The sequence below is a fragment of the Oncorhynchus kisutch genome, linkage group LG29 (genome assembly GCF_002021735.2).
Source record: "Oncorhynchus kisutch isolate 150728-3 linkage group LG29, Okis_V2, whole genome shotgun sequence".
NCBI classification, from domain to species: domain Eukaryota; kingdom Metazoa; phylum Chordata; class Actinopteri; order Salmoniformes; family Salmonidae; genus Oncorhynchus; species Oncorhynchus kisutch.
In genome coordinates this window covers 26,605,124-26,677,212 of record NC_034202.2, presented here as the reverse complement: position 1 = coordinate 26,677,212, position 72,089 = coordinate 26,605,124, and the positions used below count along the sequence as shown (strand labels likewise).

Below are 72,089 nucleotides of genomic sequence, written 5' to 3'. Positions count from 1 at the left end.
TGACAAATGGCTGGCCATATCTATGGTTGAGTTTGTGCCATGCGTTTGTAGGCTCAATCATAATTTCTGTAGAAAGTACCATCCAGGGTCTTACAAGCAGGTCCACCCACGTACTTCTTAAGATAATAAAGCTTGTCAGCTGACGAGATGCTTCTTCGATAGATAAGTGACGCAAATTAGGCTTTCCACTCAAGGAATTGAATTGGATCCCCATTGAAAACAAATGTTTTGGCATTGGAAGTCGATTAAGGGCTATGCTATCTTGGAAGGCTTGAGCCAGAGAAGTCACAGCCACATGAGATGATGATGCTGGGACATTGGAGGGTTGTTGGTTGGTAGTTGGAGTAATGTTGTCGGCAGTTTTGAAGCTAGTTTCCCATACTACCTCCTGGTTGTAGGCCTCCAACCTGACCCAATCTGCCCTTACATCTCTCTCTCTGCCTGTAGTCATTCCAATTCACATTTCTGAACTTCAAAATCTTCCTTTGCTGCTCATTGAAGTGTTGTATCCTTTCCATTTGGTTATTTTCCTCCAAGAACACTTCACACTCATCTTCCTTTGTTGCTGCGTCTCCAAGTTTGGCTGCCATACAGTTGGAAGTTTACATACACCTTAGCCAAATATATTTAAGTTTAAATATATTTGGCCATCACAAAGCCCTGACCTCAATCCTATAGAACATGTGTGGGCAAAACAGAAAAAGCATGTGTGAGCAAGGAGGCCTACAAACCTGACACAGTTACACCACCTCTGTCAGGAGGAATGGGCCAAAATTCACCTAACTTATTGTGGGAAGCTTGTGGAAGGCTACCCGAAACATTTAACCCAAGTTAAACAGTTTAAAGGCAATGCTACCAAATACTAATTAAGTGTATGTAAACTTCTGACCCACTGGGAATGTGACGAAGGAAATAAAATATAAAATAAATAATTCTCTCTACTATTATTCTGACATTTCACATTCTTAAAATAAAGTTGTTATCCTAACTGACCTAAGACAGGGAATTTTACAAGGATTTAATGTCAGGAATTGTGAAAAACTGAGTTGAAATGCATTTTGCTAAGGCGTGTGTATGTAAACTTCCAACTTCAACTGTAGGGTATGTTGTAAAAGCCTGAGGTCAAGTCCATCGTACTGAATTAGGTGTTGCCCCCTAAGGCTGCAAAACAGTCAGATTGGTGTGGAAGTGGGTGTGCATCTTTGAGTGTTCTTGCATTTAGCCATCTGAAATCTGTACATATACGAAGCCCACCATCTTTCTTCCACACCATTACTAGAGAAGCATATTCACTGACAGATTTCCTGATCATTTCCTGTTCCTCCATTTCCTTCAATACTTGTCGTAGTTTCTGGTAATGGGCAGGCGGAACACTACGATATGGTATGGCAAAATGTGACCCGAATACGATGCTCAAAGCCCTTGGCTTCGCCACAATCCAATGCGTTCTTAGAGAACACATCATTGTAACTGAACTAACTCCTCTCTTGATGATTGACTGATTGGGGTCATGATTGATTGATTTATAGTGGAATGTCTGACTAATCTCTTATCTCTTACACTCCCCTGCAGAGTTCTGTCTTCACAGTCACACATTTCTCAGACAGTTTTTTCACAGGAGGCAGAGAGCCTAGAAAAGTACTGGGAAACAATATTAAACCTCATAATGTATATATATTGTTAATCTGTAGTCTAGGACCCCATAAATGTAAGGAGGGATGGGTTTTATAACCCCTCCCCTTCTATTAATACAACATAAGCATAATAAATTATTATAATACATCAAACATTTGGTACAACCCCTATCATGACCCCAAGGTGAACCCCCTTCAGCACCCACGGGTGTGATGACTCAGCCCACCATGATGTTTCATGGAATGGTCTTGGATGAAGTGGGTTCGACCACAATAGTGCTCCCTGGAGACATTGGCACACATTTGGGAAGTCTCCCCCATATTAGATGCTCTTGTTTAGCAAGGAGTGTGACAGCCTGGTTGAGTTTGACTGTCCCTATTTTTTGGGGCGTTTCTTCACTCTGCCAACATGTCAGGTTAGTCATCATGTTCAATACGTATTCACCTGCAGGTGATAGCTGCGACGTACATTCTGATATGAGTCTCCAGTACTCGTCAGTACCCTTCATTTGATGCATAAGGTGCTTTATCAAGTTTGTACCGAGAATGAGATCATCATGCTGACCTGGGACAATGAGCATAGCAACTAAACAACTAATCCCATACACGTTAAGGTCAACTTCATATATGCATTGTGGTGGTGCCGTTTTCCCCCCTACACCAACGAGAATGACTGGCTCTGAAAGTGGCTTCTTCTCTAGACTAATATTTTCCGCAAGCATTCTTTGTTCTGCTGATTCGCTTACAGGCCATGGAGCCAGTGTCAATTGGAACTGGTTATTTACAGTGACTGGGGCAGAAAAAAGTTTTTCAAATGGCGTTACTCTTTGTATATTCTGTGCTATGACCCGAACCCCTTCTGGTGCTGCACTACATGCATTCACATATCGTCGTTCTAAATCTTCATCACACTCAAGTGTTTGTTTCTCTTGAACCGCATAATCCCCCTCCAAATGCAGGCCTGCTAGTTTAATGGCTCCACACCATGGGTTGCGTGTGTGGGCTCCTCACTGTATCTAGGCCCAGATTTCGGACAGTTTTTCTTCCAGTGACCTGATTCAAAGCATGACAAACACAGGCCCTCCCTTCTACAGTGTGCAAGCGTAGGGTGGTTTGTGCCGTTACACACCGTGCAATATTTCCTGTAAGAGTACCCTTGGCTAGGTGGGTGCTGCGGTCTTACTGTTGTCTGAGTGTTCTGTGTTAGCACATGATCAAGTAAGCTTATGAAAGTGTGCATGCAGTTTCCCTCAGTTTGATTAGAGGGTGTGACAAGTACCTCACTCTGGCTAGGAGACACTGGACAAGTTGTCACTTCATCTTCAAGTACAGACGTCTGGACATGTGTGGTCACCTGTCTCACAGCAGCAGGGCGCTTTGACCTGGTTAGCATTTGGGCATACATTTCAGACTGATACTCGTCTAGACGTTCTTGTATCTCAGCTGCCGTCCAACTATTAGCTGTTTTGAACTTTAAAACCGCAGAAAGAGAAGTATCTGGGCAGTGTTTCATAAACATCATCGTTACCTCTTGGCTGGAGTTCTCAATGCTCTGACCCTGCCCCCTCAAACACTTGTCGGCCACATCTACTGCCTTGTTCAGACGGATCCAGTACTCCATGACATTTTCTCCTAGTACTGGCAAAGTGTTACAAAAATCGACAAGAGGCATGAATGAATATGTCGACTCACTGAAACGTGATTTCAGTATATCTATTATCACTTTAGGGTTATTATGAGGTTTGTTAGGAATTTTATGAATAATGACTAAACAATATCTACATTTTAAATAGAACTATAACTAATTAAACTCTACTCTATTTTGTTATATCTGATTAATAATGTTAATTCATAAGGAAGGGATTGTGTAGCATGAAACAGGGGGTAATTAAACATAAATACCATTCCATTGGGGAGGAAATGGATTGTGGGTTTTAAGTAAGCAGAAAGGATCGTTAACCTATGGTTGAACCGACTCAACTTAGCTCTGTGATGTTTAGATAAGGCAGAGAGTGTTTTCCTGGGTTGTCCATTATCTGGAACTGTCTTCTAAATAGTGATGGATGAAGGTGAAGATTCCAGAAGTGAATCTTGATAAGTGTGTGTGTGGAGTGAGCGAGCAAGGGGGTTGGAATAAACTTTTGAAACTGTTTTGCCCTGGTCGATAGGAGGAAGGACATTTTATAATCTATGACGTCATATTTTGTAAATAAACTGTTGTTCGTGGTTTCATGGCAGCGAGCTCTGAGAATAAATACTATTTACTAATACTATCTAATTTTGATAAGACTGGTCTCTGTCTATTTTATGCATATAGGAATCTTACAAATTCTTATAAAATAGACTGAGTAATTTAATTAATGTACACATATAGGAATTATGAAATTCCAATGACAATTTGGTCCTTTGAGCGGATTTTCAAACCTGCCTCTGTCTCCGAAGGTAGTACTCCGAAAACCGTACACGGGCAGGTCTAGACCCGTTATTTAAAGACCTGGCCTCTGAATTGAGGTTAAAGAACAGGCCGGTATATGTTATCTAAGGTCGACAGAGACGGTGAAGTCTGCAAGACGACGGTAAATAGTCTTTGTTCTCGAATTTGGGAGGAATGATGTAAGTTATCTTTGATTTGATGTTCTAAAAATGTTTAGAATTGATCAATAATAGGAGCTTCGCTATTCCAAACAGATATGGTGGGTTTTGTATGACCTATATACACAGGATGTTGTATACACAGTAGAAATAGGTCCGCGAAGACCTGCGGTAAGGTGCGCTACCAGAAATAAACTAAACTTAATAACAGAGGTCTGTTTGCCCAAGTTATTAAGCCGGGATACTAAATGGGTGTTGTTAGGTAGGACGGATGGCTTGTACGAATAATAACTAACAGGATAGTTTAACCTACTCAACACTTGGATAGTGTCCAACAAGGAGGAGAGGGAAGCCCAAAATAGTGAAGTGAGATACGAGATATTAGAGTACTTTAAAAATCCTCCGAAACAACCTGAAATAATAGTTCACTAGGGATTTACGATTTACGACCCCTGGGTGATGGCTTATAGTTGTAAGGTAAGACCTAATATCCGATCGATAGTCAACGCTTCAGAGAAAGTTTCCAGGGAAGAGAAAACGTATAAATCCATACACATAGATTGTAACTAGGTAACGGTAAACAGCACATACATCGATCATAGAAAAATATACACATAGATTGTGAGAGTGGTGGAAAGTGGGAACACATACATAGAAGGTAAAAAGCACATAGAGGATTAGACAGAAAAAGGATTGAGCGGCTGTAAAAGTAAGAGGGAATCTAGACGTAATTTATAATTCTGTACAAAGACTAAGGTTTTCCCCCAAATGAATTATCAGTGCGTGATTAATGTGATGTAGTAAAGTATTAGAAATACGTTGCATGAGTAAACAATCTACTTTTATTAAAAGGCACAAGATCTGTTTCCTAGTTTATAAATGTCGATGTTATTGTTTGACTGCTAATCTATTCATTTGGCATGGGAGAATCATAGCTGGAATAAGGCCTGTACCTTTAAACTAGGGCTATTTTTCGGAGAATTGCCGATAGTTACGTGTCTTGTTTTTACGAATACAGACAATTGTAAAATAGGTTTATTTTGCGGAGAGTCCTGGTTATCCAAATAGCATTCATGATTGTAATTACAACTATTTATATGTTTTGCCTAGAAAGTTATAGTCGCTAGTGTTTGTATAAGATATAAACTGAATGTTTTAAATAGCTTGTTTGGTTAAAATTGAAAGAGTAATTCATTCAACTTAAAATAAGAACGAAGCGAATTTTGATGCAAGACGATGTCTGTTCACTAAATTACATGTTTGAATAATGTATTGGGAATGGAGTCGTAATTAAAATGCTGAAAGTAAGGAAGAGAGTTAGTTGGTTTCAGAGATGTATTGCTGTGGAACGTTATCTCTACGATGTCTCTAGCTCTCCCCATAAGCTTGAACATGATCTCCTGTGACTGTTCTGTGACCGGCATGCCCCTTTTTCTCAGGTAAGCATCCATGAACTCCTCCCATTCATGTACTGAGTACTTGTCAGACCAATCCCCTCTGAAACATGGGGGCTCATACCAGATGAATGAAGGGAGGGTGTGTCAGTGAATGTCTGGCCTGCACTGGTGATCTGAGCATGTGCCCCTCTATCCTCCTTCCTCTCACCTTCCTTCCTAATCTGAGCTGATATAGACTGTCCTATCTGATAAGCGAGTTGTGTGATAAGATTTCCCAAGTCAGGATTGGCCACCTCTTAACTATCTGAGGGGGTGTCACTAGGCATAATTATAGGAGCTATTAGGAACCCGAGTAGAGCAAAAATGTGGTAAATCTACAACATCTATAGTTCTAGCTGAGGTCTGACACAACTCCCTGAAAAACCTCCCTCTCCCAAGACCCAGTTCAAGCTCATCACTGAAAACATGGTCTCCTTTTCCAACAATATAAGTCATATTCACTATCAATATACACAAATAAATCAACAATCAACAATTTCAAATGAATCAGTTAATCTAAGAGATATACCCAACCATCCTTGCCTGTGTAAGAGATTTCTCTTCCAACCTATTTATGTCATAGCAACTCCCGGCGACCAAGCTGGTGTTGATCAACGTCAATTCACAATGATCCACGTTGATCCAGGTCACGGCCCCAATGTAACCAGCTCTGTACCGGTACCTTTCTACGTGGTGTTCTGGTAAGGTGTAGATGGAAGACAAGTCTGTGGACACAATTCTGCCGGTTGTCTCTCTTTTAATGACTGCATGGAATGGATACAAATACAAGGCAAAAGTTAATGCTACAGTCTGGACTCCCATACAAGTATAATTTGCCTCTCCTCAACACGCTCTGAGCAAACTCAGGAGTAAAAGCATCAACAAAAATATACATTGTACAAAATGTACATGTTCACATTATCAAAAGACTCACATTTTGTTTTATAAATGTTGTACACCAATACACTAATAAGTGCTCAATATTTCTTAGAGTGTACTATTGTACCATTATACCTGAGGCATACTAATGAAGCAACAACGGCCTTTAACGACAGCTAACTAGGCACATTAAACATGAAATACAAAATCGTCACATTTCACAACATACCTGCATGGAATGGCTACAAATAGAAGGCAAAAGTTACTGCTCCGCCTGGACTCCCATACAAGTATATTTACCTGATAAAAGACAAAATACCTGTAAGAAAATCATCAGAAAACTCATGCTGTCTGCAGCTGAAAGAGACCCTCTCCCGCAAAAAAAAGCTAATGGTATCTGGGCTAGCCTTGCAAAGTTGAACTCGAACATGATTCCCATTCTCCTTTTACTTGTTAAGCCTATGGGTTCCCCTACAGGAACTACACCCCCCCCCCCCTCCCGTTCAGCTGAAACGGTGGCGCAGGGAATGCAAAAATATTCTTAGAAATATTTAACCTCCACACATTAACAAGTCCAATACCTCAAATTAAAGATAAACACCTTGTTCATCTACCCAGCGTGTCAGATTTTTAAAATGTTTTACGGCGAAAACACAGCATATATTTATGTTAGACCACCACCAAAACAAAGAGAACATTTTGTACCACAAAATATAAAATGACAAAAGAAGGATTTTTTTTTTTTTATCATTCACTAACCTCTTGAAAATCTTCATCAGATGACAGTCATATGACATGTTACACAGTACATTTATGTTTTGTTCGATAATGCATTTTATATCCATAAATCTCGGTTTACATTGACGCCATGTTCAGAAAATTCTCCAAAATGTCCGGAGGAATTATTGAAAGCTACGCCAGATAACAGAAATACTCATCATAAACTTTGACTAAAGATACATGTTCTACATATGATTAAAAAGATACACTGGTTCTTAATGCAACCACATTTTTGTTTTACGTTACAGAAAAAGCCTAACAATGCAATAATCTGAGACAGCGCTCAGACGTAACAATATTTCTCCGCTATGTTGGAGTCAACAGAAATACAAAATGACAACATAAATATTCCCTTACCTTTGATGGTCTTCGATCAAAATGTACTGCAAGGAGTCCTAGTTCAACAATAAATCGTTTTGTTTCATAATGTTCAATTCTAGTGTCCTTGTAGCAGCATCTGCTACCACTTTCAGCTCAAATGCCCAAAAAATTACTTCTGGTCCAGGATAATTTTGCATCAAAACTTCCAAATTACATATTACAGGTCGACCTAACTGGTCAAACTAAGTGCAGAATCAATCTTCAGGATGTTATAATCATACACATCGAATGACATTCCAACCGGGACATCCTAGTTCATCTGGGGCTGATTGGAACAGACGAAGCACTCCAACGCATACGCGCCTTCAAGCACATGATTATTTTGCAACACTCTAGCAATTTCCTTCCCATTAGGTCAAAGTTCACAGCAAATGCTCCATTACACTTTCTACTGAATGAGGACATCTAGTGGAAGACATAGGAAGTGTTTCCAGATCCATAACTTGTTGGGAAGGGAGGGGGCGATGACGTCAAAGTTGCCCCAACTTTCAGGATTTCAAAACTAGTTTGCAAGATTGCCTGCCCTGTGAGTTCTGTTATACTCACAGACATAATTCAAACGGTTTTAGAAACTTCAGAGTGTTTTCTATCCAATATTAATTATACTATGCATATATTAGCAATTTAGGACAGATTTTGATGCAGTTCACTATGGGCACGCAATTCATCCAAAGGGGAAATACTGCCCCCTATCCTTAACAAGTTTAATATATATTCCTATAAACAGACATCACAGCATTAACACAATTTAGAAAATAAATACAATAAAATAATTCACTCTTAACTTTAAAATGATACATGAAAATAAATATGAGGGATTTTCAGTGAAATACATAAAGTATATTTTACACATGTTACAATTCAATGCATACGATTGTCTATAGTTATTCCCATCACACAAAATCCAGTTAACCGCTGCCTGTGGAGATGCCAGATTGACCGTTGAAGTTCTAGTGTTGTTGACCCAAGGGGAGACGCAGGACTGTCTGATAAAAGGTCCAAAGTCAGCAACACCAGACAAGGTATCAGTGTGGCACCATGAAGTCACGTCCTCATGGACACCATTCAGAGATGCAGCAGGACGGCAGGATTGATGAGGGTCAAGCTCTTACTGTAGCATCCCCAGCTTAATGAATGGTCAACTCTCAAACTGCAGGTCTGGGACAGGTAGCACATCCGGTGAACAGGTCAGGGTTCATAGCCGCAGGCAGAACAGTTGAAACTGGAGCAGCAGCACGGCCAGGTGGACTGGGGACAGCAAGGAGTCATCATGCCAGCTGGGGCATGGTCCTAGGGCTCAGGTCCTCCGAGAGAGAGAGAGAGAGAGAGAGAAAGAAAGAAAGAAAGAAAGAAAGAAAGAAAGAAAGAAAGAAAGAAAGAAAGAAAGAAAGAAAGAAAGAAAGAAAGAAAGAAAGAAAGAAAGAAAGAAAGAAAGAAAGAAAGAAAGAAAGAAAGAAAGAAAGAGAGAATTAGAGAGAGCATACTTAAATTCACACAGGACACCGGATAAGACAGGAGAAGTACTGCAGATATAACAAACTAACCCTAGCCCCTGACACATAAACTACTGCTGCATAAATACTGGAGGCTGAGACAGGAGGGGTCAGGAGACACTGTGGCCCCATCCGATGATGCCCCCGGACAGGGCCAAACAGGAAGCATTTAACCCCACCCACTTTGCCAAAGCACAGCCCCCACACCACTAGAGGGATATCTTCAACCACAACTTACCATCCTGAGACAAGGCCGAGTGTAGCCCACAATGTTCTCCGCCACGGCACAACCCAAGGGGATGGCTCCAACCCAGACAGGAAGACCACGTCAGTGACTCAACCCACTCAAGTAACGCACCCCTCCTAGGGATGGCATGGAAGAGCACCAGTAAGCCAGTGACTCAGCAGCTGTAATAGGGTTAGAGGCAGAGAATCCCAGTGGAGAGAGGGGAACCGGCCAGGCAAAGACAGCAAGGGCGGTTCGTTGCTCCAGAGCCTTTCCGTTCACCTTCACACTCCTGGGCCAGACTTCACTCAATCATATGTCTTCAGTAAAGACTTAAAGGTTGAGACCGAGTCTGCGTCTCTCGCATGGGTAGGCAGACCATTCCATATAAATTGAGCTCTATAGGAGAAAGCCCTGCCTTCAGCTGTTTGCTCAGAAATTATAGGGACAATGAGGAGGCCTGCTTCTTGTGACCTTAGCATACGTGTAGGTATGTACGGCAGGACCAAATCAGAAAGATGTAATGTAATGCTTTTGTAGGTTAGCAGTAAAACCTTGAAATCAGCCCTTGTCTTAACAGGAAGCCATTGTAGGGAGGCTAGCACTGGAGTAATATGATCCAATTTTTTGGTTCTAGTCAGGATTCTAGCAGCCGTATTTAGCACTAACTGAAGTTTATTTAGTGCTTTATCCCGGTAGCCGGAGAGTAGAGCATTGCAGTAGTCTAACCTAGAAGTAACAAAAGCATGGATTAATCTTTCTGCATCATTTTGGGACAGAAAGTTTCTGATTTTTGCAATGTTATGTAGACGGGAAAAAGCTGTTCTTGAAACAGTCTTGATATGTTCATCAAAAGAGAGATCAGGGTCCAGAGTAATGCCGAGGTCCTTCACAGTTTTATTTGAGACGACTGTACAACCATCAAGATTAATTGTCAGATTCAAATCTCTTTGTTTCTTGGGACCTAGACAAGCATCTCTGTTTTGTCCGAGTTTAGTGTCTCTACACAAGACACTAAATAATACATTATTTTCACTTCCGTTGTACACAGTGAAAAACATTGCTGCTTCTTTATGGGACCAAGTCTTTCAAAACTTTTTTAATTTAAACGTTTTCAAAGTTTCAACATAGAGATTGGCCTGTAAATGGAGGCAGCTGAAGTCTGAATCCCATGAGGATTACAGACAGTCATTTGACAGACTTAGGGAATGTTTGGCAAGTAATCTGGCTAGCCAAGCTATACATATATCTGGCTATCTACCTTGAACAGCAATAACAGAAATACTTAACTGCTAAAACATATGGACTCCGGCAGAAATCTACGCAGTGGTGAGAAAAGCATTGCGACGAATTTATCAAAGTGCCAGTAGCATGGCTAATCTCATGACGACGATAAAGAGCTTCAAAAAAGCTGAGTATTGAAAAAGGAATGAATGGTAAAGTTGACAGCTTACGTGCATCTTTGGAGAAAGCCATTCAGGACCATCATACAGCTTTGGAGAAAGCCATTCAGGATAATCATGCAGCTTTGCTGACTCAAACTATGCCGTTTTTTGTTTTTTTACGTGTTATTTCTTACATTAGTACCCCAGGTCATCCTAGGTTTCATTACATACAGTCGAGAAGAACTACTGAATATAAGATCAGCGTCAACTCACCATCAGTACGACCAAGAATATGTTTTTCGCGACGCGGATCCTGTGTTCTGCCTCTCAAACAGGACAACGGAATGCATCCCATGCAGCGACCCAAAAAAACGACTCAGGTTGATGAAATCCGAGCAAGGGTAGCATTCCAGAGGGACATCAGAGACTGTAACGTTCTTTGCTTCACGGAAACATGGCTCACTGGAGAGACGCTATCGGAGGCGGTGCAGCCAGTGGGTTTCTCCACGCATCGCGCCGACAGAAACAAACATCTTTCTGGTAAGAAGAGGGGCGGGGGCGTATGCCTTATGGCTAACGAGACATGGTGTGATGAAAGAAACATACAGGAACTCAAATCCTTCTGTTCCCCTGATTTAGAATTCCTCACAATCAAATGTAGACCGCATTATCTACCAAGAGAATTCTCTTCGATTATAATCACAGCCGTATATATCCCCCCCATGCAGACACATCGATGGCTCTGAACTAACTTTATTTGACTAATTGCAAACTGGAATCCATTTATCCTGAGGCTGCATTCATTGTAGCTGGGGATTTTAACAAGGCTAATCTGAAAACAAGACTCCCTAAATTTTATCAGCATATCGATTGCGCAACCAGGGGTGGGAAAACCTTGGATCATTGTTACTCTAACTTCCGCGACGCATATAAGGCCCTGTCCCGCCCTCCTTTCGGAAAAGCTGACCACGACTCCATTTTGTTGATCCCTGCCTACAGACAGAAACTAAAACAAGAGGCTCCCACACTGAGGTCTGTCCAACGCTGGTCCGACCAAGCTGACTCCACACTCCAAGACTGCTTCCATCACATGGACTGGGATATGTTTCGTATTGCGTCAGATAACAATATTGACGAATACGCTGATTCGGTGTGCGAGTTCATTAGAACGTGCGTTGAAGATGTTGTTCCCATAGCAACGATTAAAACATTCCCTAACCAGAAACCGTGGATTGATGGCAGCATTCGCGTGAAACTGAAAGCGCAAACTACTGCTTTTAATCAGGGTAAGGTGACTGGTAACATGACCGAATACAAACAGTGCAGCTATTCCCTCCGCAAGGCTATCAAACAAGCTAAGCGTCAGTACAGAGACAAAGTAGAATCTCAATTCAATGGCTCAGACACAAGAGGCATGTGGCAGGGTCTACAGTCAATCACGGACTACAAGAAGAAATCCAGCCCAGTCACGGACCAGGATGTCTTGCTCCCAGGCAGACTAAATAACTTTTTTGCCCGCTTTGAGGACAATACAGTGCCACTGACACGGCCTGCAACGAAAACATGCGGACTCTCCTTCACTGCAGCCGAGGTGAGTAAGACATTTAAACGTGTTAACCCTCGCAAGGCTGCAGGCCCAGACGGCATCCCCAGCCGCACCCTCAGAGCATGCGCAGACCAGCTGGCCGGTGTGTTTACGGACATATTCAATCAATCCCTATACCAGTCTGCTGTTCCCACATGCTTCAAGAGGGCCACCATTGTTCCTGTTCCCAAGAAAGCTAAGGTAACTGAGCTAAACGACTACCGCCCCGTAGCACTCACTTCTGTCATCATGAAGTGCTTTGAGAGACTAGTCAAGGACCATATCACCTCCACCCTACCTGACACCCTAGACCCACTCCAATTTGCTTACCGCCCAAATAGGTCCACAGACGATGCAATCTCAACCACACTGCACACTGCCCTAACCCATCTGGACAAGAGGAATACCTATGTGAGAATGCTGTTCATCGACTACAGCTCGGCATTCAACACCATAGTACCCTCCAAGCTCGTCATCAAGCTCGAGACCCTGGGTCTCGACCCCGCCCTGTGCAACTGGGTACTGGTCTTCCTGACTTGCCGCCCCCAGGTGGTGAGGGTAGGCAACAACATCTCCACCCCGCTGATCCTCAACACTGGGGCCCCACAAGGGTGCGTTCTGAGCCCTCTCCTGTACTCCCTGTTCACCCACGACTGCGTGGCCACGCACGCCTCCAACTCAATCATCAAGTTTGCGGACGACACAACAGTGGTAGGCTTGATTACCAACAACGATGAGACGGCCTACAGGGAGGAGGTGAGGGCCCTCGGAGTGTGGTGTCAGGAAAATAACCTCACACTCAACTCACACTCACACTCAACAAAACTAAGGAGATGATTGTGGACTTCAGGAAACAGCAGAGGGAACACCCCCCTATCCACATCGATGGAACAGTAGTGGAGAGGGTAGCAAGTTTTAAGTTCCTCGGCATACACATCACAGACAAACTGAATTGGTCCACTCACACAGACAGCATCGTGAAGAAGGCGCAGCAGCGCCTCTTCAACCTCAGGAGGCTGAAGAAATTCGGCTTGTCACCAAAAGCACTCACAAACTTCTACAGATGCACAATCGAGAGCATCCTGGCGGGCTGTATCACCGCCTGGTACGGCAACTGCTCCGCCCACAACCGTAAGGCTCTCCAGAGGGTAGTGAGGTCTGCACAACGCATCACCGGGGGCAAACTACCTGCCCTCCAGGACACCTACACCACCCGATGTTACAGGAAGGCCATAAAGATCATCAAGGACATCAACCACCCGAGCCACTGCCTGTTCACCCCGCTATCATCCAGAAGGCGAGGTCAGTACAGGTGCATCAAAGCTGGGACCGAGAGACTGAAAAACAGCTTCTATCTCAAGGCCATCAGACTGTTAAACAGCCACCACTAACATTGAGTGGCTGCTGCCAACACACTGACACTGACACTGACTCAACTCCAGCCACTTTAATAATGGTAATTGATGGGAAATGATGTAAATATATCACTAGCCACTTTAAACAATGCTACCTTATATAATGTTACTTACCCTACATTATTCATCTCATATGCATACGTATATACTGTACTCTATATCATCGACTGCATCCTTATGTAATACATGTATCACTAGCCACTTTAACTATGCCACTTTGTTTACATACTCATCTCATATGTATATACTGTACTCGATACCATCTACTGTATCTTGCCTATGCTGCTCTGTACCATCACTCATTCATATATCCTTATGTACATATTCTTTATCCCCTTACACTGTGTATAAGACAGTAGTTTTGGAATTGGTAGTTAGATTACTTGTTGGTTATTACTGCATTGTCGGAACTAGAAGCACAAGCATTTCGCTACACTCGCATTAACATCTGCTAACCATGTGTATGTGACAAATAAAATTTAATTTTATTTTATTTGAACTGGAGAATAATAACAAGCAGATATAAGACCACATAGCTCTCGAAGTTGGATGTCTGGAGTCCCATGTAGAATTCCTAGAATCTGGGAGAATAGGCACTGCCAAAACAACAAAGTTCGACCCAGATGTGTCTATCATAGTGGCTGGACTGCCGGCTGATGAAAACGAGGACTTAACCTCACTAGGGGATGTGGGACGGTAGCGTCCCACCTGGCCAAAATCCAGTGAAATTGCAGAGCGACAAATTCAAAACCAGAAATACTCATTATAAAAATTCATGAAACATACAAGTGTTATACATGGGTTTAAAAATTATCTTGTTGTTAATCCAACCACGGTGTCAGATTTCAAAAAGGCTTTACGGCAAAAGCATACCATGCGATTATCTGAGAACAGTGATAAAATGTATCACTTACCTTTTATGATCTTCATATGGTTGCACTCACGAGACTCCCATTTACTCAATAAATGTTTGTTTTGTTCGATAAAGTCCCTGTTTATATCCAAAAACCTTGTTTGCGTGTTTTGTTTTGGAATCCACAGGGTCAAACGCAGTCACAACACGCAGACAAAAAATCCAAATAGTATCCGTAAAGTTCGTAGAAACATGTCAAATAATGTTTATAATCAGTCCTCATGTTGTTTTTAGCCTAAATAATCAATCATATTTCAACTGGACAATAACGTCGTCAATATAAAAGGTAAACAAAAAAGGCGCGCTCTCAGTCTCGCGCATGAAAAGCTCTGGGACACTGTAGGGCCCACTCATTCAGAGAGGTCTTACTCCCTCATTTTTCAGAATACAAGCCTGAAACCATTTCTAAAGACTGTTGACAACTAGTGGAAGCCAGGGGAAGTGCAATTAGAGTCCTAAGTCAAAGGATACTGTAATGGCATTCAATAGAAAACTACAACAACAACAGAAATCCCACTTCCTGGATGGATTTTTCTCAGGTTTTTGTCTGCCATATCAGTTCTATAATACTCACAGACATTATTTTAACAGTTTTGGAAACTGTAGAGTGTTTTCTATCCAAATCTAATCATACGCATATCCTAGCTTCTGGGCTTGAGTAGCAGTTAGTTTACTTTGGGCACGCTTTTCATCCGGAAGTGAAAATAGTGCCCCCTACCCTAGTGAAGTTATTCTCCAAAGTGAACCAATTGATATCGGTACATAAACAGAGGTGATTGCAGTTGAGAGGATGAGGGAGAGTGGTAAAGGTCACAGGGTTGTGAAGGAGATCAGGAAATGAAACAAGATCAACCAGAGGGACAGTGTGGCTTCATTAAATAGTGGCTTCATTTTGAGCCTGTAATCGAACCCAAAAATGCTGATGCTCCAGATACTCATCTAGTCTAATGAAGGCCAGTTTTATTGCTTCTTTAATCAGAACAGTTTTCAGCTGTGCTAACATAATTGCAAAAGGGTTTTCTAATGATCAATTAGCCTTTTAAAATGACAAACTTGGATTAGCTAACACAACGTGCCATTGGAACACAGGAGCGATGGTTGCTGATAATGGGCCTCAGTACGCCTATGTAGATATTCCATTAGAAATCAGCCCTTTCCAGCTACAATAGTCATTTACAACATTAACACTGTATTTCTGATCAATTTATGTTTTTTTAATGGACAAAAAAAGAAGCTTTTCTTTCAAAAACAAGGACATATCTAAGTGACCCCAAACCTTTGAACGGTAGTGTATGTGGGGATCTGAGCAGTTGAAATGGGAGGTTAGATCACTATACAAATGATATTGATGATATTCCATCGCGTGTTGCTTTGGATGACTGATAATCATCATGGGGAAACCCTGTTAGGATTCCTTCAGGACTTAAATTAAAATGTGTATCATTAATGGAAGGAAATGCCCCTTAAGCGATAACTTTACATCCATATCTGGCAAATGAAAAGCTGTGGTGGACTATATAGTTACCCTCTACGACGGTCTAGAAACTTGTTTGGAATGTAAGGTGTTACCCCCTCCTACACAGATGATTGAAGAATGCGGAGGTTTTGACTTAATTCGACTTCCTGATCATTCGCTTTTATTTTATGATCTTTTCTGTTGGCCACAAACTTTCTCAACCAGGTATTACTGTGCATCACTCAGGCAAAATATACATACCCCGTATAGGCCTAAATTGAAGAAAATAAATATTCTAAATTACTTTCTGTGTTCTGAAATGGCATGTTGAGCTCTGGTGGAACTCATCGAAACTCAGCAAAGATGCCAAGAAAGAACATTTGATTTAGATGTGTGGTATGAATTATATTGTGATATTTTATATTCTGAAATGGGAAAAAATTATGTGAATAAAGAATACACCCCTAGTCCAAGAAAGTTTACAAGCCGAACAGCCTTATTGAAATGATGAGTTAAGAGACCTATGGTCAGTACTGCGCAAGGCTGAGTACTTATTTTTACAGCGTAAAGATAGGAATACAAGAGAACATTTTAGGAAGGAATTTAAGAAATAATGGCATGTGTTGATAAAAGACTGCGACTATACAAACTGAGATATCAGAGAGGGCAATTATCAAATAAAATAAAATAAAAGTTTATTTGTCACGTGCGCCGAATACAACAGGTGTAGACCTTACAGTGAAATGCTTACTTACATGCTCTAAACAATAGTGCAAAAAAGGTATCAGGTGAACAATAGGTAAGTAAAGAAATAAAAACACCAGTAAAAAGACAGTGAAAAATAACAGTAGCGAGGCTATATACAGTAGCGAGGCTATAAAAGTAACGTGGCTACATACAGGCACCTGTTAGTCAGGCTGATTGAGGTAGTATGTACATGTAGATATGGTTAGTTATTACAACTTGAGGAGATACAGACAAGAAATCATCAACCGTTTTGGAGCCAAATAAACAAGTCTGGACCAAAACGACAAGGACATTCCAATGGAAGTCAGGAAAGAGCGGGGTGGACTAAACTCTGATATTACACAGGTACTTAAGGAGTGTGAGAAGGGGTTTGCTAGTTTGTTATCAGGTAAAGGAAATGTGGCATATTTTTAGGAATAATGTCAATAACAGCTGGTGCGTGATGTCTAATATTAAAGAAGTCTTGAGGTATTGCTCGCCTGAGGTAGAGTGCCTTATGATAAGCTGTAGACCACACTATCTACCAAGAGAGTCTATATTATTCATAGCTGTCTATTTACCACCATAGACCGATGATGGCACTAAGACCGCACTCAACCAACTATATAAGGCCATAAGCAAACAAGAAAATGCTCATCCAGAAGCGATGCTCCTAGTGGCCAGGGACTTAAATGCAAGCAAACTTAAATCAGTTTTACCAATTTTTTGTCAGCATGCCACATGTGCAATCAAAGGGGAAAAAAACTCTAGACCTCCTTTACTCCACACACAGAGATGCATACAAAGTTCTCCCACACCATCCATTTTGCAAATCTGACCATAATTCTGTTCTCCTGATTCCTGCTTACAAGTAAAAACTAAAGCAGGAGGGACCAGTCACTCGCTCAATACGGAAATGGTCAGATGATGTGGATGCTACGCTACAGGATTGTTTTGCTAGCACAGCAGGATACAGGATCTTAAATAACAAATAGCTAGAAGCATGACTGACTGAACGGAGATTACAATCTGGCAGAGGGGAAGTGGAAGGACTGAGTATTTGTAGAGGTCTTGATTATGGAACGGGTTGCAGCTGGTGGGGATCTGCTCTGACTCCAGCACACCTGTCCCCATCCAAATGGTTGCAGGTCAAGGAGACACCGGATGTCCACTAAGGGGTGTGGCAGGAGCAGTTGTGACACTATGGGCTACATGTGAACCACCAACAGCTAATAGCTTACTACACAACATACACTTAGTATTACTTTCTTAGCTACATTATACATTTCTCCCTGGCATATTACATAATTTATGCAGCAGCATACAATATAATTTTGGACTCACCTTGTTGTGCTGTGCTCCCTTGAACATTAAACTTTAAACTTTGTCATCAAAGTCTAGCATTCTCTGGATTTTGGTGCTTTAAAGATAACAAAAAACAGGGAACCCTGGGGAAAAAACAAGGTCGAATCATGACATCAGTGATCTTCAGGTCGGAGCTCTAGAAAGAGGCCAGAGTTTCTAACTTTGAATTCCGAGTTGGATAACCGTTCAAAACCTATTTTCCCAGTCGAAGCTCGTTTGTGAGATTTGTTTTGAACACTGCAGAAGTCATGCTGGATTGACAGCATGCCAATGTTGAATGTTTATCAATTTAAGCTTGGAAAAGAGATCCTTAAACCCAGACTTGGACCAAACTAATTCCACTGAATAGCAGACTAGTGATTGGTTTGAAAAGCTTGCAGTTTAGCCACTGATTCCTTCCAAACCACTCATTGTAGGTGTGCAGCAACGCTCCCTATCCAACCTGACAGAGCTTGAGAGGATCTGCAGAGAAGAATGGGAGAAACTCTCCAAATACAGGTGTGCCAAGCTTGTAGCATCATACCCAAGAAGACTCAAGGCTGTAATCTCAGCCAAAGGTGCTTCAACAAAGTACTGAGTAAAGGGTCTGAATACTTATGTAAATGTGATATTTCAGTATTTTTATACATTTGCAAACATAAAGAAAACAGTTTTTTCTTTGTTGTTATGGGGTATTGTGTTTAGATTGATGAGGGGGGAAAACGATTTAATACATTTTAGAATAAGGCTGTAATGTAACAAAATGCGGAAAAGGTCAAGGAGTCTGAATACTTTCGAATGCACTGTACATTCCACCTCAAGACAATAAAAATATGAAGCTTGCACTTAACCAACTGTACAAGGCTATAAACAAGCAGGAAAATCTACACTCAGAGGCTGCCTTTCCGGTTGCAAACCATTTTAGTTCAGCATCATTAAGACACGTGATGACCAACTTCCATCAACACATCTCTTACGCCATTAGGGGCGATAAAGTTCTAGACCACTGCTATTCTACCCACAAGCACGCATACAATGCCCTCCATCAGCGTTGAGATTGCCTGCAATGACAAGCTCAGTCCGATGATGCTGTGACACACCGACCCAGACCATGACGGACCCTCCACCTCCAAATCGATCCTACTCCAGAGTACAGTCCTCGGTGTAATTCCTTCGACGATAAACCTGAATCTGATCATCACCCCAGGTGAGACAAAACCGCGACTCCTCAGTGAAGATCACTTTTTGCCAGTCCTGTCTGGTCCAGGGACGGTGGATTTGTGCCCATAAGCGATGTTGTTGCCGGTGATGTCTGGTGAGGACCTGCCTTACAACAGGCCTACAAGCCCTCAGTCCAGCCTCTCTCAGCCTATTGCGGACAGCCTGAGCACAGATGGAGGGATTGTGCGTTCCTGGTGTAACTCGGGCAGTTGTTATTACCATCCTATACCTGTCCCGCGGGTGTGATGTTTGAATGTACCGATCCTGTGCAGGTGTTGCTACACGTGGTCTGCCACTACAAGGACAATCAGCTGTCCGTCCTGTCTCCCTGTAGCGCTGTCTTGGGCGTCTCACAGTACGGATATTGCAATGTATTGCCCTGGCCACATCTGCAGTCCTCATACCTCCTTGCAGCATGCCTAAGGCACGTTCACGCAGATGAGCGGTGACCCTGGGCATTTTTCTTTCAGTGTTTTTCAGAGTCAATAGAAAGGCCTCTTTAGTGTCCTAAGTTTTCATAACTGTGACCTTAATTGCCTACCGTCTGTAAGCTGTTAGTGTCTTAACATACACTTAGGTTGGCGTTATTAAAACTTGTTTTTCAACCACTCCACAAATTTCTTGTTAACAAACTATAGTTTTGGCAAGTCGGTTAGGACATCTACTTTGTGCATGCCACAAGTAATTTTTCCAACAATTGTTTACAGACAGATTATTTTACTTATCATTCACTCTATCACAATTCCAGTGGGTCAGAAATTTGCATACACTCAGTTTGGAAACAGCTTGGAAAATTCCAGAAAATGATGTCATGGCTTTAGAAGCTTCTGATAGGCTAATTGACATAATTTGAGTCAATTGGAGGTGTACATGTGGATGTATTTCAAGGCCTATCTTCAAACTCAGTGCCTTTCTGCTTGAAAAAATCAGTCAAGAACTCCACAAATCTGGTTCATCCTTGGGAGCAATTTCCAAATACCTGAAGGTACCACGTTCATCTATACAAACAATAGTACGCAAGTATAAACACCATGGGATCACGTAGCCGTCATACCGCTCAGGAAGGAGATGCGTTCTGTCTCCTAGAGATAAACATACTTTTGTGCGAAAAGTGCAAATCAATCCCAGAACAACAGCAAATGCCCTTGTGAAAATGCTGGAGGAAACAGGTACAACAATATCTATATCCACAGTAAAAACAAGTCCTATATCAACATAACCTGAAAGGCCGCTCAGCAAGGAAGATGCTACTGCTCCAAAACCACCATACAAAAGCCAGACTACGGTTTGCAACTGCACATGGGGACAAAGATTGTACTTCTTGGAGAACTATCCTCTTGTCTGACGAAACAAAAATAGAATTGTTTGGCCATAATGACCATCATCATGATTGGAGGAAAAGGGGAGGCTTGCAAGCTGAAGAACACCTTCCCAACCATGAAGCATGGGGGTGGCAGCATCATGTTGTGGAGGTGCTTTGCTGCAGGAGCGATTGGTGCACTTTCCAAAATAGATGGAATCATGAGGAAGGGAAATTATGTGGATATATTGAAGCAACATGTCAAGGCATCAGACAGGAAATGGGTCTTCCAACTGGACAACGACCCCAAGCATACTTCCAAAGTTGTGGCAAAATGGCTTAAGGACAACCAAGTCAAGGTATTAGAGTGGCCATCACAAATCCCTGTCCTAAATCCTATAGAAAAATTGTTGTTATAACAAAAAAATGTCTGTGAGCAACGAGGTCTACAAACCCGATTCAGTTACACCAGCTCTGTCAGGAAGGATGGGCCAAAATTCACCCAACTTATTGTGGGAAGCTTGTGGAAGGCTACCTGAAATGTTTGACCCAAGTTTAAATTGTTTAAGGCAATGATACCAAATACTAATTGAGTGTATGTACATTTCTGACACACTGGGAATGTGATGAAAGAAATAAAAGCAGGGAAAAAAATATATTACTACTATTATTCGAACTTTTCACATTCTTAAAATAAATTGGTGATCCTAACTGTCAGGAATTGTGAAAACCTGAGGTGAAATGTATTTGGCTAATCTGTATGTAAACTTCCGACTTCACCTGTATATAAACTCAGCAAAAAAATAAACGTCCCTTTTTTCGGACCGCCTTTCAAAGATAATTCGTTAAAATCTAAATAACTTCACAGATCTTTATTGTAAAGGGTTTAAACACTGTTTCCCATGATTTGTCAATGAACCATAAACAATTAATAAACATTTACCTGTGGAATGGTCTTTAAGACACTAACAGCTTACAGATGGTAGGCAATTAAGGTCACAGTTATGAAAAACACTTTTCATCCGGACGTGAAAATACTGCCCCCTAGCCCGAAGAGGTTAACATACTTTACTAACCATTTGTTTTGGGAGCTTTGATGCAGCCATCCTCTTCTCATGGTGCAACCAGGAAGTAAACAGCTCTGGTCATGTGACAATTTACACTAAACATGTGACACTGCACATCTTTCATTGAGACCCTTCATTATTTCAATATTTGCTGGAAATACATTGATAGATCATTCCGTAACATTTGTAGAGCCTTATAACTGAAAAAGGTTTTTACGGTCACGTTTGTGACCGATGGGATTAAATAGGTTAATAAACAAATTAGGCAGATTTGGGAAGCCTTGATGCAACATTTTGAACAGAAATGCAATGGTTAATTGGATCAGTCTAAAACTTTGCACATACACTGCTGGAATCTAGTGGCCAAACTCTAAATTGCTGCCCGGCTGGAATAATACATTATGGCCTTTCTCTTGCACTTCAAAGATGATGGTACAAAAAAAATACAAAAGAACGGTTGTTTTTTTATTTTAGCAGATCTATTGTGTCATATTCTCTTACATTCCTTTCACATTTCCACAAACTTCAAAGTGTTTCCTTTCAAATGGTACCAAGAATATCCATATCCTTGCTTCAGGGCCTGAGTTACAGGCAGTTAGATTTGGGAATGTCATTTTATGAGAAAATCGGGAAAGGGGCGGATCCTTAATCATACTTTTTTTTATTACTTTGACATTACAGAGTGTTTTGAGTTCATTGATGACAACAAATGACATTTAAATAAATGTTAAACCCACTTTGTAACACAATAAAATGTGAAGAAATACAAGGGGTATGAATGCTTGCATTGTGTACTTGGTCACTCACAAGCAGAGTTTCATTATGTAAGGGTGTTTAACTGGCGGCAGAGAAGTCAGACGCAGGAGAGAAATAACTGTGTTTCCAATGGAGCAGTTTTTTTTACAAAAACCCCCACCGGAAAACATAATAATAAAAGTCAATGCGTAACATAACCCGACATACACCAGTACAGACGTACACATACAAAGATAAGGACATGAGGGGAAACAGAGGGTTAAATACACAACATGTAATTGATGGGATTGGAACCAGGTGTGATTGGAGACAAGACAAAACCAATGGAAAATGAAAAATGGATCAGCGATGGCTAGAAGGTGGGTGACGTCAACTACCGAACACTGCCCGAATAAGGAGAGGGAACAACTTTGGCGGAAGTCGTGACACATTAAGAAAAATCAATACTTCAGAAGTGTATTTTGAATGATTTATAAATTATAATTAAATAGTTTTAAATTGAAATACAGTTTTAATTTGTGTGTTTAAGTTTAATGATAGAGAATATACAGTTTGCTTAAAGACTGATAAACAACAAATATAAAGTACACTTTTAATAAGTATGTTGAAGTGTAATGATAGTATATTTATAGTATACATTAAGATATACTAGAAAATTGCATCTTGTATTTGAAGTATATTGTTTGAAACGTTTGTACATTTAAGTATACGTTAGTATATTTGTACTATATTAAAGTATACATTTTTTCCACTTGGGATCACTCTGGCCTGTGAGAATTTTAATGTAACATCAATCAAATATTTTACATCCATTTTCAAGTTCCCTATTTTATGGCAGGGTAAAAACATAATCAGTTAATGACTGTTAAATATTCTATGAAACATTGATGTATTCAACATAATACTGTATCAGAGAAATATGACTGATTGCGAGGGATATTTGTGTTGTCCTTAAATCACCAGCAGAGGGGGACAGAGAAGTGTGTAACACATCAGATGAGAGCCCTAGACTGAGCTTTTATCTTTGTGAGTCAAACATTCAGAATAGATGGCTAGCCTGGATGAATTGTTCATATAGCGCAGAAGAAAAAGTATGATGGAGAAAAACACAGACGAATAAAGAAATTGAAGGATATATAGTGAACAAAAGTAAAGTTGAAAGTGTTGGTCCCATGTTTCATGAGATTTTCCATTGGCTGGGCCTGGCTCCCCAGTGGGTGGGCCTAAACCCTCCCACGCACACCCATGGCTGCACCCTAGCCCAGTCATGTGAAATCCATACATGTTGGCCTAATGAATTTATTTAAAATGACTGATTTCCTTATATGAACTGTAACTCAGTAAATTTGTTGAAATTGTTGCATGTTGCGTTTCTATTTTTGTTTAGTATAGAATGAAGAGAAAGCTGGAAATGGACAGTAAACAGGACTGTAGTCACTAATGTATGTTTCTAATGATGTTTCTAATGTCATTATCAGCTTCTCTCTTACCCCCCTCCTCCACTCCTCTACCCTCCTCCCCTCCTCCTACCCTCCTCCACCCCCCATCACCACTCCGCCAACCCTCCCCTCCTCCTACCCTCCTCCACCCCCCATCACCACTCCGCCAACCCTCCCCTCCTCATACCCTCCTCCACCTTCCATCACCACTCCGCCAACCCTCCCCTCCTCCTACCCTCCTCCAACCCCATCACCACTCTGCCAACCCTCCCCTCCTCCTACCCTCCTCCACCCCCCATCACCACTCCGCCAACCCTCCCATCCTCCGTTTGGCTGGCGATGATGGGAATAGCAATTAAGACACTGCTCTCACAAATGGCTGCTTTCATTAGCTTTGTCTTAAGTGAGGGAGAGAGAGTAGGAAGGGACGAGTCAGCAGCTAGGCATACACACAAACACTACATGCATGATGAACGAATGAGAGAGAGAGAGAGAGAGAGAGAGAGAGAGAGAGAGAGAGAGACTGATGATCTTAATAACCGTTTAAGCGAGCAAGGTCATTAGCTTGTACTCAAGCAATGAGGGATTCCTGCAGGTCACAGAAACGTATTACAGCAGCCTACTTACTGCTAATAGAACTGCCCTATTTGTATAAAAATAAAAAATAAATTAGAGTAAGATGCCACAATCAAACCCTTACCTCCACGTCTGACCACTCATATCCCCACAGTTTTTTGTTTTGGTCCGTCTCAAACCGTTTCAGACAGACAGACACACACACACATACATACACACACGCACACACACACACCTCTGTTTTCAACTTCTTCTCTCAGCATTACATATCGCCCAATTGTTTCCATAACAGTTGACTTGTTTCTCACATTAAATCCTCGTGTCTAAATACCTTCAGTGTCGATCTCTGTCCCAAACAATTCATAATCCTTACTCTTTTCTCCTTTCTCCTCTCCTCTTCAATAGCATCCTCTCCCCACATTTACATTCCCCTCTTCTTAAAGTCCTTGGCTTGAATCAAATTGACCTCTTCACTTCACTAATGTGGATGGATGGTGTCTGGGGATAAGGAGTCTTGTAAGAGAGTGGTAAAAAAAAGTCTACATTAAGTATGTTCTCTACCATTCTTAGGCTTTGCCTACATACTATTGTTCTGATTTAATTTCCTATTATGAGGAAGAGAGATTCATATATTGTTTAATGTTCTAATAATGTGCTTGCTCTTATTACCCAAGATATTCACAAACATTAATCTCCACACACTGTTAAATGTCATACTCTATGTCCATTCTTTTGTCCTGGTTCAGTATTTTATCACACATCCTATAAACCACAACACACTAACACCATTCTCTGTGCTTTTCCAACATGTATTTTTATCAAGATATGTTAGGTTGAGTTGAAGCTTGAAATAGCTCATACATGAGCATACCTCTCTCTCTCTCTCTCACACACACACACACTGGCACAAATCATCGGTGTCTCTTGATCTTCCTGAACAACTCAGATACTATTACTGATTATTTACCAACATTAACCAGATGAATGGTCTGCGCCCAAATTGGCATCCATTGGAGTACAATAAGACCCTTCCCTCTGCCTTTTTTCTCCCTCTAGTCTTTTCTCTTCTCTTTCTAAAACACTATGGCTCACGGTCTGTTCTCTCCGTTATCCACCCTTCTTTTCTCTGGGTTCTCCTTTCCTCTTGCAATGTGTCTTTTCTGCCCCCTCTTTGTCATCGTGTGTCCCGGGGTTATGATTGTTATGATTTATAAGGCCCTCTTGCTCTCTTTCTCCCTCCCTCCTCTCTCTCATTCTCTGTCTTTTTCTAATCGTTCATACTTGCATCCCCTCAGGCCCATCTCAGTAGTAATAATGAAAATGATTTAACCCCTATGTGGCCAACGCCTCTCAGAGTCACACACACACACACACACACACACACACACACACACACACACACACACACACACACACACACACACACACACCACACACCACACACACACACACACTATTAGTTTGATTACCAATAATAATAACCCCTATGTGGCCAACGCCTCTCAGAGTCACACACACACACACACACACACACACACACACACACACACACACACACACACACACACACACACACACCACACACCACACACACACACACACTATTAGTTTGATTACCAATAATAATACAGTACAATATACTACTACTACTACTACTGCAGCTGCTGATACTACTACTACTAATACTACTGTTACTACTATTACTACAACTACGACGACTGCTACTACTACTACTACTATAACTACTACTGCTGCTGCTGCTGCTACTACTACTACTGCTACTAAAATCAAATCAAATCAAATGTTATTGGTCACCTACACATGGTTAGCAGATGTTAATGCGAGTGTAGCAAAATTCTTGTGCTCCTAGTTCCAACAGTGCAGTAATTTCTAACAAGTAATCTAACAAATTCACAATGACTACCTTATACACACAAATGTAAAGGGATGAATAAGAATATGTACATATAAATATATGGATGAGCGATGGCTGTGCGGCATAGGCAAGATGAAGTAGATGGTATAGAATACAGTATATACATATGAGATGACTGTTGCTGCTACTACTGCTGCTACTAATACTACTACTACTACTACTACTACTACTACTACTACTACTACTACTGCTACTACTGCAACTACTACTATGACTACTGCTACTAGTATTACTACCACTGCTACTACTATGACTATGTACTACTACTACTACTACTACTACTACTATTACTACTATTACTACTACAACTACTGCTGCTGCTGCTACAATTACTACTACTACTACTGCTACTACAACTGCTACTGCTGCTATTACTACTATGACTACTAGTGCTACTACTACTACTACTACTACTACTACTACTACTACTACTACTACTACTACTACTGCTGCTGCTACTATTACTACTACTATGACTACTACTACTGCTGCTGCCACTACTACTACCACTACTACTACTGCTACTGCTGCCACTACTATTACTACTACTACTACTACTACTACTACTAATGCTGCTACTACTACTACTACGACTACTACTGCTACTACTACTACTACTACTACTAATGCTGCTACTGATACTAATACTACTACTACTACTACTGCTACTACTACTACTACTACTACTACTACTACTACTACTACTACTACTACTGCTACTCCAACTACTACTGCTGCTACTACTAATACTCCTACTACTACTACTACTACTGCTGCTACTACTACTACTCCTACTACTACTACTACTACTGCTACTACTACTACTACTACTACTACTCCTACTACTACTACTACTCCTACTACTACTACTACTACTGCTGCTACTACTACTACTCCTACTACTACTACTACTACTGCTACTAATGTCATAGAAAACATTAGATTTTTTCCCTATTTCTTTGTAACTATTTTTCTGTCTCTCTGTCTGTCGGTCTCCAGCTGAGAAGTTCATACATATCAGATCTTCTCAGAAATGAAGGGTCTCCTAATTAGGAACTGTTAATTACACTTATGGACTTAATTACCAGAACAACATTTGCTTTCAGTTTCACAGCATTCCTCACTGATTTAGACAGTGATCTGTTTAGTGAACTATACAACTTAATTGCATACATTTGCATAAACAAATTAGCTAATGAATTACAATTAAGCACATTCTGATGAGTCTGTACAATTAGAGTATTACTATCCCTGAAGTGAGACTCCACACAGAACTTTACGCACACATGTGTGTGTGTGCTTGTGTGTCTGTGTGTGTGTGTGTCTCTGTGTGTGTGTCTGTGTGTGTGCTTTTGAGCACAAGATGGGGAGATGGTTTAGAGATAGAAGGACCTCTCCCCTACTCTTCTGTGTCGGAATGTAATATGCAACTTATATTGGAAAACAATTGCGCGTGTCTGCGTGAATCTTGACCGCAATATATCTGTTAGCGCCCCTAATCCGATCAGTACAGGGAGGGCTATTTATCACCGCAGATCCAGGACACTTCAGCCTTCTTTTTCTTATTTTAATATATTTCTGAGCTGTTAAATCACCAAATGATGAATTAGAGCTGTCCACCACCCTTTCACCAGCTTGACAGAAAATGATGCACTACCCAATTTGAGTGGTCAGTTGAACCTTTAAGACAAAAAAAGAGCAAAGAAAAAGTAGGATATTTTTTGTGGTTCCTTTTTATTTCCCAGCCCTTATGTGCCTTTCACCTGAGTGTTTCTTAACAATGCTGCTTAAGTGGTCTTTATTGTCATGTAAGTGAGGACGGCACCAAAACAATCTTCACTATTCAGCCAATTACCAAACACACACACAATCTCACGAAAAATAGCACACACTCTTAGCTTTATTTCTATTTTGCTCTGTTTCCTTTCACATGTGTTCCTACATGCACTGATTCACTTGGTGACACTGTCACATCAACAGATCTGTTGATGCTTTGATTTCAACCAGTAAAACAACTTTTCATGTTATTGCCTTCTGATTTAAACACCTTGTTTAAGATGTTTGGTATTGGGGTACTTCTGGGTTTGGGGCAGTTCTTGAGTTGGGGCAGTTCTTGAGTTGGGGCAGTTCTTGGGTTAGGGCAGGTCTGGGGATGAGGCAGGGCTGGGGTTTGGACAATTCTTGAGCTGGGTCAGGTCTGGGGTTGGGGCAGATCTGTGGTTGGAACAGGTCTGGAGTTGGGGCAGGTCTGGGGTTGGAACAGTTTTTGAGTCGCAGCATGTCTGAGGTTGGGGCAGTTCTTGAGTTGCGGCAGATCTGGGGTTGGGACAGTTCTTGAGTTGGAGCATGTCTGGGGTTAAGGCAGTTCTTGAGTTGTGTCAGGTCTGCGGTTAGGGCAGGACTGGTGCAGTTCTGCTCCAGCCCAATAGGGTAAGCTAGTGTGGCCATGTCACAGTGAGGGAGTCTCTGGACACTGTCTCACTTCAGCACCCCCAAAGCCTCCTCACTTCACTTTCCCCTCAGATTCATCCTCCTCTGCTTTTCTCACTCTCTCTGTCTCCTCTTCTCCCCACTGTATTAGTATTGTTCTCACCCCCCCACTGATTCAGTATTGTTCTCTCACCCCCACTGTATCAGCATTGTTCTCCCCCCCCACACTGTATCAGTATTGTTCTCAGGACACTGATAAGACAGAAATACTCCAGATATAACAGAATGACCCTAGCTCCCTGACACATAAACTACTGCAGCATAAAAACTGGAGGCTGAGACAGGAGGGGTCAGGAGACACTGTGGCCCCATCCGATGATACTCCCAGACAGGCCCAAACAAGCAGGATATAACCGCACCCACTTTGCCAAAGCACAGCCCCCACACCACTAGAGGGATACCTTCAACCACCAACTTACCATCCAGACAAGGCCGAGTATAGCCCACAAAGATCTCCGCCACTGCACAAACCAAGGTCACCCCCCCCCCCACTGTTTAAGTATTAGTCTCACCCCCCCCCCCCCCCACTGTATCAGTATTGTTCTCACCCCCCACTGTATCAGTATTGTTCTCACCCCCCCCCCACTGTATCAGTATTAGTCTCACCCCTCACTGTATCAGTATTGTTCTCATCCCCCCACTGTATCAGTATTGTTCTCACACCCCCACTGTATCAGTATTGTTCTCATCTCCCCCACTGTATCAGTATTGTTCTCATTCTGACTGTATCAGTATTGTTCTCACCCCCCACTGTATCAGTATTGTTCTCATCCCCCTACTGTATCAGTATTGTTCTCATCCCCCCACTGTATCAGTATTGTTCTCATCCCCCCTCCCCTACTGTATCAGTATTGTTCTCATCCCCACACTGTATCAGTATTGTTCTCACCCCCCACTGTATCAGTACTGTTCTCACCCCCCAACTGTACCAGTACTGTTATCACCCACCACTGTATCAGTATTGTTCTCATCCCCCCACTGTATCAGTATTGTTCTCATCCCCCCCACTGTATCAGTATTGTTCTCATCCCCCACTGTATCAGTATTGTTCTCATACCCCCACTGTATCAGTATTGTTCTCATCCCCCCACTGTATCAGTATTGTTCTCATCTCCCCCCACTGTATCAGTATTGTTCTCATCCCCACGCTGTATCAGTATTGTTCTCATCCCCCCACTGTATCAGTATTGTTCTCATCCCCCACTGTATCAGTATTGTTCTCATCCCCCACTGTATCAGTATTGTTCTCATCCCCCCACTGTATCAGTATTGTTCTCATCCCCCCACTGTATCAGTATTGTTCTCATCCCCCCACTGTATCAGTATTGTTCTCATCCCCCACTGTATCAGTATTGTTCTCATCCCCCACTGTATCAGTATTGTTCTCATCCCCCACTGTATCAGTATTGTTCTCATCCCCCCACTGTATCAGTATTGTTCTCATCCCCCCCACTGTATCAGTATTGTTCTCACCCCCCACTGTATCAGTATTGTTCTCATCCCCACGCTGTATCAGTATTGTTCTCATCCCCCCACTGTATCAGTATTGTTCTCATCCCCCACTGTATCAGTATTGTTCTCATCCCCCACTGTATCAGTATTGTTCTCATCCCCCCACTGTATCAGTATTGTTCTCATCCCCCCACTGTATCAGTATTGTTCTCATCCCCCCACTGTATCAGTATTGTTCTCATCCCCCACTGTATCAGTATTGTTCTCATCCCCCACTGTATCAGTATTGTTCTCATCCCCCACTGTATCAGTATTGTTCTCATCCCCCCACTGTATCAGTATTGTTCTCATCCCCCCCACTGTATCAGTATTGTTCTCACCCCCCACTGTATCAGTATTGTTCTCATCCCCCCACTGTATCAGTATTGTTCTCATCCCCCACTGTATCAGTATTGTTCTCATCCCCCCCACTGTATCAGTATTGTTCTCATCCCCCCACTGTATCAGTATTGTTCTCATCCCCCCACTGTATCAGTATTGTTCTCATCCCCCCACTGTATCAGTATTGTTCTCATCCCCCCACTGTATCAGTATTGTTCTCATCCCCCACTGTATCAGTATTGTTCTCATCCCCCACTGTATCAGTATTGTTCTCATCCCCCACTGTATCAGTATTGTTCTCATCCCCCACTGTATCAGTATTGTTCTCATCCCCCCACTGTATCAGTATTGTTCTCATCCCCCCCACTGTATCAGTATTGTTCTCACCCCCCACTGTATCAGTATTGTTCTCATCCCCCCACTGTAGCAGTATTGTTCTCATCCCCCACTGTATCAGTATTGTTCTCATCCCCCCCACTGTATCAGTATTGTTCTCATCCCCCCACTGTATCAGTATTGTTCTCATCCCCCTACTGTATCATTATTGTTCTCATCCCCCTACTGTATCATTATTGTTCTCATCCCCCTACTGTATCATTATTGTTCTCACCCCCCCACTGTATCAGTATTGTTCTCATCCCCCCCACTGTATCAGTATTGTTCTCACCCCCCACTGTATCAGTATTGTTCTCATCCCCCCACTGTAGCAGTATTGTTCTCATCCCCCACTGTATCAGTATTGTTCTCATCCCCCTACTGTATCAGTATTGTTCTCATCCCCCTACTGTATCATTATTGTTCTCATCCCCCTACTGTATCATTATTGTTCTCACCCCCCCACTGTATCAGTATTGTTCTCATCCCCCTACTGTATCATTATTGTTCTCATCCCCCTACTGTATCATTATTGTTCTCATCCCCCTACTGTATCATTATTGTTCTCACCCCCCACTGTATCAGTATTGTTCTCATCCCCCTACTGTATCATTATTGTTCTCATCCCCCTACTGTATCAGTATTGTTCTCACCCCCCTACTGTATCATTATTGTTCTCATCCCCCTACTGTATCATTATTGTTCTCACCCCCCACTGTATCAGTATTGTTCTCATCCCCCTACTGTATCATTATTGTTCTCATCCCCCTACTGTATCATTATTGTTCTCACCCCCCTACTGTATCAGTATTGTTCTCACCCCCCCCTCCCCTGCTGTATCAGCATTGCATCTTTTCCTCACTCTCTTTATATTTACTTTTTCTCATCTGTCTTTTCAATTGTTTACAATGTCTCTATGTCATCCTTCTGTCCATCTGTGCCTTTATTAATAATGGTATGAAAGAGCTAAATATTATGACAGAGGAGGGAAATGATATTGAAGTTTAGAGTCAGAGTGTGGCCCTCATGAAATACCTGAGATGAGAGGAAGACTTGAAGACAGAGGGGTGAACGTGAGAGAGAAAGCTAAAGAGGCTTAAGGAACGCTTGGTTTTTACTGCTGCTGAAACTACAATTGAAACCAGTTACAGATGTGTGATAATAAATGTTAAAGAGGACAGCTAGAGAGCCTGGAGTCACCTCTTTTATTACTTGGCCCCACCCACCCACCCTCCTCTTCTTCCCATCTCTCTTTCCATTTCTCACTCTCTCATTCCACCATCTATCTTTCCTCTTCTCTCTCTCGCTCTCTCTGCATAAACTGAGGAATTAATAATTTAACTTGCAACGGGAATGCAAATGGACTACCAGAATTCCCCCTAGCCTTGATTTACTTCAGCTTCTCATTCCATTCCCTTCCTCTCATCGCTACCCATCCCACGTCTACAGTTCTCATTCATACAGTATGTTCCTATGTGATGCATCTCACAGTAACTATAACACAGCTTGCATCATACATTTGTAAAGTGCATTCAGCTGCATGAACAGGTGGTACAGTATAATCTGTGGTCAGAGTTCGGACTTTGGCCCTCTGACCCCCTCTCTCGCTCTATCTTTCTCCCCTCTCTCTCTTTCCCTCTCCCTCTCTCTCATTGGCTTAAGATGGTATTGATCACTCAGGCCATTACTGGGTGATATTCACTTAAATTCTCAGAGATTTACTGACCCATTGACAAACACACTAATTGACAAGCTAGGATGCAGTAGCTGACAGAGAACACAGAGAGAGCTCCACATAACACTCAATTCATATTGACATGCCTTGGAAAGGAAACCTTAGCACTTACTGTAATACTGCATTAGACCAGTGGGTGTCAGTCCATCTGGGGCAGTGCTCTGCTTCCTGCGCAACATATCCACAGGATGAGGGGCTGACACTGGTGGGACAGGTTGGAAAAGACTCTGCATCAAAAGATACACCCTGACAATATTCACACAAGGTATTTCCAACCAATGTGGAATTTCTACATTTTTTGAGATATCCCCTCTCACACTCTTCACAAACTAATTTTCCCAAAGCAGAATTGAGTTCCAGAGAAAGAGAAAAAGGCCAGAGGCTTTTCATAATTGTATTGACAGGAAAATGAATATGATGAATGGCGTTCATTCAGCACCTCCTTGATTTATTGTATTTTCCTCCAGGCGATAATCGCTATGAGAGGGAGAGAGGGAGGGAGAAATAAAGGAAGAGAGGAAAGAGAAGGAGAGAGAGAGAGGAAGGAGAGTGTGAGTAGGAGAGACTACCTCTCCAACCACACACACATACACATACACATACACATACACACACACGCATGTTCATTGAATCAGCAGCGGACTACAAGACCCAGGTCTCTCGGGTCCTTTGTAACCAACAGTAACTGAGGTTTTATTGCCTGTTCGAGCCTCTTTGACCCTGTGTGGCGGAGATTAAACTTTGTTCTGGTAAAGTTCAGTGGCTCAGATAATGAGGAGTCAAGCAGGACATGTTACACACAGCCTCTGACACACCAGGGAAATGGATAGTCTCAGTACATTAAGTGCGTCTTTAGGATTGCATTTTGATTTATGCAGCCAGGTCGCTCATCATCCATTGCGAAATTTGACATCCATCCAGGTAAGAAGGACATTGGGAGAATACTTCAAAAACCAGCCACTATGGGTTTGCTAGGGTGTTGTGGAGCGGCTCTGAGGGTCACTTGTTCAATCCCAGTTTTTTTTCTTCCCTATCCCGAACCTTAACCTTTACCTTAACCATTCAGAATTAATGCCTAAACTTAAACTTTGTGACGTTTATGACAAATGTCGGATGCTGCAGTTAGACTGTGAGAGCTTGTTGATGTATGAGGCCAAAATTCATATGTTTTTATTTCTGCATTTTCGTGAACTTTAGTTTACCCAATTGTGATTCTGTATTAAATCCACTAATCTTTCAGGCCATTCCCTAAATCCTTACTCCTTCCTTACTCCTTCATTCACTGCTACATCCCTCTCCCTCCCTCTATCAGAGTGCTCTGACTCCAGATGAATCCAGAGCTCATAAAGTGTGTGTTTGAGACCCATCCATCATGGTTGTGTGAGAGAGGAGAGGAGAGGAGAGGAGAGGAGAGGAGAGGAGAGGAGAGGAGAGGAGAGGAGAGGAGAGGAGAGGAGAGGAGAGGAGAGGAGAGGAGAGGAGAGGAGAGGAGAGGAGAGGAGAGGAGAGGAGAGGAGAGGAGAGGAGAGGAGAGTGAGACAGGACTGAAACAGGTGTGTGTGCATTGTGTGTGAGTGCGCGCGTGTGTGTGAGTGCGTGTGTGAGTGTGTGTGTTTGCGTGTGTGCGTTCGCGCGCGTGTGTGTGAGTGCGTGTGTCTGTGTTTGTGTGTGTGTGTGTGTGTGTGTGTGTGTGTGTGTGTGTGTGTGTGTGTGTGTGTGTGTGTGTGTGTGTGTGTGTGTGTGTGTGTGTGTGTGTGTGTGTGTGTGTGTGTGTGTGTGTTTGCGTGCGTGCGTGCATGTGTTTGTGTGTGTATGCGTATCTGCTTGCGTGTGTGATGAGGGGTGGGGGTCCTCTCCATTCCTGATATGCAAGTGTGTGTGTTCTAGAAATAGCAGTGTGTAAGTATGACAGCATGGTTGTGTGTGCCTTCAGGTGATATCAGGTGATATCCTGCATTTACAAAAAAATATCAATGGAGTTCATGGCTGATCACACACATACATATAAACACACACACACACACAAAATGCATAGTGTTTGGATGGACTGACAGTACCTTGCTTCTATCAGATATATTATCCATCCCTCTGTGGGGTATTTCAAGCTAAGATGAAAATTGGAGAGTTATGAGAGAGGAAAATGAAGAGAAAGAGATAGATGAGTGATATAGACAAACAAAGTGCTAAAAAAGGGTGGAATAAAGAGAGCATTTATGAGTTGGAATGAGTAGATGGAGGACGAGAGAGAAAGACATGAGAGAGATGGATGGATGAGGGAGTTGGTGGGATGCTGGTCACCCCAGGCGTGGCACTCAGATAGGGGATGGAGGCAGGAGAGACAGAGGGCAGGGCTATCGGCTCAGTGGGCTGCTGCCCCCAGGCAGGGCAGGTGGGACAGCAGGGGGAGACTGGTGGCTCAACAGCTTGCTCCACCCTGAGGGCCCAGCAGGCCAGGAGTAAGCAGGGGGCTGGAGTAACGCTGCTGCCAAGGAGAGGGAGGCCGCTGCTGGTGGCAGCTGGTCCTGGCTCCCCCCCTCCCACCAGCAGGCAGCAGGCAGGGTGAGAAGGTCAAAAGCCAGTCGTTAGGAGGACAAAGGGAGGCACAGCGACAAGAGAGGATAATCGTCTTTTATTGAGTGCCGTTGACAAGGCACACAGCGCTGGCAACACTGATACCACACACACAAACATACCATGCCCGGTGGGCGGGTGTGAGCAAAACACACACACACACACACGAACGCACACATACACACACACACATACACACACACACACTAATGCACACGCACGCAAGCACACACAAAGTAACACACATTATTGGTCCATATCTGTCAGTATGACCCTTCCCCCCCTTTTGCTTTTCAACACCGCACCCCACCCCGACCCACGACCTCTCATCCCTTCTTCCTTTTTTTTCATTAGCATGGTAAGCAGCCACGCGTTCAGCCATCAAGTGAGCGGTTCTGCACTCCACAGCTCTTAACATCAGAGATCTGCACCTTGTCCTTCACTAACCTGTCACCTAAATCTAACTCCCTACTTTTTATTCAATCCAGATCTAGATATAAGAAAACAAATCATGAAAATGAAATCTGCATTTTCATGGAAAGCCTTTCCTTAAAAACATATGAGTTAAGGATTTATTTTCATGTCAACACTGTACATCTCACATGGTGCCTCTCATTATTCTCACTGTTGTGCTATACCATGCCTTACTACAGCCCTAAAACACCCCTCCCGTCTCTCCTCCATGTTCTACTGTGTTCTAGAGCTCAGAGACACTCAAACATGAAACAAATACATCCAATCTCCACTATCATACTCTACCCAATAACACACACTACCCTTGGGCACAAATCCCCAACGACAAGAAGCAGAAAACTACTAAAGACAACTATCCAAATCCCGATCTGAGACACAACCAACCCTGCATTGGTGTCATCAGTCTGCAGAGTGACGTGCTAAGCTCTCTCAGGCGACCGGGCCATTCAGTGAAACCAAAGCCATGTACCACTGTGTTAAGTAAGCTTACAGACACACGAGCAGCCATGAGGGAGACACAGAGATCGCTTCCGATTGCAGCTCGTCTCCACAGAGCGTGGCGTGCTAAACTGGGCTCAATGGAGCATGGCTCTGCTGACGGGGACAAAGGGGGCTCAGCTTGGCAATGTGATGCACACACACAAACTCAGCCCTGTAAACATGACTCACCTGTTAGTCTGTCTGCCTGTCAATCTCCACTCCACCAACCCTCGTACCCTGCCGCAACAGAGAGAGAGAGAGAGAGAGAGAGAGAGAGAGAGAGAGAGAGAGAGAGAGAGAGAAGCAGGGGATCTCTTCAGGGGGTAGTGGGACAGAGAGGGTGTCCATTCCCTCCCTCAGGCAGATCCTCTTTCTGCTCTTTGTTCCTTAAATACTCCCAACGAGCAGGTTACTCTGAACCATGGCCCATTGTCTTAAACAGCTGTCAGTCACACTACCGTTATCTGTCTCCCTTCCACTGTGTAGCGATTACTTTTTTTCTTTCAGCCTCCATCATCAAGTGCAGCAGGCATTTCTGCAACACTAACAGTCAGACTGAACAAATGCTGAGGTCTGCATCCTCTTATTCCCTCTTCCTCCTCTCCTTTTGCTGTGGGGTGGTTAGAAGACTGTTAGAGGAAGACTGCATTATTACGATGTACATTAACCAGTTTTTGTCCATTGAACCATCACAGTCATTGTAATTGAATTACTCTGTAAACTTCCAGGGTAATGGTCAGCATTGTTCCTTTTCTTAACCCCGGTGACAACAGACTTGTTGCTAATCAAAATCACATTTCTGCTTTCTTGAGAAAGTTTAATTTTAGGTTAATCATTTCAGGATAAACTTCAATTTGATAACATTGGGAAACGCACTGCAGTTTACATGACCTTTATATTCCAATTTCCCTGAGTAATTGTGGTCAAAAACATTATTTTTCATTTTATTTTAATTTAACTTTTATTACAATCAAATAACTATACACAAACAATAACATGGCACTATGTCCCTATTTTACCAAATTAGTTTGAGTACTGTCCAATGTCTACTATCAACAGGTAATCAGACTGACAAGACAGCTGTAAAACAAAACAACTGGTGTTTATATTTAAAGCCTTCCCTTTGCTTTACAGCCATTCTATTTATATTATATTTGATTAATCATACAATTACTTAATGAATGTTTCAAAACACAAATGTAAGTATTGTTGCTGGCTACAGTGCATTCGTAAAGTATTCAGACCCTTTGACTTTTTCCACATATTGTTACATTACAGCTTTATTCAAAAATATATATATATATTTTTATATCCCTCATCAATCTACACACAATACTGCATAATGACAAGCAAAAACAGGTTTTTAGAAATTTGTGCAGATTTATTAAAAATAAACAACTGAAATATTATATTTACATAGGTATTCAGACCCTTTACTCAGTACTTTGTTGAAGCACCTTTGGCAGCGATTACAGCATTGAGTCTTCTTGGGTATGATGCTACAAGCTTGGCACACCTGTATTTGGGGAGTTTCTCCCATTCTTCTCTGCAGATCCTCTCAAGCTCTGTCAGGTTGGATGAGGAGCGTCGCTGCACAGCTATTTTCAGGTCTCTCCAGATATGTTCGATCGGGTTCATGTCCGGGCTCTGGCTAAGCCACTCAAGGGCATTCAGAGACTTGTCCCGAAGCCACTCCTGCGCTGTCTTGGCAGTGTGCTTAGGGTCATTGTCCTGTTGGAAGGTGAACCTTTGCCCCAGTCTGAGGTCCTGAGCACTCTGGAGCAGGTTTTCATCAAGGATCCCTTTGTACTTTTCTCCATTAATCTTTGCCTCGATAGAGTGGCTTCCGTCTGGCCACTCTACCATAAAGGCTTGATTGGTGGAGTGCTGCAGAGATGGTTGTCCTTCTGGAAGGTTCTCCCATCTCTACAGAGGAACTCTAGAGTTCTGTCAGAGTGACCATCGGGTTCTTGGTCACCTCCCTGACCAAGGCCCTTCTCCCCCGATTGCTCAGTTTGGCCAGGCGGCCAGCTCTGGGAAGAGTCTTGGTGGTTTCAAACTTCTTCCATTTATGAATGATGGAGGCCACTGTGCTTTTGGGGACCTTCAATGCTGCAGAAATGTTTTGGTATCCTTCACCAGATCTGTGCCTCGACACAATCCTGTCTCAGAGCTCTACGGACAATTCCTTTGACCTCATGGCTTGGTTTTTGCTCTGACATGCACTGTCAACTGTGAGACCAGGTGTGTGCAAAATCATGTCCAATCAATTGAATTTACCACAGGTGGACTCCAATCAAGTTGTAAAACATCTCAAGGATGATCAATGGAAACAGGATGCACCTGAGCTCAATTTTGAGTCTTATAGCAAAGGATCTGAATACTTATGTAAATAAGGTATTTCCGTTTTTTAAAACAATGTAATACTTTTTAGAATAAGGCTGTAATGTAACAAATGAAAGAAACAGTTAAAAGGTCTGAATACTTTCCGAAGGCACTGTATAACTAGGACTGCATTTGCATTGGAGAAATTATTGGTGTGAACATTTCTGAGTTCCTCCATAAACTCACCTCTTAGATTGGTTTTACTCTCAGAATCTCAGGCAGATGAACAAAACATGTGTAAATGTTTGTTTTGGTTAGTTTGCATGTTGTTTGTAGTCCATTAATAAGGAATGCATGCATCATTTTTAGAGCAGATGCTGTTTGAACAACTGTGTGTGTGTGTGTGTGTGTGTGTGTGTGTGTGTGTGTGTGTGTGTGTGTGTGTGTGTGTGTGTGTGTGTGTGTGTGTGTGTGTGTGTGTGTGTGTGTGTGTGTGTGTGTGTGTGTGTCTGTGTGTGTCTGTGTGTCTGTGTGTGTGTGTGAGGAGTAAGTGAGCATGTGTTCGTGTGTGTCCATGACAGGAGTTAATTGACCACAACTTTCATTCATTACATTTACATTTGACATTTTAGAGCGACTTAGAGTCAGCAAAAGCAGCAACTGTCAACCTAATCAGTTCTCTATGTCCTTTCTCATCTGCTGACTATAGCTCTGTTCAATCCATTTCTACATTTAATTATATTGTGGTATTGACACTTGCCACCAATGGAAGAAGCTAACACAAGCTGTGGTAAAAAAAAAGGGGGGACAATATTCACACACACAGACACAGAAAGAAACAGAGAGATTTTACGGTTTAATAATGTTAACATTACTGAACTGCATGTCAATGTGTTGGGTGGTAATGTAATGAGTTCAAGCCAAACACACATTAATGTACATTATTATAACACATGTTGATGTCACCTCATACTGTACCTCCAGCATGCCAAACTGTGTAACCATGGGTGCACGTGTGAGACACTTATGTTCCCTTCATAGTCTCAACATCTTTTGAAACCCACTGACTAATCGGGATCAAACCGATGGATTGACCTAAATCAATTAAAAAGCATGAAATCCATCCATCTTTCAAAAAACAAATAAAAGAATAGGTGCATTCAAGATGTTAGAATAGCCTAATTACTGCGATCTGCATATGAGGGTGCGCGTGCAAGACCGCCCCTGGCGCTGTTTTTATTGCGTGTGTCTGCCTTTATCAATTTTCTCCAAGCATGGGTAATGGGAAGTCTGGCAGGCGTGCAGCTAAAGCGCAGCAGACAAGTATGCAGAAAGACTACGCTACTTTTGAATAATAAATGATGCGCTTTTATAGCGCCTCTAAAACGCCCGTGATGGTACAATATGAAAAGACTATGATAAGTAATAGTGCATTTAGAAAGGATCTAGTATGTTTTTATTACAACGTTTTAAAAAGCACAGAACGAGGGAGACGGAGCGCGGGAAATGGGTTGAATGAGGTGGGGTTGGAGTGAGAGAGATATCAGTATGAATGCAATAAAAGGAATGGACGAGAAAAGAGCCGAAATTCCCTCCCAGCGAAATAACCTGCTTAATGAAAGTTTACCGTCTCTCGCTATTTTTCTGCGGCACTCTTGTCTCCTCTTATGAAATATTAACTACGTTTGTATATAAAACTCTAAAGTTGAATGCCATTTCTTAGGTTTCGGTTGACTTGGGTTTTCTTGTTCTCTACCATATTATTTTCTGGCCTTTAATGGAGCAGCTTTTCATTTAGTTTACATTGTGCGTCCTGTGTGTCTTCTGCTGTGTGCAGTCAGATTGTCAAATAGTACATTTTAATGAGGGATTTGAGGTTAACGGCCGAGTATACAGAATGTGGCATGCTTTCCCCTCGTATATAGAATGTGGCATGCTTTCCCCTCGTATACAGAATGTGGCATGCTTTCCCCTCATATACAGAATGTGGCATGCTTTCCCCTCATATACAGAATGTGGCATGCTTTCCCCTCGTATACAGAATGTGGCATGCTTTCCCCTCGTATATAGAATGTGGCATGCTTTCCCCTCGTATACAGAATGTGGCATGCTTTCCCCTCGTATACAGAATGTGGCATGCTTTCCCCTGGTATACAGAATGTGGCATGCTTTCCCCTCGTATACAGAATGTGGCATGCTTTCCCCTCGTATATAGAATGTGGCATGCTTTCCCCTCGTATACAGAATGTGGCATGCTTTCCCCTCGTATACAGAATGTGGCATGCTTTCCCCTCGTATATAGAATGTGGCATGCTTTCCCCTCGTATACAGAATGTGGCATGCTTTCCCCTCGTATACAGAATGTGGCATGCTTTCCCCTCGTATACAGAATGTGGCATGCTTTCCCCTCGTATACAGAATGTGACATGCTTTCCCCTCGTATATAGAATGTGGCATGCTTTCCCCTCGTATATAGAATGTGGCATGCTTTCCCCTCGTATATAGAATGTGGCATGCTTTCCCCTCGTATATAGAATGTGGCATGCTTTCCCCTCGTATACAGAATGTGACATGCTTTCCCCTCGTATACAGAATGTGGCATGCTTTCCCCTCGTATATAGAATGTGGCATGCTTTCCCCTCGTATATAGAATGTGGCATGCTTTCCCCTCGTATATAGAATGTGGCATGCTTTCCCCTCGTATACAGAATGTGGCATGCTTTCCCCTCGTATACAGAATGTGGCATGCTTTCCCCTTGTATATAGAATGTGGCATGCTTTTCCCTCGTATATAGAATGTGGCATGCTTTCCCCTCGTAAATAGAATGTGGCATGCTTTCCCCTCGTACATAGAACGTGGCATGCTTTTCCCTCTTCCTTCAGTTGTTCCCCCTATTTATTGCAAGGCATTTTCAATGCCCTACATAGAAGGAACTGACTAGGTGAAATATCTGTCGATGTGCCCTTGAGCCAGACCCTTAAATCCTAAATGCTCCTGTAAATCGCTATACATAATACATTAAACTAAAATTGGAGGTTTATGCAATATGCATTGGAAACAATAAATGGAAATTCTTAAAATAGCACATAAAGCAAGGGTCAGGGAGGGCTCTGGACTGGCCATGAAGGGTTATCCATGTCAACCACTTAACGCCACAGGTTGACATCAGCACTTACTAATAATCTTTAAAATATCAACTACTTCAAAGTGAACTGATTTTTCCTCGGCCGCGGAGCATAATCACCGCAGCCAGGCCCAAGGAGCATAATCGCCGCGTAATCGCCGCGGCCAGGCCCAAGGAGCATAAACACCGCGGCCAGGTCCAAGGCGCATAATCGCCGCGGCCAGGCCCAAGGAGCATAAACGCCACGGCCAGGCCCAAGGAGCATAATCGCCGCGGCCAGGCCCAAGGAGCATAAACGCCACGGCCAGGCCCAAGGAGCATAATCGCTGCGGCCAGGCCCAAGGAGCATAAACGCCACGGCCAGGCCCAAGGAGCACAATCGCCCCGGCCAGGTCCAAGGAGCATAAACGCCGCGGCCAGGCCCAAGGAGCATAATCGCCACGGCCAGGTCCAAGGAGCCACTTAGAGCCTATGTCAGCAGATCGGGTGTCCTGTGCTCCCCATTCAGTTGGCGCATGGAGTGGAAATAAAGTGTCCCACTACCACTCTTGACCAGACGCACAAAATAAAGCCACGAAATCTTAAAAAACTAAACAAACATGAGCTTCATTTAAAATGAATTCGCATAACGAACGAATCATTAGGATACATTGGAATATTTTTCTATGAATCAAATAGACCAAACACCAGGCCTAATTCTAGCATATAGCCTAACCTAAAACATTGGCATAATAAACGGTTGCGATGCATGTGATTTTTAATAGTCTAGTTATTTTCAAACTAAAAGAAGCCATGGCTTTTACGCACAAAGCCATAGTCTACGTGCCTATCATTTTGTACATATCAGGGTTAATACAAGTTATAGGCTATCATATGCCTTCTTCATGCGTAGCCCAATATTTAGCATTGAAACGACAAGCCGCTTCGTTGGAGTGGAATTTAAACTTCATCAGCAGCCTATCAACGACTATAACCGATGCGTACATTGCCCAAATTCGACTTGCGAGCTCAAAGCTCAAATTCGCTGTTGATATATGAATCTGATCGAATCCCCGAGCTGACAAGGTAAAAATATTTCGTTCTGCCCCTGAACAAGACAGTTAACGCACTGTTCCTCGATAGGCCGTCATTGTAAATTATGGTTTGTTCTTAAAATTAACTGACTTGCCTAGTTAAATAAATACACAATAATCAAGATAATCGCTGCCCCAATGAAAAGCCAACGCGCAAGGTCTGTAAATAAATTAATTTAGCCTATGTTGTGTCCAATCCACGACTAGTGGCGAGTGATAATACATTCTGCAGCTCTCAGTTGCCTCTGTATCGATGTTTCTCAATTAAGCATAAGCCCGCATTCTTATTTTGCTTGCATTGACCATTCGGAATTGACCATTCGGAATTGACCATCGTCACCATGCCACCACCACCAGTGGTGTGTGGGACGATGCCAATATGATGCTTCCTTTATAGGTTTGCTGGCATGAACGCGTTTTGTTATTGTTATTTTGTGTAGGCTTCCACTTAATTGTAATTAATAGTCCTACATTATTTTCGATCCAAAGCAAATGCATAACGTTTGTAAAGTAAACCCATAACCTATCAAAATACAAAATAGGCTATGAACTTTTAAAGTAGAAACTCAAATGATACAAATCAGAATTTGGATAAACCACTCATGTAGAACTAGTCTAATTAGGAATGCATGCATAATCATTATGCACATCATTATGATACACTATAACAACGCATCATTGAGAGTCGACTATACAGACAATAAAGATATTAATGAATCCGCTACAATGTGCCCCTTTTAAGAAAGCATGTCACTTGGGAATGTTCCCTTAGATCGCATTAAATTGAGAAAATTAAAGTTAATAGTTCAACCAATGATGTGGCGGAAAAGCTCCTCCAGCCAATAGGAAGGGGGAAAGATGAAACATTCTTGCGGCGGGGGTGTGGGCAGAGGACAATTGTCCCAAGCAGCGATTGCCCTGCACAGCAAAATCGACGTTTAAAACTTCTTCAAATTTCAGATGGACGGATCCTTCAGAGCCGCGAAGGATGGTGGAAAACTCGCTGCCATAGAAGGCCATAGAAAGCATACTCCAAAACGAGCTTTAAAAGGGAAAGATCTAGATGCTTAACCCAACATAAGCTATTTTTACTTGTACACGTCGTTCCCTTTGCATCATCGGCTCTGACCGAGGACTGCATAAAGGGACTGGAAAGGTTCTGGGAGCGAGAATGGAACAGGCGCCAAGCACAAGCCCCAGTGGCGTAAATCAGCCCCCACAACCTGCCCAGCATGAACCTATTAGTTTCGGCATTGACCAGATTCTTAGTGGTACCGACCAGGAAGAATCACAGAATACAACCCGGAGTGGTTCGGATACTGGCAACTCCACAAGTGGAGGAGGTTACCACCTCGATAGTCCAACTGGAGCCAGTGCAGCGCCCTTCACTTCGCTTTCCGGTTCTTTTCATGGCCTTGCATCGTCATACGAGGAATCAAGTGCATACGGAGTGAACTTGACTTTCACCCCAGGAGGGGTGATACGCGTCCCGGCGCACAGGCCGCTGGCCGCCGCAGTGCCTCCTTCTATAGCCAGCGCGGTACCAGGGCTAGGGAGCATCAGCTTCCCCTGGATGGAGAGCAGCCAAAGATTCGCAAAGGAAAGATTCGCAGGTAAACTATCTTACTCCAGGAGTAGCTAGGCTTAATGTCTGGGAAAACGGTCATAAAAGCACATTGGCTAGTTGGGACATAGGTCAGCAGGTCGGCCAATTGACCAGGATGTGGTCATTTCCATTTTAAATCGGTAAATCCAGGGTTTTCGTATGCTAGCCTATTCTTTTTCAAAGATGAATTTTCATTTCACCCATGGAGTTTAAACGGAATGGAACTGGGCCATAAATAAAGTATACTGGGCTCGTCTAAACAGTTCACCAGATGAACTTGAATTTTAGTCTAATTCTGAAACCTCTATTTTGAGGGAAAATATGTAGGCCTGGGCTACATGTTCACAGAAATAAAATCAACAATAGCATCATAAAAACAAATATTTGATGAAAAACAGAAATAATTAAACATTTAATTATTCATCATATTATGTAATATTTCAAAGTAAGGTTTAACTCAAAGGATAAAGCCTCCACCTACATGTATATATTACCTAAATTACCTCGACTAACCGGCACATTGACTCTGTACCGGTACCCCCTGTATGTAGCCTCACTATTGTTATTTTACTGCTGCTCTGTAAGTATTTGTTACGTTTCTTTTTTACTTATCTATTTTTTAATTAACCCTTATTTTTCTTAAAACTGCATTGTTGGTTAAGGGCTTGTAGGTAAGCATTTCACTGTAAGGTCTACTACACCTGTTGTATTCGGCGCATGTGACGAATACAATTTGATTTGATTTGACATAAAACAATAAAAAGACTTTTAAATGTGGAGTAGGCCTGTAGAAATACTCGCCGAATTAGGGCTGTTCTCGGTACATTTGGCACAAGTTACAATACTTGCAATTTGCACCATTAAACTATACCAAGACACAACTTTCTTACAGGTTTACCACAAAATGTAACAAGCAAATATCAACTGATCACAAATATCAAATTGCAACCAGTGTAATTTTAAGAAATAAACACACATTGTAGACTCGCATTGAACAATAATTATTTCGCTTCTATTTCGATTGATTAAATCGATAGGAGGGATGCGCTTTTATCGAAATTGCTACGATACATTGCACACGTGTTTCAGACATCTTTATATTGGCTATTAGCTACACCACTTGTCTCCCGCAACTAAACCTAATTACTGAAGGAACAGTTGTGTGTGCGTGTGTGTGTGTGTGTGTGCCTGTGTGTGCGTGCGTGTATTTGTATTCATTAAGGATCACCATTAGCCCCAGCAGCTACTCTTCCTGGGGTTCAGCAACATAAAGGCAGTTATATACAATTTAAAATATTACATGACATTACATTTCATAACACTTTTCATAACACATTAAGCGTGTTCCCTCAGGCCACTGCTCTACTATCACATATCTACAATACAAAATCTGTGTGTAGGTGTGTGTAGAGTGCGTGTGTTAGCGTGTGTATGCGACTGTCTGTGCCTGTGTGTGTGTTTCTTCATAGTCCCCGTTATTAGTGTGTGTGTTTTGCTAAATAGGAAATATTACAATTATAAGTGTATTATTATTATACAATGGGGTATAGACTAACACAATGTGCATTTATTAATGAATTAATCTATTTGCTTTTTGGATTTCTGTTTATATTTCTTTTAACTAAATGTTTACATGGAACATCTAGAGTAACTGAGAGTAGATGATTCTTATTAAGTTACAACTACTTATTATTTTCAACAGAAATGAATTCTAAACACATAATTGGCCAATATGGTAGCCTACTGTTTGCCTTATCCGTTATTTTATTGTCTAGTTGTAATAACATAATCGGGACACTCCAAAAAATAAAAAGAGGAGAACCTCTTCATCTGAAACGTAAATGTTTCCCATTCTGTGTTCCAGTGGGTGGCCTGTAATATATTTCAGCACCTTTGTCGACTTCTGGGGGGGAACTATGACGATGTAAAGTGTCATTAATATTGCAGGGGGGTTATATATGATTCTTTGTCCGCATTTTGTGACAAAAGCAAGAAGCTCTCCACACCAGAAATGAATTGTGAAAACATTCACCTCTTTTCATCGACATCCTCAGCATAATTAACTGTCAATGTATAGGCCTATAAATATTCAGAATATTATGCCACTGCTACAGCAATCTGTCTGCTACTATAAACTACTATAAAAACCCATTGTATAAGAGGAAATGAAAGATCTGGATTTTGACTTGTATTTAACTAACCATGGACTTAGACAGAATTTATCATTTTGTTTGAAAAAAAATAGATAATACTTAAAAATATGTTGAACATGGATTTTGTTTGGATTAGAATTAGAATAGCATTATCCAATGGGGAAAATAGGCCTCTAAAGACCCATAAAACACTCAAACATTCCAGAGAGGAGGGGGGTATATTAGTAGGTCAAACCAATGAGCTGTGAATTTATTTCGCTTTTAGATCACATGTAGATATTGCAATGCGGAATGTAATGTCCTTCAACAAACTGAACACAACACAAGATCCTGTTAACCTGTGCATGACCTGCTCTCTTTGTTTGTCCAATGTCCCTTCCTCACACACCTACACACACATAGCTGCACTGACACCATTCACAGTGGCCCGGCGAATCGGTCACCCCTACCAGAACCGCACCCCTCCGAAGAGGAAGAAGCCGCGGACATCCTTCTCCCGGGTGCAGATCTGTGAGCTGGAGAAACGCTTCCACAGACAGAAGTACCTAGCCAGTGCTGAGCGGGCTGCTCTCGCCAAGACCCTCAAGATGACCGACGCACAGGTCAAGACCTGGTTCCAGAACCGCAGGACCAAGTGGAGGTGAGACACTGAGCTGGAGAAGGAGAGGGGAGGAAGAGAGATGAGGATGAGTGGTTTTCTGAATGGTTTCTCTGGAGAAAGAGGACGATCTAGTCTGGGTTTACTCTCTGTCAGTGGCTAACACAACATTAGGTACCACTTTCTAATGTCAGTTTCCAATTTGGAGAATTATAGTTTGAATAAAACTGCAATATCACCAGTAACATAGATTTCTAATACCCGTTATAGAGGTGTGCTAAGGCCCTAGATAACTGTTTATCAATGCTAATGGTGTAACGGCATTCCTCTTCCTCTTCTGAGGAGGAGTAGCGAGAAGGATCGGAGGACAAATGCGCAGCTTGGTAAGTGTCCATAACGTTTATTTAAAGACATAAACTGAAAACTACAAAACAATAAACGTGAAACGAACAAAACCGAAACAGTACCATGTGGCAAAAAACACACACATGGAAAACAAACACCCACGAAACACAGGTGGAAAAAAGGCTACCTAAGTATTTTCTTCTTAACCTTTATTTAGCAAGTCAGTTAAGAACAAATTCTTATTTTCAATGACAGCCTAGGAACAGTGGGTTAACTGCTTGTTCAGGGGCAGAATGACAGATTTGTACCTTGTCAGCTCAGGGATTTGAACTTGCAACCTCTCGGTTACTAGTCCAACACTCTAACCACTAGGCTACCCTGCCACCCCAATCAGAAACAACTAACGACACCTGCCTCTGATTGAGAACCATACTAGGCCGAACACAGAAACCAAACATAGAAAAACAAACAGACTGCCCACCCCAACTCACGCCCTGACCATATAAACAAAGACAAAACAAAGGAACTAAGGTCAGAACATGATAGTACCCCCCCAAAGGTGTCGACTCCGGCCGCAAAACCTGAACCTATAGGGGAGGGTCTGGGTGGGCGTCTGTCCGCGGTGGCGGCTCTGGCACGGGACGTGGACCCCACTTCACCACAGTTTTTGTCCGCCTCCTCAACCGCCCCCGTGGCCTCTTACGAGCGGCGACCCTCGCCGCCGACCTCCGGCTGGGGACCCTAGCCATGGGTCCCGAATGGACGGGAGATTTCGGCAGCACCGGACAGACGGGAGACTCCGGCAGCTCAGGACAGACGGGAGACTCCGGCAGCTCAGGACAGACGGGAGACTCCGACAGCTCAGGACAGACGGGAGACTCCGGCAGCTCAGGACAGACGGGAGACTCCGGCAGCTCAGGACAGACGGGAGACTCCGGCAGCTCAGGACAGACGGGAGACTCCGGCAGCTCAGGACAGACGGGAGACTCTGGCAGCTCAGGAGAGGAGGAAGGCTCTGACAGCACTGGACAGGCGGGAGCACCTGTAGGGAGTAGACGGAGAGACAGGCTGGTGCAGGGGGCTGCCACCGGAGGGCTGGTACGTGGAGGTGGAACCGGACAGACCGGACCGTGAAGGCGCACTGGAGCTCTTGAGTACCGAGCCTGCCCAACCTTACCTGGTTGAATGCTCCCTGTAGCCAGGCCAGTGCGGCGAGGTGGAATAGCCCGCACTGGGCTGTGCTTGCGAACCGGGGACACCATGCGTAAGGCTGGTGCCATGTACACCGGCCCGAGGAGATGCACTGGAGACCAGATGCGTAGAGCCAGCTTCATGGCACCTGGTTCGATGCCCACTCTAGCCCGGCCGATACGAGGAGCTGGAATGTACCGCACCGGGCTATGCACACGCACCGGAGACACCGTGCACTCCACCGCATAACACGGTGCCTGCCCGGTCCCTCTCTCGCTCTCTGGTAAGCACGGGAAGTTGGCGCAGGTCTCCTACCTGATTTCGCCACACTCCCCGTGTGCCCTCCCCCAATACATTTTTGGGGCTGCCTCTCGGGCTTCCTTCCGCGCTGCCGTGTTGACTCCATTCGCAGGTATCCCTCCTCACACTGCTCCAGAGAATCCCAAGCTGACTCCGGCACTCTCCCTGGGTCGACCGACCACCTGTCTATCTCCTCCCAAGTAGTGACATAGTCCAGATCGAGCTCCCATGTCCAGAAGTCCTGCGATCGATGCTGCTGCCCGTTACCACGCTGCTTGGTCCTTTTGTGGTGGGTGTTTCTGTAACGGCATTCCTCCTTCTCTGAGTAGCGAGAAGGATCGGAGGACCAATGCGCAGCATGGTAAGTGTCCATAACGTTTATTTAAAGACATAAACTGAACACTGCAAAACAATAAACGTGAAACGAACAAAACCGAAACGGTACCGTGTGGCAACAAATACACACACGGAAAACAAACACCCACGAACCACAGGTGGAAAAAAGGCTACCTAAGTATGATTCTCAATCAGAGACAACTCTGATTGAGAACCATACTAGGCCGAACACAGAAACCAAACATAGAAAAACAAACATAGACTGCCCACCCCAACTCACGCCCTGACCATAGAAACAAAGACAAAACAAAGGAACTGAGGTCAGAACGTGTCAAATGGAGACCCAATAATTCATGTGCACTCAACCTAACCGGAATATTCACACCCTTTTTGTCACTTACAGCTCAGCCTCACCAACCCAACCTTCCATAACCGTCTACAGTCAGAACAGAAGGCTGGGGACAGTCCATGGATTGTACTTTTCCAAACACCTTTCATTCAGCTCTATAGAGTGTCATTAATATTGGACTAAGTGTTTGGATCAAAGAGGTTGTGGTATATGGAAAATATCTCTTGACAGTGTTGGCGATAAAACATTCACATTTAATAACTTATCAAATATGAACTGGATCACTTGCACAAACACACTGCAGGGCAGGCTACACAATAACATGTAATGTAGGCAACACAATAAAATGTGATGTTATATCGGGGAAAGAGCATTTTTGGAACAAATGCAATAAACCAGAATACAATAAACAATGTTAAGAGAGTTAGTTTGATACGGCTAGGTTTATGAGTTTCGTCAACTATTGTTATGGCTCTAGTTTCATCTGTTTGATTTGTTGAATAAGTAAGATGTACTGCAGTTGGCCAACCAATTGACTCATGCCAAAACACGTTTTGCCTATAGTCTATCTTATGTTGGGCTAGGACTCCTCTATGTATGTTATGTGGCAAGAAAATGTATGTGAACCCTTTGTAATTGCCTGGATTTCTACATAAATTGGTCATCAAAGTTGATCTGATCTTCGTCTAAGTCACAACAATAGACAAACATAGTGTGCTTAACCTCTTGAACCTCTGGGGGCAGTATTTCATTTTTGGATGAAAAACGTTCCTGTTTTAAACAAGATATTTTGTCACGAAAAGATGCTCGACTATGCATATAATTGACAGCTTTGGAAAGAAAACACTCTGACGTTTCCAAAACTGCAAAGATATTGTCTGTGAGTGCCACAGAACTAATGCTACAGGCGAAACCAAGATTACATTTCATACAGGAAGTGAGCCAGATTTTGGAGGCGCTGTGTTCCAATGTCTCCTTATATGGCTGTGCATGCGCAAGGAATGAGCCTACACTTTCTGTCGTTTCCCCAAGGTGTTTGCAGCATTGTGACGTATTTGTAGGCATAACATTGGAAAATTGACCATAAGAGACTACATTTACCAGGTGTCCGCTCGGTGTCCTCCATCGAAACTTTTGCGTAATCTCCAGGTGCGTGCATTTTTCCATTTTGAACAGAGGAGAAACCAAACCGCCACGAGTGGTTTATCATCGAATAGATATGTGAAAAACACCTTGAGGATTGATTCTAAACAACGTTTGCCATGTTTCTGTCGATATTATGGAGTTAATTTGGAAAAAAGTTTGCGTTGTAATGACTGAATTTTCGGGTTTTTTTCTTAGCCAAACGTGATGAACAAAACGGAGCGATTTCTCCTACACAAATAATCTTTTTGGAAAAACTGAACATTTGCTGTCTAACTGAGAGTCTCCTCATTGAAAACATCCGAAGTTCTTCAAAGGTAAATTATTTTATTTGAATGCTTTTCTAGTTTTTGTGAAAATGTTGCCTGCTGAATGCTAGGCTTAATGCTATGCTAGGCTATCAATACTCTTACACAAATGCTTGTGTAGCTATGGTTGAAAAGCATTTTTGAAAATCTGAGATGACAGTGTTGTTAACAAAAGGCTAAGCTTGTGAGCCAATATATTTATTTCATTTCATTTGCGATTTTCATGAATAGTTAACGTTGCGTTATGGTAATGAGCTTGAGGCTATAATTACGCTCCCGGATACGGGATTGCTCGTCGCAACAGGTTAAACTAATAACACACACATTATTGTATTTTTTTGTCTATATTGAATACATAATTTAAACATTCACAGTGTAGGTTGGGGAAAGTATGTGAACCCCTAGGCTAATGACTTCTCCAAAAACTAATTGGAGTCAGGAGTCAGCTAACCAGGAGTTCAATCAATGAGACCAGATTGGAGATGTTGGTTAGAGCTGCCTTGCTCTATAAAAAACACTCACAAAATTTGAGTTTGCTATTCAGAAGAAGTATTGCCTGTTGTGAACCATGCCTCGAACAAAAGATATCTCAGAAGACCTAAGATTAAGAATTGTAGACTTGCATAAAGCTGGAAAGGGTTACAAGAATATCTCTAAAAGCCTTGATGTTCATCAGTCCACAGTGAGACAAATTGTCTATAAATGGAGAAAGTTCAGCACTGTTGCTACTCTCCCTAGAAGTGGCCATTCTGCAAAGATGACTGCAAGAGCAATGTGCAGAATGCTCAATGAGGTTCCTCACTAGGGGACGTGGGACGGTAGCGTCCCACCTGGCCAACATCCAGTGAAATTGCAGAGCGCCAAATACAAAAACAGAAATAGTCATTATAAAAATGTGTTATACATCAGTTTAAAGATGAACTTCTTGTTAATCCAACCATGGTGTCAGATTTCAAAAAGGCTTTACGGCGAAAGCATACCATACGATTATCTGAGAACAACGCCCAGCAGACAAATCATTACAAACAGTAACCAGCCAAGTAGAGGAGTTACACAAGTCAGAAATAGTGATAAAATGTATCACTTACCTTTGATGATCTTCATATGGTTGCACTCAGGAGATTCCCATTTACTCAATAAATGTTAGTTTTGTTCAATAAAGTACATGTTTATATCCAAATACCTCAGTTTTGTTCGCGCGTTTTGTTCAGTAATCCACAGGCTCAAACGCAGCCACAACAGGCAGACAAAAATCCAAATAGTATGCGTAAAATTCGTAGAAACATGTCAAATGATGTTTATAATCAATCGGACAATAACGTAGTCAATATAAAAGGTAAACAAGAAAGGCGCGCTCTCGGTCCCGCGCATGAAAAAGCTCTGGGCCACTGCAGTGTCCACTCATTCAGAGTCCTCTTACTCCCTCATTTTTCAGAATACAAGCCTGAAACTATTTCTATAGACTGTTGACATCTAGTGGAAGCTATAGGAAGTGCAATTTGAGTTCTAAGTCAATGGATACTGTAATGGCATTCAATAGAAAAATAGAAAAATACAAATAAATCCCACTTCCTGGATGGACTTTTTTTGCCTGACATATCAGTTCTGTTATACTCACAGACATTATTTTAACAGTTTTGGAAACTTTAGAGTGTTTTCTATCCAAATCTACCAATTAGATGCACATCCTAACTTCTGGGCCTGAGTAGAAGGCAGTTTATTTTGGGCACGCTTTTCATCCGGAAGTGAAAATAGTGCCCCCTACCCTAGTGAAGTTAAGAAGAATCCTAGAGTGTCAGCTAAAGTCTTACAGAAATCTCTGGTAACATGCTAACATCTCTGTTGACGAGTCTATGATGCGTAGAACAAGAATGGTGTTCATGGGAGGACATACAAAATACGCCTTCTGGCCTAGTCAGAGTCCTGACCTCAACCCGATTGAAATGCTGTGGCATGACCTCAAGAAAGCAGTTCACACCAGACATCCCAAGAATATTGCTGAACTGAAACAGTTTTGTAAAGTGGAATGGTCCAAAATTCCTCCTGACCGTTGTGCAGGTCTGATCCGCAACTATAGAAAACGTTTGGTTGAGGTTTTTGCTGCCAAAGGAAGGTCAACCAGTTATTAAATTCAAGGGTTCATATACTTTTCCCACCCTGCACTGTGAATGTTTACACTGTGTGTTCAATGAAGACATGAAAATGTATACTTGCCTGTGTGTTATTAGTTTAAGCAGACTGTGTTTGTCTATTGTTGTGACCTAGATGAAGATCAGACAAATGTTATGACCAATTTATGCAGAAATCCAGGTATTTCCAAAGGGTTCACATACTTTTTCTTGCCACTGTATCTGCATTATTATTTCTATTCGACAAAGAAAACCATAGGTTATATAGCCAACAAGTGTAACTAGCCTATTTTATGGTAATATCATTGTGAAACGTAGTTTAACATATCCTAACCTAGCATTTAAGTTGTAGGCGTATTATGAAACAATTTGCCGCTAGATTTATTGGACTGAAAAACACCAACCATTCTTATATTTTTGGAAACAAGTGATTATTAATGGGATGATACTCTATTCCAGCTACTTTACTGACACCTGGTTGCTGTTGGAACGTGTCAAAGGTCAAACAACAAATGATAAATTAGGCCTACCAATTTGATGTTTGCAAATTTACCTAAAAATAAGGATAACACCAATATGTTACATTTTTGATAGTGCTTTCTACAAAGTATAAAATATTCACTGAAAAGTTCTGTTACAAATATTATCTGCAAGATTGTCTGCAAGAGTGGCTCCATCTTGAGTGCAATCATGTGCAATCTGGTTTTGTTTGGCAACATTGGTTAGTGTCCTCTCTGGTTTCTCCCATGTGTCATTATGGCTCATGCCAGTGTGGTGTCTCTCCTGCTGTACTGTACCAACCATGTGATAGCTGCTGACAGGTGGTTGTCATCAGTGTCCCTATTCAGATGTCTCTGGGAGCCTCACATTTTCTCTCTGTATAGCCAAGCCCTCTAACAGTGAATCTTAATAAGTGTCCTGTCTGCGTCTGTCCCTATCCTCTACCTACCCGCCCTGTCTTCGTTGCCAGGCGACAGACGGCCGAGGAGAGGGAAGCGGAGCGTCAGCAGGCCAATCGGCTGATGATCCAGCTGCAGCATGATGCCTTTCAGAAGTCCCTGAGCGACTCAGTTCCATCCGATCCACTCTGCATCCACAACTCCTCCCTGTTCGCACTGCAGAACCTGCAGCCGTGGGCTTCTGAGGAAGCAGGAAAGATGGGCCGTGTCACCGCTCTAGTGTGACAGGGACAGGGTGGGGCCCTCTGGACACACTCTGACTTGCCCAAAAGCTTACTGACTGATATCTAAGACACTGCACCAAGGTGACTGACCGGTGAGCACAGTGAATTGAGTGATTTATTATTGTCCTTCCAGAACATAGCCAAAGCGAGTCTGAAGATGAAACAAAAACTCTGTAGTTTCCTACCCTGATATGATATGGCCATACAGAACGTACGCTGCATGGGCCCTTGTGTCCGATAAGTCATGGGTGGTAGCTTATGACCTGTGGCGATGTATGCGACACACATCACTGAGCCAGCCCCACAATTCCAAATGGACATATTGACTGACTGACGCAGCACAGATTGGAACATTTCTTCCTCCCACGTCCCATCTGTTCATTCACCACTAATTACACTACCAGCTCTGTGCCCTTGCATCTAAAAGCTGACCAGTCTGCTGAGAAAATTGATGGGAAATGGAGAGAGTGAGAATACACTAATATTTTTTGAGAAGATATAAACATTTGTTGTTGCATGGAATCAATCTAATCATCCTCCTTTTCCATCTTGAAATAAATCGAATTGTTTCCTCTCTGGCCTGCTAGTAAGAAGGATTTTTGTATTGGCGGACATAGGCAACACTGATCCTAGAATGCCACTGAATGTAGGTACACGTACAGGCTTCAATTACAATTTATTATCACTCTAAAACTCAATTAGGGGTCATGCAGTGGTTACATTTAAATAAGAAGGGAATCTATAAAACCAGATATCTACAAGTGAGATTTTGTAGGATCGACTGCTTGCTGTTCTATTGGGGTAGTGTTTAGTTTTGTCTGGGAATCCAAAACTAGATAAGACCTATCTTCTTACACAGGATAGACCCGGAACACTAGCAATACATATACAGTGGGGAGAACAAGTATTTGATACACTGCCGATTTTGAAGGTTTTCCTACTTACAAAGCATGTAGAGGTCTGTCATTTTTATCATAGGTACACCTCAACTGTGAGAGACAGAATCTAAAACGAAAATCCAGAAAATCACATTGTATGATTTTTAAGTCATTAATTTGCATTTTATTGCATGACATAAGTATTTGATCACCTACCAACCAGTAAGAATTCCGGCTCTCACAGACCTGTTAGTTTTTCTTTAAGAAGCCCCCGGTTCTCCACTCATTGCCTGTATTAACTGCACCTGTTTGAACTCATTACCTGTATAAAAGACACCTGTCCACACACTCAATCAAACAGACTCCAACCTCTCCACAATGGCCAAGACCAGAGAGCTGTGTAAGGACATCAGGGATAAAATTGTAGACCTGCACTTGGCTGGGATGGGCTACAGGACAATAGGCAAGCAGCTTGGTGAGAAGGCAACAACTGTTGGTGCAATTATTAGAAAATGGAAGAAGTTCAAGATGACTGTCAATCACCCTCGGTCTGGGGCTCCATGCAAGATCTCACCTCGTGGGGCATCAATGATCACGAGGAAGGTGAGGGATCAGCCCAGAACTACACGGCAGGACCTGGTCAATGACCTGAAGAGAGCTGGGACCACAGTCTCAAAGAAAATCATTAGTAACACACTACGCCGTCATGGATTAAAATCCTGCAGCACACTCAAGGTCCCCCTGCTCAAGCCAGCGCATGTCCAGGCCCGTCTGAAGTTTGCCAATGACCATCTGGATGATCCAGAGGAGGAATGGGAGAAGGTCATGTGGTCTGATGAGACAAAAATAGAGCTTTTTGGTCTAAACTCCACTCGCCGTGTTTGGAGGAAGAAGAAGGATGAGTACAACCCCAAGAACACCACCCCAACTGTGAAGCATGGAGGTGGAAACATCATTCTTTGGGGATGCTTTTCTGCAAAGGGGACAGGACGACTGCACCGTATTGAGGGGAGGATGGATGGGGCCATGTATCGCAAGATCTTGGCCAACAACCTCCTTCCCTCAGTAAGAGCATTGAAGATGGGTTGTGGCTGAGTCTTCCAGCATGACAACGACCCGAAACACACAGCCAGGGCAACTAAGGAGTGGCTCCGTAAGAAGCATCTCAAGGTCCTGGAGTGGCCTAGCCAGTCTCCAGACCTGAACCCAATAGAAAAGCTTTGGAGGGAGCTGAAAGTCTGTATTGCCCAGCGACAGCCCCAAAACCTGAAGGATCTGGAGAAGGTCTGTATGGAGGAGTGGGCCAAAATCCCTGCTGCAGTGTGCGCAAACCTGGTCAAGAACTACAGGAAACGTATGATCGCTGTAATTGCAAACCAAGGTTTCTGTACCAAATATTAAGTTCTGCTTTTCTGATGTATCAAATAATTATGTCATGCAATAAAATGCTAATTAATTACTTAAAAATCATACAATGTGATTTTCTGGATTTTTGTTTTAGATTCCGTCTCTCACAGTTGAAGTGTACCTATGATAAAAAATTACAGACCTCTTACATGCTTTGTAAGTAGGAAAATCCGCAAAATCGGCAGTGTATCAAATACTTGTTCCCCCCACTGTATATATAAATATATATATTTAATTGAATGGTTAATACACAGCTCAAGGGCTATTTTAGAAGAATAACATGTGCCAGTGGGGCAAGAAGCAATCCAGTAAGAGGAAGCTGTTTTATTCATGTCAGGCTATACCCATTCACTGGGACGGGCATGAGGGTGGCATACTCGACCTGAGTCCTATGAGACATCTGGGAATGTTTGAGGTAGTGCAACAGATGGATGATAACAGGATGCCTCCCGATGTATTATACTTTGTATTTGATAAATATGTAAACAACTAACTAAAACCTAATGACAAAAAAGTTTATCTTGTTTTTGCTTTGAATCACTCTATGTATTTCGTTCTATTGGTCTCCATAGCTACTGTGTTGTTTACATATACAATGTAATATCTGCACAACATGGTCATTACACACAACTTCAATGCAAACTGAACTGCACCATAAAGATCCATATCACTAACGCTCTCTTGGACACAACACATTGACCAGGGCAGATTTAGCCTATTAGACAGATCTAAGGCACTTACAGGGGGTGAGGAGATCCACAGAGACCATAAAAAGACTCTCTCCATCAAAGCCCCTCTCCCTGAGTGCTGCTGACTCACATTCAGCTGACCTGGGGGAGATGGACAGGTCTGAGTGTTGTGTCCATTATGAATGTGATCCAAACCAAATTATAACATACAGTACCAGTCAAAAGTTTGGGCACACCTATTCAATCCAGGGTCTTTATTTTTACTATTTTCTACATTAAAGAATAATAGTGAAGACATAAAAACTATGAAATAACAAATATGGAATCATGTAGTTCCCCAAAAAGTGTTAAACAAATCAAAATATATTTTATAGTAGACACCCTTTGCCTTGATGACAACTTTGCACACTCTGACAGCAACATTCTCTCAACTATTCTCTTTGGGCTCCCAATTGGCACAGTGGTCTAAGGCACTGCATCTCAGTGCAAGAGTCACTACAGTACATGGTTCAAATCCAGCATCACATCCTGCCATGATTGGGAGTCCCATAGGACGGTGCACAATTGGCCCAGCGTTGCCGGGGTAGGCTGTCATTGTAAATAATTTGTTCTTAACTGACTTGCCTAGTTAAATAAAGGTGAAAGGTAGTCACCTGGAATGCATTTCAATTAACAGGTGTACCTTTATAATTTGTGGAATTTCTTTCCTTCTTAATGTATTTGAGCCAAGCAGTTGTGTTGTGATAAGGTAGGGGTGGTATACAGAAGATAGCCCTAATTGGTAAAAGACCACATCCATATTATGGCAAGAACAGCTCAACTAAGAAGAGAATTTCAAGAACTTTGAATGTTTCATCAAGTGCTTTTGCAAAAACCATCAAGCCTTATGATTAAACAGGCTCTCAGGAGGACCGCGACAGGGAAGGAAGACCCAGAGTTACAGTTGAAGTCAGATGTTTACATACACCTCAGGCAAATACATTTAAACTCTGTTTTTCACAATTCCTGACATTAAATCCTGGTAAAAATTCCCTCTCTTAGGTCAGTTAGGATCACCGCTTCATTTTAAGAATGTGAAATGTCAGAATAATAGTAGAGAGAATTATTTATTTCAGCTTATATTTCTTTCATCACATTCCCAGTGGGTCAGAAGTTTACATACACTCAATTAGTATTTGGTAGCATTGACTTTAAATTGTTTAACTTGGGTCCAACGTTTCGGAAAGCCTTCCACAAGCTTCCCACAATAAGTTAGGTGAATTTTGGCCCATTCCTCCTGACAGAGCTGGTGTAACGGAGTCAGGTTTGTAGGCCTCCTTGCTCACACACACTTTTTCAGTTCTGCCCACAAATGTACTATATGATTGAGGTCAGGGCTTTGAATGGCCACTCCAATACCTTGACTTTGTTGTCCTTAAGCCATTTGCCACAACTGTGGAAGTCTGCTTGGGGTCATTGTCCATTTGGAAGACCCATTTGCGACCAAGCTTTAACTTCTTTGGGCTAGCGGGCAGTATTCAGAAGTTTGGATGAATGAGGTGCCCAAAGTAAACTGCCTGTTACTAAGGTCCAGAAGCTAGGATATGCCTATAACTGTTCGTATTGGATAGAAAACACTCTACAGTTTCCAAAACGGTTACAATAATGTCTGTGAGTATCACAGAACTGATATGGCAGGTGAAAACCCGAGGACAATCCATCCAGAATTTGTTTTTCAGCTCACCACTGATAACAATGGCTGGGAATGGGGATATAAAAGGAAGACCTCCCAGATTGCAGTTCCTATGGCTTCCAATAGATGTCAACAGTCTTTAGAAAGAGTTTCAGGCTCGTTTTTTGATTGAAAAATGAGCTAGAATTTGTAGTTTTTCTAAGTGGCTCCCATTTTGGCTGTAGTGTTTGTTGCGCGTTCCAGAGAGGGTGTGCACTTTGTTATTTATCTGCGGTAATGGTCTCCGGTATTCTCCATCTTAAATTGTATCATTTATTTACATATTAGGGTACCTGAGGATTGATTAGGAACATTGTTTGATATGTTTGGAAGAAGTTTATTGGTAATTTATGGGTTTCATTTGTATGCATTTTGAACGAGGGAACTGGGTGGATTACTTAGTCAAGCGCGCCAATGAAACTGACTTTTTGGGATATAAAGAAGGACTTTATCAAACAAAAGGACCATTTGTTATGTAGATTGGACACTTGTGATTGCAACCAGATGAAGATCTTCAAAGGTAAGTGATTTATTTTATCGCTATTTCTGACTTTCGTGATACCTCTGCTTGGTTGAAAATGTATGTAATGCTTTTTTTGTGCGGTGCGCTGTCCTCAGATAATCACATGGGGTGCTTTCGCCATAAAGCCTTTTTGAAATCTGACAAAGCGGCTGGATTAACAAGAAGTAAAATTTTTAACTGATGTATAACACTTGTAATTTCATTCATGTTTAATATTACAATTTTTGCGCACTGCAATTTCGCGCATTGCAATTTCCCCGGATGTTGGCAAGGTGGGACAGTAGCTTCCCAATGATACGCAAGAAGTTAACTTCCTGACTGATGTCTTGAGATGTTGCTTCATTCTATCCACATCAATTTTCTGCCTCATGATGCCATGAGGGCCAGACTGATTACCAGGACGTGTATTGCGAGCATGCGCTGACCAACTAGCAAGTGTCTTCATTGACATTTTCAACCTTTCCCTGTCAGAGTCTATAATACCAACATGTTTTAAGCAGATCACCATAGTGCCTGTGCCCAAGAACACTAAGGTAACCTGCCTAAATGACGACCGACCCGTAGCACTCACGTCTGTAGCACTGAAGTGTATTGAAAGGCTGGTCATGACTTACATCAACACCATCATCCCAGAAACCCTAGACCCACATTCAATTTGCATACCGTCCAACAGATCCACAGATGATGCAGTCTCTATTGCGCTCCACACTGTCCTTTCCCACCTGGACAAAAGGAACACCTATGTGAGAATGGTATTCATTGACTACAGCTCAGCGTTCAACACCATAGTGCCCTCAAAGCTCATCAATATGCTAAGGACCCTGGGACTAAACACCTCCCTCTGCAACTGGATCATGGACTTCCTGACGGGCCGCCCCCAGGTGGTAAGGGTAGGTAACAACACATCCGCCACGCTGATCCTCAACACAGAGGCCCCTCATGGGTGCGTGCTCAGCCCCCTCCTGTACTCCCTGTTCACTCATGACTGCACAGCCAGGCACGACTCCAACACCGATGACACATAGACAGCCTATAGGGACGGGTCAGAGACCTGGCCATGTGGTGCCAGGACAACAACCTCACCCTCAACGTGATGAAGACAAAGGAGATGATTGTGGACTACAGGAAAAAGAGGACTGAGCACGCCCCCATTCTCATCGACGGGGCTGCTGTGGAGCAAGTTGAGAGCTTCAAGTTCCTTGGCATCCTCATCACCAACAAACTAACATGGTCCAAGCACACCAAGACAGTCGTGAAGCTGGCACGATAAAACCTATTCCCCCTCAGGAGACTGAAAAGATATGGCATAGGTCCTCAGACCCTCAAAAGTTTTGACAGCTGCATCCTCACTGCCTGGTATGGCAACTGCTCGGCCTCCGACCACAAGGCACTACAGAGGGTAGTGCGAACGGCCCAGTACATCACTGGGGCCAAGCTTCCTGCCATTCAGGACCTCCATAACAGGCGATGTCAAAGGAAGGCCCTAAAAATCCAGCCACCCTAGTCATAGACTGTTCTCTCGGCTACCACACGACAAGCGGTACCAGAGCGCCAAGTCTAGGTCTAAGAGGCTTCTAAACAGCTTCCACCCCCAAGCCATAAGACTCCTGAACATCTACTTAAATGACTACCCAGACTATTTACATTGCCCCACCCCACCCCCCCTCCACACCACTGCTACTCTCTGTTGTCATCCATGCATAGTCACTTTAATTACCTCTACCTACATGTACATACTACCTCAACTAACCAGTGTCCCCGCACTTTGACTCTGTATCGGTAACCACCTGTATATATTGTTATATTACTTATTTTTCATATTCTTCTCCGTATTTTTTGAAACTGCGCTGTTGGTTAGGGGCTCGTAAGTAAGCATGTTACTGTAAGGTCTACACCTGTTTTATTCGGCGCATGTGAATAATAAAATATGATTTGATTTAGAATTCAAGTCACACTTAACCAGCATGGCTACCACAGCATTCTGCAGCGATACACCATTCCATCTAGTTTGCGCTTAGTGGGACTGTCATTTGTTTTTCAACAGGACAATGACCCAACACACCTCCAGGCTGTGTAAGGGCTATTTGACCAAGAAGGAGAGTGATGGAGTGATGCATCAGATGGCCTGGCCTCCACAATCACCCGACCTGAAGCCAATTTAGATGGTTTTGGATGAGTTGGACCGCAGAGTGAAGGGAAAATCAGCCAACAAGTACCCAGCATATGTGGGAACACCTTCAAGACTGTTGGAAAAGCATTCCAGGTGAAGCCGGTTAAGAGAATGCCAAGTGCGCAAAGCTGTCAAGGCAAAGGGTGGCTACTTTGAAGAATCTAAGATATTAAACAAATTTTGGTTTAACACTTTTTTGGTTACTACATGACTCCATATGTGTTATTTCATAGTTTTGATGTCTTCACTATTATTCTACGATGTAGAAAATAGTCCAAATAGAACCCTTGAATGAGTAGGTTGTGTGCAAACTTTTGACTGGTACTGTATATCTCAGCATCACCAATAGCTATTTGTAGGGTAGGACTATTCATAGCCACACACAGTAGAGCTGAACGTGATGGTGCAACAGTACCTAACCCTCTTCCTGACAGTCTGATGCCGTTAGGGAGAGCAGCCATTAATACAGCGTAACTGCTAAGGTTTATTGATACAGGAAGTCTCCAGGTCTGGGGGGGAAGATGAGATCACCCCTCATGGATGCAACACAACCAAGGCTGCCGGACAAAGGGATGATTTGTACACTAGCCCCTTTACTGGCCAGAGTCAATACTGACCCGTAGGGGAATGAGACAATGACATCCCAAACCTACGAACTTACTGACTTTCATTCAGTAAAGGGTGTCATCCCTCAGTCAGGGAAGTGGACACAATGCAGCTGTCTGTCATCAGTTACGTGTTAACCCTCGCAAGGCTGCAGGACCAGACGGCATCCCCAGCCGCGCCCTCAGAGCATGCGCAGACCAGCTGGCTGGTGTGTTAACGGACATATTCAATCAATCCCTATCCCAGTCTGCTGTTCCCACATGCTTCAAGAGGGCCACCATTGTTCCTGTTCCCAAGAAAGCTACGGTAACTGAGCTAAACGACTACCGCCCCGTAGCACTCACTTCCGTCATCATGAAGTGCTTTGAGAGACTAGTCAAGGACCATATCACCTCCACCCTACCTGACACCCTAGACCCACTCCAATTTGCTTTCCGCCCAAATAGGTCCACAGACGATGCAATCTCAACCACACTGCACACTGCCCTAACCCACCTGGACAAGAGGAATACCTATGTGAGAATGCTGTTCATCGACTACAGCTCGGCATTTAACACCATAGTACCCTCCAAGCTCGTCATCAAGCTCGAGACCCCGCCCTGTGCAACTGGGTACTGGACTTCCTGACGGGCCGCCCCCAGGTGGTGAGGGTAGGCAACAACATCTCCACCCCGCTGATCCTCAACACTGGGGCCCCACAAGGGTGCGTTCTGAGCCCTCTCCTGTACCCCCTGTTCACCCACGACTGCGTGGCCACGCACGCCTCCAACTCAATCATCAAGTTTGCGGACGACACAACAGTGGTAGGCTTGATTACCAACAACGACGAGACGGCCTACAGAGAGGTGAGGGCCCTCGGAGTGTGGTGTCAGGAAAATAACCTCACACTCAACGTGAACAAAACTAAGGAGATGATTGTGGACTTCAGGAAACAGCAGAGGGAACACCCCCCTATCCACATCGATGGAACAGTAGTGGAGGGTAACAGAGGGTAGCAAGTTTTAAGTTCCTCAGCATACACATCACAGACAAACTGAATTGGTCCACCCACACAGACAGCATCGTGAAGAAGGCGCAGCAGCGCCTCTTCAACCTCAGGAGGCAGAAGAAATTCGGCTTGTCACCAAAAGCACTCACAAACTTCTACAGATGCACAATCGAGAGCATCCTGGCGGGCTGTATCACCGCCTGGTACGGCAACTGCTCCGCCCACAACCGTAAGGCTCTCCTGAGGGTAGTGAGGTCTGCACAACGCATCACCGGGGGGGGGGGCAAACTACCTGCCCTCCAGGACACCTACACCACCCGATGTTACAGGAAGGCCATAAAGATCATCAAGGACAACAACCACCCGAGCCACTGCCTCTTCGCCCCGCTATCATCCAGAAGGCGAGGTCAGTACAGGTGCATCAAAGCTGGGACCGAGAGACTGAAAAACAGCTTCTATCTCAAGGCCATCAGACTGTTAAACAGCCACCACTAACATTGAGTGGCTGCTGCCAACACACCGACTCAACTCCAGCCACTTTAATAATGGGAATTGATGGGAAATTATGTAAAATATATCACTAGCCACTTTAAACAATGCTACCTAATACGTTTACATACCCTACATTATTAATCTTATATGTATATACTGTACTCTATATCATCTACTGCATCTTTATGTAATACATGTATCACTAGCCACTTTGTTTACATACTCATCTCATATGTATATACTGTACTCGATACCATCTACTGTATCTTGCCTATGCCGCTCTGTAGGATCACTCATTCATATATCTTTATGTACATATTCTTTATCCCCTTACACTTGTGTATAAGACAGTAGTTTTGGAATTGTTGGATTACTTGTTGGTTATTACTGCATTGTCAGAACTAGAAGCACAAGCATTTCGCTACACTCGCATTAACATCTGCTAACCATGGGTATGTGACAAATCATATTTGATCAGTGATGGAGGTCCTGGAGGTGGCAGGCCTTCAAGGAATAGCAGTGCTGTCTAGTCGCAGCAATGTTTGCCAAACGGAGATTGACATTTAGCCTGATGTGAGACAAAGTTGGAAACTCTGCAATAACAGTGATGAGACCTTGAGGATGTGACAAGTGATTGTGTATGCAAAAAATCAAATGAGACCTAGTACAGACCCCCCTAGTGGACAGCAGTAGTGAGACAGTGCAGACCATGTTCTGGGGTGGGGAGTTTCTCCGCTCATACAGGACTAATAAAAAGCCTAATTCACAAATTGTAGTTTTCTGCAGTTGCTATGGGCAACAAAGAAAAATCAACTTTGTAGTTTTTGGTCAGTATTAAGAGTAGGCCAAAAGTTGATCAACCATAAGGTATTTTGTAATTCAGACTAAGTCTATTATGGTATTAAACTGGAACACCATCCACATCATTAATCCTTATGCTCATTAACAGCCATGCAGATAGAGGGGTCACAATTATATTGTACCATGTAGTCAATAAAATGCAAGTGTTCCCCCAATATTTTTTATTGCAGATCAATATTCCTGTGGCTAGAGAGCTGTTAATTTTACATTGTATAGCAATTCAATAGAACAGAAGTTACAAGGTCACAAAGCAGGTATGATACAATATAATTATTTATTAACTTTCAGATGACATCTTTGACACCGACCGGTGCGTTAGCTGCTTCACTCTACCCTTACAGCAAAATATAAAACCATGAGCATGACTTAAAACCTGATTGGACCAGTTAACATATTGTCTTAAATTCAGTGTTCAATGTTAACATATCAGACCCTGAGGAACCTACCCTCTGGAAGGGATGGACAAGAGCATCCAGACACCCAACAGCTTATGGATGACATACATACCCCCCAAAAAGAACATGCATGAACAGATACCTTCCAAACTGCCAGAGGGACAGTCCTTCAAAACCAACTGACCAGACTTTAAAAATGCTACATTCAAACAGTAGCAAGTATGTATTTTACACATTTACAAAATGTTATGTTCCAAGTGGGTTTTCCCAGGTCTACCCACATGAAAGCTGGAATAGTATCACCCCTCCCACCCTCTGAGAGGGTCGTGGTGCTGAGAGGGTCAGGGGCTCAGTCATTAGTTCCATATTAGTCGGTGTGCCACAGCAGTACACCGGGGACTGGACGGGCTGCAGAAGTTTGATTGACATGGGAAGGGCCAGAGCAGGTCAAGGAGGGGTGTTGCAAAATAAACCAGAAAAGGTTTACCAAAATATTTATTTTTTGTCTTCCACAGTCTGTCTCCACTTCCACAGTTCAGCCATTGCCTGAAAAAAGATGGGAAAAACATTTACCAAAGCATAAATCATAATGTCATAGTGAGAGCCCAAAACTTTAGAGGTACTGGTGTTTCTCACTGCTGATCAAAACCAAGTTGTCTTCATTGCTCTTCCAGGATGTTTTCCAACAGCACTATGGTTGTCATTTCAAACTTCCAATTGAACCACATTAAGTTCCAGACAGGTCAAATTTCACAACGTTCCTGGGGAGCATTACCATACCTTGGTGTCTGTGACTCTGAAGCTGTTCTTCACAAAGCTCTCGAACTTGGGCTGGAGTTTAGGCAGGTTCACTCCCTGAAATATGACATTACTATAGTTATTCAGATGTGTCCCTTAAATCTAGTGTTCGGTCAGTCTTTTGGTTAACAGTTCTTTAACATACATCAGCTAGATCAGTTCATCCCATCTCTGCTTTAGGCAAGTGCATTTCCAGATAATATATACATCAAGACAGAACACATACACCCACCTTCTCCATAGTCGCCTTCATCTTGGCCTTCAGCTCAGGGATGGTGAGGACTGGTTTGGGGGTCTGAGGTGTTTTAGGGGTTGCTTTGGGGGTCTGGCCATTTTTGTCACCAGGCATATTTGACTGAAAAACAGAGAACTTGTTAGACAAGACATGTAACATGACTAACATGCATCACTACAAAACTCCGATACAGGAGTGGTCATCTTCAGTCTCAGTCTTTTGGTAAGCAGTGTTGAAAATGCATCAGTAAATCAGCTCAACAGATATCATCTTTGACTAGAAACAATGTGATGGTAGGGCAGAAGATGTGTGAAGAAGACTACCTGTTTGCCAGCTGGTGTGTTGGCTTTATGGCCCTTTCCATTCTGGGCAGGAGTTTGAGGTTTGGACGGAGTCTTCTTAACCTGAGTAAAACAGAGGTTTCGTGTCATTTTCAAAGGTAGAATGAAAATAGGCTGAACTAAACTAAACATTACAGGTGGGCAAATAAATGCACTCACCTTAACAGGAGTTTCTTCAGCCTCACTCTCCTCATCATCATCCCTAAAGAGATGTTACAAATCAACTCTAGATTAAACCTCACCATGGAACATTGATTAAGTCAGTCAAACACTACACTTACTCCTCATAGTCATCCATCTTCATCTTCTTCTGTGAAGAGGAGAAAGGGAAGGATATGGTAAGTGTCATGAGGTGAGGATGTGACGCAAGATTAAAGAGTGGATAACATTCAGAAATGGGAATGACCCTCTTCAGTCTCAGTCTTTTGGTAAGCAGTGTTGAAAAAGCATCAGTAAATCAGCTCAACAAAGATCATCTTTGACTAGGGAGGCCATGCAATATTAGGGCACCAGATATATACATTTTGTAATGCAAGTTATTTCCCCGTTGGCGTGTTGGATCAAAGGCCAGTATCCGGGACCAACCTGAGATTTAAGTGCTGGTACTGATGCAGCCCTTTTCTTGGGCATTTGTACCGCTTCCTCTTCATCGTCGTCCTCGTCGAAAGTTTGGTCTCCTCCCATCACTGGTGGAAAAGCAACACGTTAACTTTGAGTAGATAGAAGTTAGTTGTCATATTCTCTAGGATAGGGGGCAGCATTTGGAATTTTGAATGAAAAGCATGCCCAAATTCAACTGCCTGCTACTCATCCCCAGAAGACAATATATTAGTAGATTTGGATAGAAAACTTTCTAAACTGTTTGAATCATGTCTGAGTATAACAGAACTTATTTATTCAGATTCTTTTTTTGTGTTTTTTTAGGTCCCTCTTTTCAATGGGTATCCAGATTTCTAAGGGACCTTCTTGCAGTTCCTACCACTTCCCCTGGATGTCAGTCTTTAGAAATTGGTACAGGTTTTTCCTTTGTGTAATGAAGGAACACTGTTCAGAACGAAGCTAGAGTGAAGAGGACTGTTAGAGGCGCGTGACCTGAAAGCTAGCTACAGTTTGTTTTCCTCCTGTATTGAACAGATCATCCAGCCTTCAATTGTATCTAATATTTACATTTAAAAAATCCCTAAAGTTGTATTACAAAAGTAGTGTGAAATGCTTTGGCAAAGTTTACAGGTAACCTGTTGAGGTCACGTTGCGCAAGTTGGTACCGGTGTTTTTCTGGATCAAACACGCCAAATAAATTGACATTTTGGATATATATCTACGGAATTAATCGAACAAAAGGACCATTCAGATGTTCATGGGACATATTGGAGTGCCAACCAAAGAAGCTCAAAGGCAATGCATGAATTATATCTTTATTTCTGCATTTTGTGTCGCACCTGGTGGGTTGAAATATGCTTGTCAGTGTTTGTTTACTATGGTGCTATCCTCAGATGGCTCTTCTGCGAAAGCAAACGAGGCTTTTTTTTAAATCTGAAGTGTTGGCTGGATTCACAACGTGTGGCTTTAATTTGGTATCTTGCATGTGTGATTTCAAGTTAGATTTTTATAGTAATTTATTTGAATTTGGCACTCTGCATTTTCACTGGCTTTTGGCCAGGTGGGACGCTACCATCCCACATATCCCAGAGAGGTTAAGATTATGAGAACTTCACCCAGCAGACAAATAATTACAAACAGTAACAAGCCAAGTAGAAGAATTACACCAAGTCAGAAATAGAGAAAATGAATCACGCGCCTTTGATGATCTTCATATGATTGCACACAGAAGAGATTCATTTACTCAATAAATGTTCCTTTTGTTCGATAAAGTCTCTTCATATCCAAAAACCTGTTTTGTTAGTGAGTTTTCAGTAATCCACAGGCTCAAACGCACTCACAACAGGCAGACAAATTCCAAATTGCATCCGTAAAGTTTAGAAACATGTCAAACAATGTTTATATTCAATCCTCAGGTTGTTAGCTAGCCTAAAAGCTCTGTGACACAGCAGGGTCCACTCAGACTGCTCTTACACCCTCATTTTTCAGAATACAAGCCTGAAACAATTGCTAAAGACTTGACATCTGGTGGAAGGCATAGGAACTGCAATTTGAGTCCTAAGTAAATGGATACTGTAATGGCACTGAATAGAAAACTAGAACAAAATAATCCTACTTCCTGAATGGATTTCGCTCAGGGTTTCACCCGCCAAATCAATTATTTTATACTCAGACACTATTTTAACAGTTTTGGAAACTTTAGTGTTTTCTATCCAAATCTACCAATTATATTAATATATTATATTAATATCTTCTGGGCCTGAGTAGCATGCGGAATTCCAAACGCTACCCACTACCCTAGAGGAGTTAATAAAGACATTAAAACAAAAATCAAATAATTCTCTTTATTTGATATTTCAGTCTTTTGGTATGCAGTGTTGAAATCAGTAAGTCATCTCAACAACTATCATCTGACTACAGAGGCCATGGCAGCACCAAAGATACCATGGGAGTAACATAGTCCCGAGATAAGCAATACTCACTGACAAGGTGTTGGCCACTGATGTGGATTGGACCAGAACCAGCCTTGAGACGGAAAACTGCTGGGGATGTGATTGCGAACCCACTAAGACACACCTGCAACACACAATTAACTGCTCAATAGACATGAACTCTACACAAGGCCATACAACCACCATCTCCCACTCAGGGATAGAATAGAAGTATTGACGACTGACTACTCACACTTGGCAAGGTGGAGGGTTTGAGCGCAGCTAGCACAGCCTTCACCTTCTCACCCTCTGCGTTCTGTCCTTCCACCTCTACAACATGCAGCTCATCCTTGGTGCTGGGGTCCACACACACCTAAGACCAATCAACAGGAGACATAAAGTTCATCATACCTATAACAAGAAATGGTTAAACAGAAATATTGCCATCAATTCACATTATATAAAATAAGCACCAGTAACACTCACCATCCTTAAGTCCAGTTGGTGCTCAAAGTCATCCTCTTCTGGGTTGAAGACAACATCCTTCCCAGATTTCAACTCACACCCTATTGAAAAAAAAGTGTCAATTACATATGTGGAAATACTACATTGTACCCCTTTCCCTTAGTTGATGGCATTGTTGGGCTGGGCAATTTCTTATCCTGTAATAAAATGGTGGGTCTTCAGGCGTTTTTCCAGCCAGTGAAACGGCTGATGCAACTAATAACGACTCAATTGAAGACTATACCATGTTGAATCACTTGCGTTCCTGGAAAAGGAAAAGCATGCACCCAAACCGTTAACTTGTGGATAAGGTTGCCCATTACTGGACATCTCCCAGTTTGAAGTGACTGAGGTGAGGCCAAAATATGGGTCACATACTCACGTGGTTGGAAGAGTTTGGAGCCCTGACAAAGGGAACGTGTTCAATGCAACTAACTAGCTCTTAGACATGATGCTATGAACATTATGCGAGTCAAACTACATGTACCATTTGGAATTCACGTATTATTTTAATTGTCCAATCACCATTTCAATCTGGGAGTTAATGCCACGTCTTTAACAATAACATGTTACCTTAATGAAAGTGGATCAATTATCACAGGTAACTAGTTAAAACAGCTTTAGCCAAAACTAGAAACTTAGGCAATGTTAACATCTTGCTGCACTGCATGAGCACGTTTCTAGACGGCCTTGTGCGCCATCTTTTAAACACGTGTTCAGACGCATGGAGGGCCAACTAGCTAGCCCCGTAGTTTGTGGAACATCGCCTGTAATGTCAAATTTGTCCAGCAATGTGAACTTATCAGTCTGGCCCAACTACCACAACAAATTAAATCAACCAGGGAACCAATATGATGAAAGCATTACCCAATTTAGCGAACTTCTAAAAAAAGGTCTCAAGATGGTTTGCAAGCTAACTACTATAATACCGTCCATGTCTCGTGGCTATCTACCAAGCTGACAACTGGGTACATAATTTCCATTCCCAAGCATTGTAACGAATGACATTGTATTCAGAAATCGTAACGTTATTGAACAATACATTGACGAAACTCACATCGCCCAATTAATTTTAGCTAACTAACATTAGTTACTGTAGCTAGCCATAGTGCTGGCTGTGTAGCTACCTCGTGCGATGTTGGCGTCTGATGAACAGCTCTTTTTCTTGCTAACTAGTTGACATGGATTTGAAACTACACTGAAAACACCAAATTATGTTACTTAAAAAAAACATCTCACCATAGAGAAAGGTCTGTGGCCCCATTTGTTCCTCGTCCATCCCGTTCAATTTGATTACTAACAGCGGGCTCTTCCGAAATGAAATGAAATATCTCTTTCAACGCAGACATACGTTACACGGACTCAATGGCCACACCTCCTTTCTAGATTGATGGAAGATTTTCTTTGGTATAGCCCAATCATCACAGTTATTTACTGAAAGAGGCGTATTTATAAATATTCATGATCATTAGAGACAAAGTGGAGTCGCAATTCAACCGCTGACCAGACCGCTGACCTGCGTCCGCCATCCCGCTTCTTGATTTTGTCTACCAACACCAGACACGATCAGGAGCCACAGGTTGAAATGTCAAAACGAACTCTGAACCAACTATATTAATTTGGGGACAGCTAAAAAACAACAACATGTATGGCAATTTAGCTAGTTGCTTGCTGTTGTTAGCAAATTTGTCCTGGGATATTAACATCGGGTTGTTATTTTACCTGAAATGCACAAGGTCCTCCACTCCTCTACGATTAATCCCACAGTTAATTTCCAGTAATCTCTCCTCCTTCGGGCTTCTTATTTTTTGGACTTTATATGGCGGTTGGCAGCCAGTTTTAAGGTGCACTACCAACAGGACTGGATTGTGGACCTCAGTTCATCTTCAATCACCCACATGGGTATATGCTCTTAAAAACCAATGAGAAGATGGCACGTTGGTATATGCTCCTAAAAACCAACGAGGAGATGGGAGAGGCGGCTCTTGCGTGTCAAGCACAACAAATAGAACAAAGTTCTATTTTAGAGCCTGGCTACGCAGACACTCGCGAGCAGTGTTGGAGCAATGATTGGATAACATGTTTGTGTACATTTATTTTACAAAGCTCGTACACACTACGCACGCGGTGTGGTCAGCATGTCAGACACTAGGCATATGTGGCAGGGTCTACGGACTACAAAGGGAAAACCAGCCACATCACGGACACCAATGTCTTGCTTCCAGACAAGCTAGACACCTTCTTCACCCACTGTCAGGAAAGTGCAACCAACGCAGCCCGCTACCAAGGACTGTGGGC

General features: G+C 42.6%; 2 protein-coding genes across 3 annotated transcripts; one reads left to right on the top strand and one right to left on the bottom strand.

The window, feature by feature from the left end:
* Positions 1 to 43,912: 43,912 nt before the first annotated feature.
* On the top strand, positions 43,913 to 55,590 carry LOC109873736 (T-cell leukemia homeobox protein 3-like). The gene is made up of 3 exons (XM_020465432.2): positions 43,913 to 44,634; positions 47,183 to 47,420; positions 54,450 to 55,590. The coding sequence occupies exons 1-3, from the start codon at positions 44,193 to 44,195 to the stop codon at positions 54,661 to 54,663; spliced, it is 894 nt and encodes a 297-aa protein (XP_020321021.1). The 5' UTR covers positions 43,913 to 44,192; the 3' UTR covers positions 54,664 to 55,590.
* Positions 55,591 to 65,133: 9,543 nt separating this feature from the next.
* On the bottom strand, positions 65,134 to 71,216 carry LOC109874010 (nucleophosmin). 2 transcript variants are annotated; one of them, XM_020465745.2, is made up of 11 exons: positions 71,031 to 71,216; positions 69,774 to 69,853; positions 69,541 to 69,660; positions 69,339 to 69,432; positions 67,342 to 67,442; positions 67,038 to 67,063; positions 66,916 to 66,958; positions 66,739 to 66,819; positions 66,413 to 66,535; positions 66,163 to 66,237; positions 65,134 to 65,928 (listed from the first exon to the last, which is right to left on the bottom strand). In XM_020465745.2, exons 1-11 carry the CDS (start codon positions 71,068 to 71,070, stop codon positions 65,878 to 65,880), a joined length of 834 nt encoding a protein of 277 aa, XP_020321334.1. In that variant the 5' UTR covers positions 71,071 to 71,216; the 3' UTR covers positions 65,134 to 65,877. The 2 variants fall into 2 exon arrangements, with proteins under 2 accessions (XP_020321334.1, XP_020321333.1); XM_020465744.2 differs by having other exon boundaries at positions 67,038 to 67,066; positions 71,031 to 71,209.
* Between the last annotated feature and the right edge of the window lie 873 nt (positions 71,217 to 72,089).

What these genes read in the sequence shown, in the direction of transcription:
- LOC109873736 (XM_020465432.2), top strand. Translation starts at nt 44,193, where the DNA reads ATGGAACAGGCGCCAAGCACAAGCCCCAGTGGCGTAAATCAGCCCCCA. An exon ending in CGCAAAGGAAAGATTCGCAG is followed by an intron (nt 44,635 to 47,182) that starts GTAAACTATCTT and finishes ACACACACATAG; the next exon opens with CTGCACTGACACCATTCACA. An exon ending in AACCGCAGGACCAAGTGGAG is followed by an intron (nt 47,421 to 54,449) that starts GTGAGACACTGA and finishes CTTCGTTGCCAG; the next exon opens with GCGACAGACGGCCGAGGAGA.
- LOC109874010 (XM_020465744.2), bottom strand. Translation starts at nt 71,070, where the DNA reads ATGGACGAGGAACAAATGGGGCCACAGACCTTTCTCTATG. An exon ending in AACCCTCCACCTTGCCAAGT is followed by an intron (nt 69,433 to 69,540) that starts GTGAGTAGTCAG and finishes TGTGTGTTGCAG; the next exon opens with GTGTGTCTTAGTGGGTTCGC. An exon ending in AAGATGGATGACTATGAGGA is followed by an intron (nt 66,959 to 67,037) that starts GTAAGTGTAGTG and finishes ACATCTCTTTAG; the next exon opens with GGATGATGATGAGGAGAGTG.